Below are 72,089 nucleotides of genomic sequence, written 5' to 3'. Positions count from 1 at the left end.
CCTGCTTGTATGGTGTCTTTTCACCCCCACACACTTAGGAGGGTCAACTTAGGCATTATAGACCCCAGCCAGATTTTCCCATACCAGACTGGCCTCCTATGAGGAGAAAAGATTCACCTACATCCATTTTCCCTGAGGGTGAGACTCAGCAGGTTGAAAGATATTCCTGTGAAGTCTCTGGGGTCTGTTTTTCTTATCCTGCCCAGTATGTGACTCTTGTCTGCCTGCAGGTCCCACCAGCATAAGGTGATATGGTACCTTTAAGTTTGGCAGACTCTTCCTGCTGGGGACGTGGTGGAGACAAAGGAGAGGTTGTAGGCTGGTTTTTGTAATTTTTTTTGTTTTTATTTTTTCTTTTTTGTGTGTAAGCTGGTTTTAACGACTTCAAATCCCTGGTGTCTGAATTCCTTGAGGGAGGGATTCCACCTGATTTGGGCTTCACCCTCCCCTGGGGAAGGCACAAGCTCCCTCAAACGAGCTTGTTTCTGCCTATACCTGGGGCAGTTGCAGTCTGAAAAGTCCTGCCACCGAATCCAAAGGCAGTTAAGCCTTTGTAGAAACACAGTCACAAAAAATTCTCTTTCCTTTTTTTCTCTTTTTCCATCAGCCCTGCCCCCTTGGCACCGGGGCAAAAATGAGCGACCTCTGCTTTGACCAGGTTCACCTGAGCTGGGGGCCTATTTTTAGTAGTCAGAATCTGTTAATAAATGCCACAATTAGTGTTTGGTTGAGCTCAGCCCCTGCTGCTGGTAAAGTTCCTTTCCTTTCCCCTCTGGGAAGCAGACTGTGAGGGAGGGGCGCTGGCCACTATGGCTTGGGGAACTCACAGTTCTGGGGAGGCTTGCAGCCAGTCCAGCTGGTCCAGACTGGGATATGCTGTGTGTCTGGTCACTGATGTGGCCCCAGGAGCTGTTCTGTACTGTTTCTGGTTATTTAGAAGTTGTTCTGGAGGATGAACTAAAACACACACATTGCTAAGCTGCCATCTTGATTCTCCAGAAGAGCTTTTAAAAAAGGGAGTTTAATAAGTTGCAAGTTGACAGTTTTTAGGCCATGGAAATGTCCTAATTAAAGCAAGTCTATAGAAATGTCAATCTAAGGCATCCAGGGAAAGATACCTTGATTCAAGAAGGCAAATGAAGTTCAGGGTTTCTCTCTCAAGTGAGAAGGCATATGCCGAACACAGTCAGAGCTTCTCTCTCAGCTGGAAGGACACTTGGCAAATATGGCATTATCTGCTAGGTTTCTCTCCTGGCTTCCTGTTTCATGAAGTTCCCTAGGAGGCATTTTCCTTCTACATCTCCAAAGGTCGCTGGCTGGTGGACTCTCTGCTTCATGGTGCTGCAGCACTCTCTGCTCTCTCTGAATCTCCTGCATTCTCCAAAATTTTTCCTCTTTTATAGGATTCCAGTAAACTAATTAAGACCCAGTCAAATGGGTGGAGAGACATCTCCACCTAATCCAGCTTAACAACCACTCTTGATTGAGTCACATCTCCAGCGAGATGATCTAATTACAGTTTCAAATGTACAGTATTGAACAGGGATTAGAAGAAATGGTTGCCTTTACAAAATGAGATTAAGTTTGAAACATGGCTTTTCTAGGGTACATACATTCTTTAAAACTGGCACATTGCACCCTCTGGACTCTAAAAAGACAAGTTTTCTCCATATACAAAATACACTCATTCCATCACAGTATCAGAAATTCTTAAACCACTTCAGTAGCAATACAAATGAAATACGAAGTTAGAAACAATACAAAGTTAGCTACAGGCATGGTCTATTCTTAGGCAAAATTATCCTCTGGCTCTGGACCTGTAAAAACTCAAAACAAGTTATTTGTTGCCAACATATAAAGGAGGAACAATCATATGGTACATATACCCGGGTTAAGTATCGGTTAGGAGGGGGAGGGAGTAGGGGCGTGGGCAAGAGGGGTAGGGGGTCAATTACACAAGCTTAGAGACAGTTGCTAGGCTGAGGGCTAAGGTTAGGTATAGAGAAGTGAAGCAAATAACAGGGAGGCTTACGGTTTAGTGGTGAGCTATGGAGATGGGCGGTTTATGACAAGAGGGGGAAGGGGGAATGGTGAGCTAGGTTACAGACATGAGAGGCAGGGAGAGAATACAGAAATGATTAAAAATTTTTTAAGTATGGCTAGGCTCCAATCCCTGAGAAATATGCCACACCTTTCAAAGGTGATTTGAAAATAATTTATTAAAGTATGTGTAGTTAAAAATAAATAGGAGACAATGAAAGCCCTGCAAGGTAGCTGAGATGAATATACATGGTCAGATGCTCATAGTACCTTGAGATGTCATAAGCAGATTTTGAATAAGGAATAAGGAAGTCTTCCAGTTATAGGATTGCTGCTAGAAAATTCAGACCATTTCTGCTGACTTATTTTATAATCTTTCTTCCCAACCCCTTACAGGTTTCTTCTTCTATAATCTTTGAGAGTCTCTTAATTACAGTAGAGTGTAAGAATAATTAATTTTATTCTAAATTAAGTTTAAACTAAATTTAATTGTTTCTAGTTTTCACACGAGATGGCACAAGAAATGGCTGCAGGATAGATCAAACCGGTCTTGCAGGTAGGGAAAGGAGAAAGTCTCTGACACATGCCTAGAATTGGCACCAAATAGGTAGAAACAAGTTTAAATAAGTAATGACCAGGTCACTGAAATGTAAAGTGCAATCAAAAGCAGGAACCTTTAGCAGAAAATTTGAATTATACTATCTGGATAGGCTGCAACCTCTGGAGTTCCCACTCAGTGGAGAAACAGGGGAGGGACATGCATGCTAGGCTTAGGGAGTAAATACTACTGCTTTTGGTTGCATGGGGTGCCAGCCATCATTTTTTCGGTTGGGTGCCCATTCTTACAAGATTGTGAATAAATTCTTTTGTTCTCTACAATCGGATGAGTGTTTGTTATCTTTCAGGTATGGTTTTCTTTCCAACAAGAGGAAGAAGTTGCTACTTGGGGGATGGTAAATTGTGATTTAGGCCTTTGAGGTTAGACATACATGATTTTAACCCCAGAATTGTCACATCTATTTGTGTGAATCTGGATACTCTTGTCTCACCTTTAAGTGACAAGAGTATCATTATTATTGGTTTCTCAGAGAAGAGAAACTACATTTCTACAACTACCATTCCAAAACTGGGTGCCTTCAACCGAGGACCAAATTTATCTCTGGTTAGTAAGGGCCTATTTTCTGCTTCTGCTTTAACCATAAAAATAATGTTTAAAGGTATATTATTGAAACAACTCCCAGGATGGGTGAGTAAGGAACACTGTGGACTCACTTCCCAGAAAAACAAGCAAAGCTTGTACAAATAGTTTTTAAAAATATTTAAAGTTTCTGGAAATTGTACTGAGGTCATACAGCAAATGAAGAAAGAGTTACTTGTGAAAATATACTGAAGTTTGGTAAGAACAGTGAGAGTCTGTGGCATTTGAGCCATGACCCTCTCTGCCCCCACCTCAGATCAGCTAGACAAAAGCTTTACTCCAGGTGGGTGTGGCAAAGAAGATAGTGTTTCCTCATCCTTTAGCACCAAATCAAGAGTTGCTATTTTTCACCAGGAGGGATTTCTCATCCCCTTCAATTCCAAGTTGAGGAGGCTAAATTCATAGTTATCATGCCAAAGAGGCAGGGAGCTCCATACTCCACAAACTCCCTACCCATAATATGGAGGATCTACATATGGTGCAGTAGGTTGAAAATTCTGGAGTCCTGACTGACCACACCCAACTTGCTTGTAGATCAGAGGTTCTGTACAGGGAGAGGAAAGCCAAGGAGACCAGAGGCTGTGCCTCCCTAATCCCAGTGCCTAGAGTACTGGCTCAGAGATTTTTCCCAGAGGGAAAGGCAATCCATAAGAAAAGAGAGGGCTGAAGCTTTCCCCAAAGTGATATATTTGAGAATGTGGAGAAATTCAAACCTAATGAAGCTCTCAAAACAATAACCACTCTCAATGAGGCAAAAAAGTTAAACCATAGACTAGCTAGTTCAACAGAAAGTACCAGTGAAAAGAAAAGCTAAGAATTGGCCTCCCAGGGTCAGAAAAATCCATATAGACTGGCCTCAAAAAATATCCTCTGTCCACGTTTAATTGGATCAGACTGCTGAGCAATTTATACCTCAAACTACTGTTGAAAGCACTCAAGCAGTCAGTAGTAACTAGTGAAGCCCAACAGCTGGGTGTGGTGAGGAAAAGAGACAAAGAAAGACCCATTAAAACCATGGACATCTCAGGCTGACTGTGCACACACCGGACCATGACCTCTGAGGAGCAACCCCAAAAGTTTCACTGTCAGAGAAATAGTCTTCATTCAAATAGCCTATCTAATTCACAGATCAAACAAACAAGCAATTCAACAAAAACAGGCTCTGGACAACAGGGAAGTGAAATCAGCAACCAGGTTTGCTATAGTATATAGTATAATATTTGGTAACCCCAAATATCCATTTTTTCAATAAAAAATAGTGACATATGAAGAAATAAAACAGTAAAGTGTTTTCCCATACACAAGGCAACAGAAACTGCCTGTGCCAGGGAGCAGATGCAGAATTGATGAAGACTTCAAAGTAGCCATAACAAAAAGTTCAAAGGACTAAAGGGAACTGTGTTTAAAGAAGTAAAGGAAGGTGCGGTGTGGTGACAATGTCTCAAGAAGTATAGAATAGCCCCAGCAAAGAGCTCAGTGAAGGCCTGTGCTTTCCAGGCCTTCTGGGCCCTCTGGCCCCTGTGCCCTGGGTGGCAGGTGAGACAGGGATGGGGATGGCCCTTGTTCCCTGCCCTACCGAGACCCAGAGTCCTCACAGACTGCCCACTGGCCTGTCCAGACCCTGAGGCAGCAGTCAACCCTGCCTCCCCTCGCCCATGATGCCCTGATGGCTGCGGCTCTCAGAGCCTGGACTCAGCTGGGTCAGGTCTCCCTACCCCAACCTGTCGGGTGGCAGGCATGGCCAGGAGAGAAGACTGGCAGCTTCCCTGATGCTGCACAGGGGACTCGAGGACCCAGAAGGCAGGGCTGCATGAACTCAAGTTCGGCCATCTCTTCAGGCTTTGGAGCTGTGCAGATGTGGGACCTGGTATGACCACCCATTCCCAACAACAACAATAGAGAAAGACCTTACAACAGACCTGGAAGGTGAGCTGAGCCCTGGACACCAAAATGGGTGGAACGGTTAGCTGCCGTCATATACCAGAACTTACTTGATAGAAAAGGGGAAATAGCAGAATAATGTGCTACATTTGTTCAATAAAAAGTGCCCATCACACTTTGGGAAGATGTACTGGTCACTTATAGAAGGCCTGTGTGTATAATATGAAAAAGCTGCTCTCAATTTCCAACCCCAACCTTTTTAAAGAAAACTTTTGCCTCATCTAGGCTTCCTAAATGTACAGGTGTAAGAATAAAATTAAGTTTAGTTTTCATACAAGATGGTGCAGGATGAGAGAAATGGAACTCACTAAGCAATAGGGCTGTGAGACAGCTCAGATTTGCCTAAGGCAAGGAAAGGAAAGGACCTCTTATGCCAGCCTAGAGTTGGCACAAAGTCCTTATATAGGTAAAAAGAAGTTTAAATAAGTAATGGCCATGGTCACTAAAATGTAAAGCATAATCAAAAGTGGGAACTTTCAGTGGAAAATTTGAATTAGTTAGAATATTTGGATAGTCAGTAACCTCTGGAGTACCCAATCAGCAGAGAAACAGAGGAGGGGCCTGCATGCTAACATAGTGTGCCAGTTTGAAAGGATTTATGTACCCTGGAAAAGCCATGTTTTAATCCTAATCAATCTTATGGGAGCAACCATTTCTTCTAATCTCTATTCAGTACTATAGGTTGGAAACTTGATTAGGTTGTCTCCACGGACATGTGATTCACCCAATTTTAGGTATTAACTTTGGAATAGAGGGATCTATGACTCTACCCATTCCAGGAGGGTCTTGATTACTTTACTGGAATCCTTTAAAAGAGGAAGCATTTTGGAGAAAGCTTGAGAATGACAAGAGCAGCAGAGATATGAGAACTACAGAGACCACCATCCAGTGACCTTTGGAGATGAAGAAGGAGAATGCCCCTGGGGCAGATTCATGAAGCAAGCAGCCTGGAGAGGAAGCTAGAAGACATTGCCATGCTTGCTATGTGCCTTTACAGAGAAACCCTGAACTTCATCTGCCTCTTTTGAGTGATGTTAACCTCTTGTTGGTGCCTTAATTTGGACATTTTTTAGACTTGCTTTAATTGGGACATTTTCTCAGCCTTAGAACTGTAAACTAGCAACTTATTAAATTCCCCTTTTTAAAAGCCATTCTGGTTATGGTATATTACATTCTGGCAGCTAGCAAACTAGAACATTTAGGGTATAAAACCTATGGCATTCTATTGCTTGGCATGCCAGCCATATTTTGGTTATGTGCCCATTCTTGCAAGATCATGAATAAATTCTTTTCTTCTCCACAATTGGGTGAGCATTTATTCTCTTTCAGGTATGGCTTTCTTTCTAACAGAGGTTGCCAATGTATAATAAAGTAGAGTTAGAAAATCATGCATCTTGTAATGCCCATTTGTTAGGGAAAAAAAAAAGGAATGTCTTCAGAAAATGACTTTGAAATGTAATTTGACGGCCTTTGGAAGCAACCCTGGAGCAACACACATCCATGTTTCTTTTGTAGGTTAGAGGGTGTGGAGCAGAAGGCCAAGAGGAAGAGAAGAAGGTTCTATGCCAGACAGGTCATATTTAGAAGATATTTCCCTGTTATAACCGTTGTTTGCGTGTGCATGTTGTTCCTCACTACTCTATATATGGCTGAAAATGCCAAATACTTTTTGAAATATCTCCTCTTCCTAGATGATCTGAAGGGCCTAAAATGTTAAAAGTAGAGGTAAAGAACACATTTTGTAATTGTTTTTTTCTTAAAATTCGTATAAAATATTGTGGGGGGGGGGGTTGGAATGGCCAAACCACCTCTCTGAGTAGTATACTTTGGGGGAGGAGGGAAAAGGAAGTGCAAAGGACTCTATGCCAGTGTGTTTGTAATGAGGCAAGATTAACCATTGTCCCTATGTTTGTGCATATGGTTTTACTTTGCTGTGTATATAGTGTATATAATGGAAGGACACAACCTAATTTACATGTAACATTCTAGATGTGAAAGAGGTTACCGGTGTATGATAAATATTGTTGGTAAACTAATATATCTAGTATATTTTGTGTTAAAATTCCTAGGAAAAATTGTCTTCTGAGATTTTGAGTATTGTAGCTCCATGGTTGGTGGAGAAGGGATAAAAAGGAAAGGTTCTAGACCAGAATGTTCTTGTTTAGAAGTCACTTTCAGATAAACTGTTGTTATGTATGTACAGTTTATTCAATATTGCTCTGTATATAGTGGACAAACTAAATCCTTATCTGAAACATCTAGTTCGTCTAGATGTTTAGAAGTGACTGATGTATGTTAAAAGTAGAAGTAGTAAATATTCCTTTGTAAATATTATTTTGCTCATATTCATAGGACGTAGTGTCTTTTGGAAATGGAATTGTTAAACCACCACTGTGAGCAGCATACTGCTGTCTATGCACTCATTCAGTGGTTTGAAGAAGGCAGGAGGGAAGCAATTACAAAAGGTAATATGCTAGTGTGTTCAAACTTTTTCTGTGTGGTTTGTGCATTTTGTTTGGCTGTATATATAGTGTGTATATTGGCAAATCAACCCTAGTTTTGCAATATCTAGTCTGTAGATGTTAAAGAGGTTGCATGACAAAAAGTAGAGTTAGTAAAATTAGCATACTTTGTATATTTTGTGTTGAAATTCTTTGGAAAGTTTGTCTTCTGCAAATGACTTTTGGATGTGAATCTATTCAACCATCTCTAAGCATTACATTTGCCTGTACTTGTCTGCCGAATTGGTGATGGAGAAAAATGAGGAGAGAATTATTTGTGGCCAAGATAGTCATGCTCAGGAGATACCTCAGATTATAACCGTTGTGATGTGTGTGTAGTTTTTTTGTTTGTTTTTAACAATGCTATGTTTACAGTGGACAAGTAAGTTCTTATTTGAAATATCTAGTCTTTCTAAATGTTTATAAGTGCTTGATGTGTTTAAAAACAGAAACAGTAGGATAACACTATAAATAGCTTTTAAACATCAATGGGAAATATTGTCTTTGGGAATGGAACTGTTAAACTACCTCTGAACATTGTACTCCCATATTTGTTCATTGGTTTGAGGGAGGAGGGAGGGAAAAAATGGCAAAAGGTGCTTTGCTAGTGTGTACTAGAAAATTTCCATTGCCTTGTGTGTTATGAGAATTCATTTAACTTTACTGTATTGTACATATACTGGACAAATGAGTCCTAATTTCTATAATATCTAGACTCTAGATATTAAAGAGGTCACCAACGTATGTCAGAAAGAGAGTTAGTTAATACATTTTGTACATTTTGTGTTAAAATTTATGGAAAGTGTCTTCTGAAACTGAGTTTTGGAAGTGAAATTGTAAAACTACATCTAAGTGACATGTGTGTGTATAACTCATCCATTGGGTTTATGGTGGCGAGAAGGAATTGGGAGAAATGAAGACCAGAATGTTTGCATTTAGAAGACAGTTTCGTATATAACCATTGTTATATGTGTGTAGTTTACTCAACACTACTGTATAGATAGTGGACAAATGTAAGTCTTTATTTGAAACATCTAGTCTTTCTAGGTGTTTAGAAGTGCACAAAGTATGTTAAAAGTAGATGTAGTAATAGGGGGAACAAATGTTAAAATAAAAAAAAAAGCAGATGTTGTAAAATAACACATTTTGTAGATATTGCTTTGATATTGCATATGAAATATCTTTTGGAAATGGTCAAACCACCTCCCAGAGCAGTACATATTATGTTTGTGCTTTTCAAGGAGGAGAGAGAAGGAAGCATCAAGGGCCCTATGCCAGTAAGTCTATAGTTGGTCAAGATAAACCATCATCCTATATGTTCTGTGCATTTTGTTTTACTTTACTGGTTATATAGTGGACAGATGAGTCCTAGTTTTTTTTATCATGTAGTCTTTCTAGAACTTGCGAGTATATGACAGAAGTAGAGTTAGCGAACTAATAAGTTTTGTAAATTTTGTGTTAAAATTTATAGGGAAGACTTTGTTCTGAAAATCACAGAATTTTACTTGTAGAAGCAAAATGGTTAAAATACCCTCTAAGCATTGCAGATGTAACCAGTAGGTTGATAGAAGTGAGAAGGGAAAAGGATTCTAGGCCAGAATGTTCCTACTTAGAAGACATTTTCAGATTATATCCTTTCTCAGTATATGGGTGGTTTACTCAGTGCTACTGTGTGTATTATGTACAAATTTAAGTCCTTATTTGAAATAGCTAGTCTTTCTAGATGCTTAGATTTATACAGCATATGTTAAAAATGGAGTGTAAAATAATACTTTAAATATTTTTCTATTAATACATGGGATAGCATTGTTAAACTAGATGTCTAAGAGCCGTATGCTGAGGTGGGGGCAGAGAAGGAAGTGTAGAAGGAAGAGTTCTTTGCACGTGAGTTGTTAGACAAACTCAGATTGTCTGACCATTGTTCTATATAGACATTTTCATTATTGCTGTGTATTAAAGTATGTCTTAATGTCTAAAATTTATTAAAAATGGAGGTAGAATGATAGTCCCTGTAGAAATGTGCTTGTGTTAGTTTGGAGGAAGGACTGCCTTCTGGGAGTGATCTTCACTAATCCACATCTTGCAGCTAGATGTATTTCTGTACTTAGCCATTGAAATGGTGAAAGAGGAAGAATAGGAAGGACAAAGAGAAGGGCTCTTTGCTAGTATCTCTATATCTAGAAGACAGTTTTGGATTACAACCATTGTTCTATGTGCATTTTTTTGTAAAATACCTGTGTTTACTGTGGATAAGATTCTTTATTTCATAACATCTAAGTATTTTAGACATCTCAAGGTGGCAATGTGTAATAAAAAGTAGAGCTAATGAATTAATGAATTTGTAAATATCATTTTGTTAACAGAAGAGAAGCATCTTTGACATGGACTTGTTAAAGCACCTCTGAGCAATATGTATCAGAAATTGTTCATTGGGTTGGCTGCAGAGGAACATAAAAAAGTGCAGAGAGGGATATATGCAGATATATTCATATTTTCTGTTTTCTTGGTATGCTGAGTGGTGAGGGAGGGTCACAATTTCATTCTTTTTCCATGTGAATATCCTGTTGTCACAGCATAATTTTTTTTTAGCTTTTTAAAAAATATTTTTATTATAAACAAATGAACCAACATACCAACATTCTTGACATACAATCATTCTTGACATATGAACATTCTTGACATGGTTACAAACAATGGCTCACAAGATCACCACATAATTGTGTATTCACCACCATGATAATTTTTTTGAACATTTACATCTCTCCAGAAAAAGAAAGAGAAAAATTTATACATGCCATACCCCTTACTACTCCCTTTCATTGATCTACTAATATTTCAATTTACTCAATTAATTTTAACCTTTGTTCCTCCTAACATTTATTTTTTAACCATATTTTTTACCCATCTGTCCATACCATAATAAAAGGAGCATCAGACACAAGGTTTTCACAATCACACAGTCACTTTGTGAAAGCAATGCCTTATACAATCATCTTCAAGAAACATGGCTACTGGAAAACAGCTCTACATTTTCAGGAACTTCCCTCTAGCCGCTCTAATATACCATAAACTAAAAAGGGTATATCTATATAATGCATAAGAATGATCTCTGGGATAACCTCTCAACTCTGAAATTTCTCAGCCACTGACACTTTATTTTGTCTCATTTCTCTCTGCCCCCTTTTGGTCAAGAAGGCTTTCTCAATCCCTTGATTCTGAGTCCCAGCTCAGTCTAGGATTTCTGTCCCACATTGCCAGGGAAGTTTACATACCTGGGAGTCATGTCATATGTGGAGAAGGGGAGGGCAGTGAGCTTGTTTGCCATGTTGGCTGAGAGAGAGGCCACATCTGAGCAACAAAAGAGGTTCTATGGGGGTGACCTTTAGGCTTAATTTTAAGTAGGCTTAGCCTAGTCTTTGTGGGGATAACTTTCATAGAACAAATCCTAAGATTGAGGGCTTGGCCTATTGATTTTGTTGGCCCCACTGCTTGTGAGAATATCAGGAATTTTCCAAACGGGAAAGTTGAATTTACTCTTTTCTTGCTATTCCCCAAAGGGGACTTTGCAAGTACTTCTTTATTTACTGTTCGAATCACTCTGGGATTTAATGGGCCATCACAATATTCTGGACAAACCTATGAAATCTCATGTCCTATTCAAATGAAGCTGCATCTGAGCTATAGTTTTTTTTTTTTCTTATATATTTTTGTACTTTTTATTTTTATTTTTATTTTCTCTCTATATTATCATTTTATTTCTTTTTCTGTTGTCTTGCTATTTCTTTCTCTAAATCGATGCATACGTACTAAGAAATGATGACCATACACCTATGTGATGATATTAAGAATTACTGATTGCATATGTAGAATGGAATGATTTCTAAATGTTGTGTTAGTTAATTTTTTTTAATTAATAAAAAAAAAAGATTCCATGTACTTATAAAACTGTCCGTATAAGTTAAATTAGGAAATGCACTGGTCAAAATGTAAATTTTGTACCAAATAAACATTTCTTGCTTTAGTCTCACACAAAAGTTGAAGTTTTAAAGTATGAATGACCATCTATTTTCAACACTCTGCAATATTGACATTCCTTTGTTCTTCCTCATGCAAAAACATTTTTTAATTTGTTCATTTAGTTATTTTCATCATACATTCTAGGCGCTCCTATATTATACCATCTCAGTCTTTATCATCTATCTTTTCTTCTGGATTCATATGTACCCTCAGCCCTCCTCCCTCTATCATTCTCACATTCAGCTTCATTCAGTGTACTTACATTATTATGCTACAATCAGGTAGTATGGTGCTATCCATTTCTGAATTTTTACAATCAGTCTGGTTGCACAATCTATATCCCTTCAGCTCCAATTACCCAATCTCTACCCTAGTTTTATCTTCTGATGACCTGTGTTCTTAACTGAAATTCTCCAAGCTCACTTATTAATGTTAGTTCATATCAGCGAGACCATATGGTATTTATCCTTTTGTTTCTGGCTACTCTCATTCAGCATAATGTCTTGAAGGTCCATCCATATTAATTACATGCTTCATGATTTTATTCTGCCTTACAGCTGCATAATACTCCATTGTATGTATATGCCATACATACTCCATTGTATGTATTAGCCACTCATCTGTTAATGGACGTTTGGGCTGTTTCCATCTCTTGGCAATTGTAAATAATGCTGCTATAAACATTGGTGTACAAAGGTCTGCTTTTGTCCTTGCCCTCATGTCCTCTGAAAAGATATCTAGCAATGGTATTCCTAAATTATATGGCAATTCTATACTTGGTTTTCTGAGGAACCACCAAACTGCCTTCCACAGTGGTTGTACCATTTTACATTCCCATCAACAGTGGATAAGTGTTGCAGCATCATTTCTTGAACTTTTGGGGGTGTGTGGGAATGCATGGGCTGGGAGTCAAACCCAAGTCTCCCACATGGCAGGCAAGAATTCTACTACCAAACTACCTATGCAATTCTCTTATTTCCATTTTGTGCACATCTCTTGGCTGTATAGGAAAATGTTGTTAAATAACTCAATGGAGACATACCTTGCTATAACTTTGATATAGAACTGTTCTAGTTTGCTACCTGCCAGAATGTAATATACCAGAAACAGAATGGGTTTTAATAAGAGGAATTTAATAAGTCGCTAGTTTACAGTTCTAAGGCCTAGAAAATGTTCCAATTAAAACAAATCTACAGAAATGTCCAATCAAAGGCATCTAGGGAAAGATACCTTGGTTCAAGAAGGCTGATGAGGTTCAGGGTTTCTCTCTCAAGTGAGAAGGCACATAGCAAACATAGTCAGGGCTTCTCTCTCAGCTGGAAGGGCACATAGCAAACACAGCATCATCTGCTAACTTTCTCTCCTGGCTTCCTGTTTCATGAAGCTCCCTGGGAGGCGTTTTCCTTCTTCATCTCCAAAGGTCACTAGCTGGTGGGCCCTCTGCTTCTCATGGCTATGTCATTCTCTGTTCTCTCAGAATCTCTCCCATCCTCCTAAATGTTTCCTCTTTTATAGGATTCCCATAAACTAATCAAGACCCACCCAAACAACCATTCTTAATTGAGCCACATTCCAGGGAAATTATCTAATTACAGTTTCAAATATACAGTACTGAATAGGGATTAGAAGAAACAGCTGCCTTTATAAAGTGGGATTAGGATTAAAATATGGCTTTTCTAGGGTACATACATCCTTTCAAACCAGCACATTCCAACCTCTGGACCCTGAAAAAGACATGTTTTTTCCATATATAAAATACATTCATTCCATCACAATATCAGAAATCCTTAAACCATTTCAGTAGCAACATAAATGAAATACAAAGTTAGAAACAGTATAAACTCCTATCAAAGTTAGTTACAGGCATGGTCTTTTCTAAGGCAGAATTATCCTCTGGCTCTGTGAAACTCAGAATAAGGTATTTGCTGCCAACATACAAAGGAGAAACAATCATAGGGTACATATATTCATTTCCATAGAGGGGAAGGAACATAGGGGTCACTGGACTCCTACAGCTTCAAAAACCCACAGGGCAAAGTCATTAGATTTCAAAGCCTGAGAGTCATTTTTCTTCAGGGCTTTAGAAAGCATCAGTCCCACTCCTTCCAAGGTCCTATGCAGAGGCCTGCCTCTCTCCAAATGCAATCTTGGGGGATACTGAGGAGACCACCTTTTTCTTGGCTCCACCCTCTCCAAGGATTGGGTTTCACCCAGGCTGTCTGCCTTCTCTGGAGCACACACTCAACCCCTCCATGTGGTGGCAGTCAGGCTCTCCCCAAACCCCAAGGAATGTGCTTCACTCTCTCCAAGGCCTGAGGCAGTATGACTCTCCCACTGCAATGAGGTGGAAGGTCCATCTTCTGCCTTTAGGGCAAATTCACCCTCTCCATGGGCTTGGGTGGGTCTGCTCTCCTGGCCCGAGGCGTCTTGGCTTCAGACCTCAGCCTCCATGGTTTTGCCTCTGAAGTTATTTTTCCTCCAATGTGTCCCTTCTCTGAGCCCCCCAGTCCAGACTGGCAGTGGCTTTGTTTATACAGGTCCCACAGCACTCTCACTGGCTTTCTGTGTAGTACCTCTGGATCATGCCCGTCAGACATAAGGAGTTTCCATAAGTCCTTCCTGGATAACTCCATGTCCCAGCCGGGCTTTCTCTAAAATGGCTGATTGGTTTCATATTTGGCCAGATCTTCATGTGGGGCACTATTCTCTGGGATCTCCCTTCCTGGAAGCCCAGAATTTTCCAGAACATCAATTTCTGGTTTCTTTGTGTGCAAGAGTTCAGTTTTCAGTTTATCTCTTTCCTGTCACATTTCACTATAAACTGTCAGGAGAAATCAGGCTGCACTTTCCACATTTAATTTGGATGTCTCTTCTGCTAAAATATCCAAGTTCATGGCTTTTAAAATCTGCCTTCCAGTCAAAGCCAGCAGTCAACTTTGCCAGATTATCACGATTTTAAAACAAGCCTCACTTTCCTTTCAGTCTATAATAACACGTACCTCATTTCTAAGACTTTATCAGAAGTGTCTCTAGAGTCCACATTTCTACCAACAGTCTCTTCAAAGCATTCTAGACCTTCTCTATTAAGCTTCTCACAACTCTTCCAGAATCTTCCTCTTATCCATTTAAAAAGCTATTCCAACGTGTTTGGTATTTGCAAACTGCAGCAGCACCCCACTCTCCAGTACCAAAATCTGTTCTAGTTTGCTAGCTGCCAGAATGCAATATGCCAGAAATGGAATGGTTTTTAAAAAGGGGACTTTAACAAGTTGCTAGTTTACAGTTCTAAGGCTGAGGAAATGTCTAATCAAAGGCATCCAGAGAAAGATACACTGGTTCAAGAAGGCAGATAAAGTTCAGGGTTTCTCTCTCAAGTGAGAAAGCACATGATGAATATAGTCAGGGCTTCTCTCTCAGCTGGAAGGGCACATGGCAAACATGGCATCATCTGCTAGCTTTCTTTCCTGGCTTCCTGTTCCATGAAGCTTCCCAGGAGGCATTTTTCCTTCTTCATCTCTGAAGGTCACTGGCTGGTGGACTCTTTGCCTCATCTGAAAAGGCATGTGGCAAACACCGGCTCATCTGCTAGCTTTCTCTCCTGGCTTCCTGTTTCATGAAGCTCCCTGGGAGGTGTTTTCCTTCTTCATCTCCAAAACTCACTGGCTGGTGGGCTCTCTGCTTTGTGGTTCTATGGCATTCAATCATCTTTCTTTGCTCTCTCAGAATCTCCAAACGTCACTGGCTGGTGGACTCTGTGGTTCTCTAAGACTTGTGGCTGTGCTTGGCTTTGCTGCAGCTTTCTCATTGTTCTCAAAAGGCATTCTCTCCAAAAAATGTCTCCTCTTTTATAGGCCCAGGATCCATCTGCTGCAGTTAACTACTCTCCTTTTGAGAAACAGCTCTGGGCCTGCTACTGGGCCTTAGTAGAGACTGAACACTTAACCATGGGCCACCAAGTTACCATGAGACTTGAATTGCCTATCGTGAGCTTGGTGTTGCCTGATCCACCAACCCATAAAGTTGGGTGTGTACAGCAGCATTCCATCATAAAATGGAAATGGGATATATGAGATAGGGCCAGAGCAGGTCCTGAAGACACAAGTAAGTTACATGAAGAATGCCCATGGTATGCACTCCTGCCACATTACCTTCTCTTTCCCAGACCACAGCTATGGCCTCTTGGAGAGTTCCTTACAGTGAATTGACTGAGGAAGAGAAAACTCAGGCCTGGCTTATAGATGGGTCAACATGATATGCAGGTACCACCCAAAAGTCGACAGCTGCAGCACTACAACCCCTTTCTAGGATGCCCCTGGAGGATAGTGGTTAGTGAAAATCCTCCCAGTGCACATAACTTTGAGCCGTGCACCTGGTTGTTCATTTTGCTTGGAAGGAGAACTGGCAAGAGGTGTGTTTTGTACACTGATTCATGGGCTGTTGCTAATGGTTTGGCTGGATGGTCAGGTATTTAGAAAGAGCATGATTGGAAGTTGGTGACAAAGAGGTCTGGGGAAGAGGTTTGTGGTCAGACCTTTCTGAGTGGGCTAAAAACCTGAAGATATTTGTGTCCCATGTGAATGTGCACCAGAGGGTGACTTCAGCAGAGGAAGGTTTTAATAATCAAGTGGATAAGATGACCCATCGTGTGGATACCAGTCAGCCTCTTTCCCCAGCAACTCCTGTCATTGTCCAATGGGCTCATGAACAAAGCGGTCATGGTGGCAGGGATGAAGGTTATTCATGGGCTCAGCAACATGGACTTCTACTCACCAAGGCTGACCTGGCTACACTACTGCCAAGTGCCCAATCTGCCAGCAGCAGAGACCCACACTCAGCCCCCAAAATAGTACCATTTCCTTAGGTGATCAGCTGGTACATGGTGGCAGGTTGATCGCATTGGACCACTCCCTTCATGGAAGAGGTGGTGATTTGTTCTAACTGGAATTTACACATACTCTGCATATGGGCTTCCTTTCCCTGCATGCAATGCTTCTGCCAAAAACTACCATTCATGGTCTAATGGAATGCCTTATCCATCATCATGGTATTTCACACAGCATTGCTTCTGATCAAGGAATACACTTCACAGCAAATGAAGTGTGGAAATGGGCATGTGCTCATGGAATTCTCTGGTCTTACCATGTTCCCCACCATCCGGAGGCAGCTGGATTGATAGAACAGTGCAATGGTCTTTGAAAACTCAATTATGTTGCCAACTAGGTGGCAATACCTTGAAGGGCTGGGGTAATGTTCCCCAGGAAGCTGTGTATTCTTTGAATCAGCATCCACTTTATGGTGCTGTTTCTCCTATAGCTAGGATCCATGGGTCCAGGAACCAAGGTGTAGAAATGGGAGCAGCACCACTCACTATTACCCCTAGTGATCCACTAAGAAAATGTTTGCTTTCTGTCCCTGCAACCTTGAGCTCTGCTTGTCTACCAGGTTTTAGTCCTAAAAGGTGGAGTGCTTCCACCAGGAGAAACAACAATGATTCCATTGAACTGGAATCTAAGACTGCCACTTGGTCACTTTGGGCTACTCATGCCCCTGGGTCAACAAGCCAAGAAAGGGATTACATTATTGGCTGGGGTGATTGACCCTGACTATCAGGGGGAAATAGGACTGCAACTACACAATGGAGGTAAATAAGAGTTTTTCTGGAATATACAAGATCCCCCTACTGAGTCTTTTAGTACTACCATGCCCTTTGATTAAAATCAATGGAAAATTGCAACAACCCAACCCAGGCATGGCTACGAATGGCTCTCAAACTTCAGGAATGAATGTTTGGGTCACCCCACCAGGCAAAGAACCATGGTCAGCTGAAGTGCTTGTTGAGGGTAAAGGGAACATGGAATGGGTAGTGGAAGAAGGTAGTTATAAACATGAACTATGACCACGCGATCAGTTACAGAAATGAGGACTGTAATGCTGTTTTGTTCATGTATTGCTATTTAATTGTAAGATATCAAGTTTAAGAATGAATATTATTCAAGGACTTGCACCCTTCTGGAGAGATTTAATGTGTTTCTGGTTATATGCAGGACAGTTGAGTATTGTTAGGTGAGGAAAAAAATGTGTCTGTTATTGTTTCTATTTGGAGATTAAGTATGGTTTAAGGTGACGTGTATAGCTGCCAAGTTGACAAGGGGTGGACTGTCATGGTCAGGTTCATGTGTAAACTTGGTCAGGTGGTGCTGCCTGGTTGTCTGGTCGGGCAAGTACTGGCCTGTCTGTTGCTATGAGGACATTTCACGGACTCAAATCATGATCACGTTGGCTGCATCCACGACTGATTGCATTTGTAATCAAACTGTAAGGGGGATGTCTTCTGCAATGAATGGTGCTTAGTCTAATCACCAGAGGGCTTTTAAGGAGGTTTCAGAAGAGACAGTCACTCTCCCTGCTTCAGCCAGTCAGCCTCTTCTGAGAGTCTGTTAAGGACTTCATCATAGTCAGCAACTTGTGGCCTTCCCTACAGACCTTGGACTCTACATTCCCAAGGTTATGTGAGATGCTTTTATAAATTTTATATCTATCAATATCTCCTGCTGATTCTGCTTCTCTAGAGAGCTCTAACTAATACACCAGCCACACCCAGTGTGACTGTCTTTCAAAAATGAGGGAGAGATTAAGACATTCCTAGATAAACAGAAGCTGCAAGAGTTCATCACCACTAGATCTTCCTTATATGGCCTGATAAAGGGAGTTCTTCAAACTGAAAGAAAAGGACACTAAATGATGGATTGAAGTGGCATAAAGAAATAAAGACCTCCAGTAAAGGTAATTATATAGCTAATTATAAATGCCAGTATGGTTGTATTGTAATTTTTTGGTATATAACTCCACTTTTTACTTCTTGAAAATTCTAAAGTGCAATGCATAAAAATTTATGAAAAAAATCTATGGTTTAGAAAATAAAATGTATAAAAATATAATCTGTAAAAAATTTTTTTAAAAAGATGGGAAGAAGGGGTATGGGAACAGTATATATACATGCTACTGAAGATATGTTGGTATCAAATTTTATGTGATTTTTATAGATAGAACATTTTTAATTTAAACCTGATTGTATTAGTTAGGGTTCTCTACAGAAACAGAATCAACAGGAAATATTCACAAATATAAATTTATAAAAGTGTCTCACATAACCATGGGAACACAGAGTCCAAAATCTGTAGACCAAAACCTAGTAGACCAGCAGAGCTCAAGGTTGCAGGGACAGAAAGCAAACATTTTCTTAGTGGATCACTAGGGGTAATAGTGAGTGGTGCTGCTCCCATTTCTGCACCTTGGTTCCTGGACCCATGGATCCTGGCTACAGGAGAAACAGCACCATACAGCAAATGCTGATTCAGAGCATACACAGCTTCCTGGAGAACATTACCCCAGCCCTTCAAGGTATTGCCACCTAGTTGGCACCAAAATTGAATTTTCAAAGGCCATTACACTGTTCTATTCATCCAGCTGCTTCTGGATGATGGGGAGCATGGTAAGACCAGAGAATTCCATGAGCACATGCCCATTTCCACACTTCATTTGCTGTGAAGTATGTTCCTTGATCAGAAGCAATTCTGTGTGGAACACATGATGATGGATAAGGCATTCTGCAAGCCCACGGATGATAGTTTTGGCAGAAACATTGCATGCAGGGAAAGCAAATCCATACTCAGAGTATGTGTCTGTTCCAGAACAAATCACCACCCTTTCCATGAAGGGAGTGGTCCAATGTAATCAACCTGCCATCATGTAGCCAGCTGGTCACCTTGGGGAATGGTGCCATATCGAGGGCTGAGTGTGGGTCTTTAGTCTAGTTATAGGTCTGGAAGAAATGAGGGGTGATGGGGGTGGGTCATGAAAAGACTTAAAAGTATCTTCCAAACCATTTGCTTTAGGGCATTCATTTGCAGTTTCATCTGGTGAAACTGGAATAATTTCTCTAGAGCTAATCCCTTTAGGTGGAGGTTGGGTGACCATCTCCTCAAGGCAGACTGGAGATGGGACAGCTATGTCCTCAAGGCAGACTATTACAGGGTTATCTAGAGAAGACTCAGCATAACCTAGGGTTTCAACTTTACCCCCAGCATCATTATCAATCCATATGTAGCCATCCCACTTTTCAGGATCCCACTCCTTTCCAATCAATGCCCTTACTTTAATGGCAGACACCATGCAACACTGAGATTTCAGTTTATATTGTAAAGTTGCTACTCTAACAATAAGATTTTGAGTCTGATTTTTGGAAATCTCAAGTCTATGGCTACAGGAAATAAGATTTTCCTCAGGACACTCACAGAAATATCTACATCTATCAGATGGTGCTTAAGCTTCTCATTTGAAGCTTTAACCCCATCCCTTTCACTCATTAATGTATATAGTGTATCTAACAAAAACCAGCCAACTTCTCTATACTTCCTATTTCCACAAAATTCCATAAATGTGTCAAAAACATTATCCCCCAGAGCCTGGCTTTATACAAGCGAAGCATTAGAAGACTCGAATGATGATATTTTGACTATCTCTTTTGCCAACTCACTCCATGGATTGGCAATGCCATTCTGATAATGGGAATCAGATTCCTTAGTGCCTTTGAGTCCAGTCAGAGTAGAAAACCATTCATAAAAATCCATTTTTAAGATTCTGTTTCTTAAGAACCACTCCTGGTACCAAGTTGTATTAGTTAGGGTTCTCTAGAGAAACAGAATCAACAGGAAATATTTGTAAATATTAAATTTATAAAAGTGTCTCACATAACCATGGGAATATAGAGTCCAAAGTCTGTAGGGTAGGCTGTGAAGCTGATGATTCTGATGGAGGGACTGGATGAACTCCACAGGAGAAGTTCGCTGGCCACAGCAGGAAGAGAACCTGTCTCTTCTGAATCCCCCTTAAAAGGCTTCCAGTGATTAGATTAAGCATCACTCATTGCAGAAGACTTGGCTGATTACAAATGGAATTAGCTGTGGATGTAGCTGATGTGATCAGGATTTAATTCTGTGAATTGTCCTCATGGCAACAGACAGGCCAGCACTTGCCCAATCAGACAAACAGATACCACTACCTGGCCAAGTTGACATATGAACCTGACCATGACACCCATCATAACTGCAAAGAAAATACCAGAAAAATATATAAAGAGGGAAATGAGAAGGAACTCAAAATGCTACACCATAAAAAATGAAATAAATATCATAGTAGACATTTAATGGAAGAATTGCAGGATGAAAAATGATATAAGACTTACAAAGACTAAACACCAGAAGGGCAGAAGACCTGGATTATCAGTAGTAACTTTAAATATAAATGGATTAACTCCCCAGTCAAAAGGCAGTGATTAGAAAAATGAATAAGAAAGTGTGACCCAATTACAAGGTGTTTATAAGAGAGTCACCTTAAATTCAAAGACACAACTTGAAAATGAACATTTGGAAAAAAGCGTGCCATACAAATATTAATCAAAAGAGAGCTGGAGTAACTATACTAATATACGATAAAGTAGACTTTAAGTCAAAACCTGTTATGAGGGACAAAGAAGGCCGCAATATACTCATATAATGGTTACCTCAACAAGAAGATTAAAACAATTATAAATGTGTTTGCACCTAATGACAGTCTGAAAATATATGAAACAAATATTGACAGATTTGAAGAGAGAAATATGCAATCCTACAAACATAGCAGAAGAAATAAATATATCATTTTCAACAATGAATAAATCATCTAGACAAGGGATCAATAAAAAAAATTAGAGTGCTTGAATGACACTACAAATCAAACAGACCTAACAAACATAGAATAGAATACTTCACCAACTAGCAGAAGAATACAAATTGCTCTCTTGTGCACATGAGACATTCTCCACGGTAGCCATTTTTCAGGTCACAAAATAAGCTTCAAAAATTTTAAAATATTGAAATTATACAATGTATCTTCTCTGCCCATTATTTTAGGGAGTTAGAAATTAATAACAGAGGTAGAGCTGGAACATTCATATATGAAATTATCCACATACTTGAATAACTGAGTTAAAGGAGAAATCACAAGAGAAATTAGTAAATATCTTGAAGCAAATAAAAATGAAAATACAACATGCCAAAATTATGGAATGCAGCAAAGGCCATATTCTGAAGGAAATTTATAGCTCTAAAGACTTAAATTGAGTAAAAAAAAAAAGATATCAAGTCAGTGATCTAATTTAACAAATTGAGGATCTAGAAAATGAAGAGCAAACAAAACCCAAAGCAAAGAGAAGGAATGGAATACCATAGATTAGAATGGAGATAAATGAAATGGAGAGTAAAAAACAAAAGGAAAAATAAACAAAACTAAAAGTTAATTCTTTGAAAAGATCAATGAAATCAACAAACATTTAGCTAGACTGACAAGGAATACAAAGAATGAAAATATCTAAAATCAGAGGTGAAATGTATGATGTTCTTACTAATGGTACAGAAATAAAAAAGGATTATAAAGGGATAATTTGAACAACTGTACACCAGCACATTAGAAAACCTATGTGTTTTGGTTTGCTAAACCTGCTGGAATGCAACATAGCAGAAATGGGCTGCTTTTATAAAGGGAATTCATCAAGTTGCAAGTTTACATTTTCTAAGGCTATGAAAGTGTCCAAACTAAGGCTTCCAGGGAATGATACCTCAACTCAAGGAAGGCTGATGGGTCCAGAACACCTTTGTCAGCTGGGAAGGCATGGTGATGTCTGCTAGCTTTCTTTCCTGGTTTCTCATTTCAAATAGTTTCCCTGGGGGTGTTTTCTTTCTGCATCTTCAAACGTATCTCTCTGTGTCGACTCTGGAGGTTTTTCCACAAATGGTTCCCTCTTAGAGTCTAGTAGTGATTCACCTTAAGTTGGTGGAGACGCATCTCCATGAAAACCACCTAATCAAAAGGTCATACCCACAATTGGGTGGGTCACAGGTCTATGAAAAGAACTTAATCAAAACTATTCCTCCCAATAAAATTGAGTGAGGGACTTCCGGAGAAGATGGCGGCTTAGTAAGACGCGCGGATCTTAGTTTCTCCTCCAGGACAGCTACTAGGGGAGTAGAAATGATACAGAACAGCTCCCAAAGCCACGACAGAGATAAAAAAGACAGTGTACCCCATCCTGGAACGGCTGGATGGCTGAGAGAACCCGCTCTGGTGAGATTGCCGAGGGGCGCGGGCTTCACTAGGCAGGGCGGCAAGCGGCCAGAGTCACTGCCTTCCCCCTTCCTGGGCCGGCTGGGAGAATTGGACAGGCGGTCCCCTCAAACCGCGGCGGCTGGTGCCCACACCACGCGCAGCTCCCCGGACCAACTGAGAGAATTGGATCGGAAATCCCCAGGCTGCGGAGAACGGTGACGGGGGGGGCCCCTTCCAAACCCGTGACTCCCCGGGAACGTGTACTCTCCTGGGCGGGCCGCTGTGGCTGGCGCACTCCCGCCACGCTTGGCGCCCCAGGCCGACTAGGAAATTCGGACGGGCGCTTTCCCGGGCTGCGGCAGCCAGCGACCCTCCCTGCGTTCGGACCCTGGGCCGGCTAGCACTCTTCCAAGCTGCTTCGGCTAGCGAACCTCCTGGATGGCGAGAGTTTTCCAAAGTTAAAGGACCCACAGCACCTTTTACTGGTGGGACCTGCAGACAAACGTGTGCCACGAGCGCCACCTACTGGGCAGGATAAGAAAAACAGAACCCAGAGATTTCACAGAAAAATCTTCCAAACTTTTGGATTCAAAACACAGGGAAATCTGTCTAAATGCGCAGATGCCAGCAGAAGATAACGGATCACGCTCAAAAAATTGAAAATATGGCCCAGTCAAAGGAACAAACCAATAGTTCAAATGAGATACAGGAGCTGAGACAACTAATGCTGAATATACGAACAGAAATGGAAAACCTCTTCAAAAACGAAATCGATAAATTGAGGGAGGACATGAAGAAGACATGGGCTGAACATAAAGAAGAAATAGAAAAACTGTAAAAACAAATCACAGAACTTATGGAAGTGAAGGACAAAGTAGAAAAGATGGAAAAAAACAAGGGATACCTACAATGATAGATTCAAAGAGACAGAAGATAGAATTAGTGATTTGGAGGATGGAACATCTGAATTCCAAAAACAAACAGAAACTATCAGGAAAAGAATGGAAAAATTTGAACAGGGTATCAGGGAACTCAAGGACAATATGAAGCGCACAAATATACGTGTTGTGGGTGTCCCAGAAGGAGAAGAGAAGGGAAAAGGAGGAGAAAAACTAATGGAAGAAATTTTCACTGAAAATTTCCCAACTCTTATGAAAGACTTGAAATTACAGATCCAAGAAGTGCAGTGCACCCCAAAGAGATTAGACCCAAATAGGCGTTCTCCAAAACACTTACTAGTTAGAATGTCAGAGGTCAAAGAGAAAGAGATGATCTTGAAAGCAGCAAGAGAAAAACAATCCATCACATACAAGGGAAACCCAATAAGACTATTTGTAGATTTCTCAGCAGAAACCATGGAGGCTAGAAGACAGTGGGATGATATATTTAAATTACTAAAAGAGAAAAACTGCCAACCAAGACTCCTATATCCAGCAAAATTGTCCTTCAAAAATGAGGGAGAAATTAAAGTATTCTCAGACAAAAAGTCACTGAGAGAATTTGTGACCAAGAGACCAGCTCTGCAAGAAATACTAAAGGGAGCACTAGAGTCAGGTACGAAAAGACAGAAGAGAGAGGTATGGAGAAGAGTGTAGAAAGAAGGAAAGTCAGATATGATATATATAATACAAAAGGCAAAATGGTAGAGGAAAATATTATCCAAACAGTAATAACCCTAAATGTTAATGGACTGAATTCCCCAATCAAAAGACATAGACTGGCAGAATGGATTAAAAAACAGGATCCTTCTATATGCTGTCTACAGGAAACACATCTTAGACCCAAAGATAAACATAGGTTGAAAGTGAAAGGTTGGGAAAAGATATTTCATGCAAATAACAACCAGAAAATAGCAGGAGTGGCTATACTAACATCCAACAAGTTAGACTTCAAATGTAAAACAGTTAAAAGAGACAAAGAAGGACACTATATACTAATAAAAGGAACAATTAAACAAGAAGACATAACAAACATAAATATTTATGCACCGAACCAGAATGCCCCAAAATACGTGAGGAATACACTGCAAACACTGAAAAGGGAAATAGACACAAATACCATAATAGTTGGAGACTTCAATTCCCCACTCTCATCAATGGACAGAACATCTAGACAGAGGATCAATAAAGAAATAGAGAATCTGAATATTACTATAAATGAGCTAGACTTAACAGACATTTATAGGACATTACATCCCACAACAGCAGGATACACCTTTTTCTCAAGTGCTCATGGATCATTCTCAAAGATAGACCATATGCTGGGTCACAAAGCAAGTCTTAACAAATTTAAAAAGATTGAAATCATACACAACACTTTCTCGGATCATAAAGGAATGAAGTTGGAAATCAATAATAGGTGGAGTGCCAGAAAATTCACAAATACGTGGAGACTCAACAACACACTCTTAAACAACGAGTGGGTCAAAGAAGAAATTGCAAGAGAAATTAGTAAATACCTCAAGGCGAATGAAAATGAAAACACAACATATCAAAACTTATGGGACACAGCAAAGGCAGTGCTAAGAGGGAAATTTATTGCCCTAAATGCCTATATCAGAAAAGAAGAAAAGGCAAAAATGCAGGAATTAACTGTTCACTTGGAAGAACTGGAGAAAGAACAGCAAACTAATCCCAAAGCAAGCAAAAGGAAAGAAATAATAAAGATCAGAGCAGAAATAAATGAAATTGAAAACATGAAAACAATAGAGAAAATCAATAAGACCAGAAGTTGGTTCTATGAGAAAATCAATAAGATTGATGGGCCGTTATCAAGATTGACAAAAAGAAGAAGAGAGAGGATGCAAATAAATAAGATCAGAAATGGAAGAGGAGACATAACTACTGACCTCACAGAAATAAAGGAGGTAATAACAGGATACTATGAACAACTTTACGCTAATAAATACAACAATTTAGATGAAATGGATGGGTTCCTGGAAAGACATGAACAACCAACTTTGACTCAAGAAGAAATAGATGACCTCAACAAACCAATCACAAGTAAAGAAATTGAATTAGTCATTCAAAAGCTTCCTAAAAAGAAAAGTCCAGGACCAGATGGCTTCACATGTGAATTCTACCAAACATTCCAGAAAGAATTAGTACCAACTCTCCTCAAACTCTTCAAAAAAATTGAAGTGGAGGGAAAACCACCTAATTCATTCTATGAAGCCAACATCACCCTCATACCAAAACCAGGCAAAGATATTACAAAAAAAGAAAACTACAGACCAATCTCTCTAATGAATATAGATGCAAAAATCCTCAATAAAATTCTAGCAAATCGTATCCAACAACACATTAAAAGAATTATACATCATGACCAAGTAGGATTCATCCCAGGTATGCAAGGATGGTTCAACATAAGAAAATCAATTAATGTAATACACCATATCAACAAATCAAAGCAGAAAAATCACATGATCATCTCAATTGATGCAGAGAAGGCATTTGACAAGATTCAACATCCTTTCCTGTTGAAAACACTTCAAAAGATAGGAATACAAGGGAACTTCCTTAAAATGATAGAGGGAATATATGAAAAACCCACAGCTAATATCATCGTCAATGGGGAAAAATTGAAAACTTTCCCCCTAAGATCAGGAACAAGACAAGGATGTCCACTGTCACCACTATTATTCAACATTGTGCTGGAGGTTCTAGCCAGAGCAATTAGACAAGAAAAAGAAATACAAGGCATCAAAATTGGAAAGGAAGAAGTAAAACTATCACTGTTTGCAGACGATATGATATTATACGTCGAAAACCCGGAAAAATCCACAGCAAAACTACTAGAGCTAATAAATGAGTACAGCAAAGTTTCAGGTTACAAGATCAACATTCAAAAATCTTTAGCATTTCTATACACTAGTAATGAACAAGCTGAGGGGGAAATCAAGAAACGAATCCCATTTCCAATTGCAACTAAAAGAATAAAATACCTAGGAATAAATTTAACTAGAGAGACAAAAAACCTATATAAAGAAAACTACAAAAAACTGTTAAAAGAAATCACAGAAGACCTAAATAGATGGAAGGGCATACTGTGTTCATGGATTGGAAGACTAAATATAGTTAAGATGTCAATCCTACCTAAATTGATTTACAGATTCAATGCAATACCAATCAAAATCCCAACAACTTATTTTTCAGAAATAGAAAAACCAATAAGCAAATTTATCTGGAAGGGCAGGGTGCCCCGAATTGCTAAAATTGAGTGAGGATTAAAGAACATGGCTTTTCTGGGGTATGCATTAGTTTCAAACCAGCACATTCCACCCTCTAAATCCCAAAAAGACATGTTCTTTCCACATACAAAGTACGTACTTCATTGCATTATCTCTCTCCTGTCACATTTTACTATAAACTGCCAGGAAAAACCAGGCTGCACTTTCCACATTTAATTTGGAAATCTCTTCTGCTAAATATCCAAGTTCATGGCTTTTAAAACCTGCTTTACAGGCAAAGCCACTAGTCAGTTTTGCCAGGTTATCTGCCATTTTAAAACAAGGATCATCTTCCTTCCAGGTTGCAATAACACAAGCCTCATTTCTGTCTAGAGCCTCATCAGAGGTATCTTTAGAGTCCACATTTCTACCAACAGTCTTTTCAAAGTATTCTAGGCCTTCTCTATCAAATTTCTCACAAGCCCTCCGAAGTCTTACCCTTATCCATTTAAAAGCCATTCCAACATGTTTGGTATTTGCAAACTGCAGCAGCACCCCACTTCTCTGGTATCAAAATCTGTTCTAGTTTGAAATATACCAGAAATGGAATGGCTTTTCAAAAGGGGAATTTATTAAGTTGCTAGTTTACAGTTCTAAGACTGTGAAAATGCCCAAATTAAAGCAAGTCTATAGAAACGTCCAATCTAAGACATTCAACGAAAGACATCTTGGTTCAAGAAGGACGATGGCAATCAAGGTTTCTCTCTCAACTGGAAACACACATGGTAAGCATGGCAACATTTGCTAGCTTTCTCTAGGCTTCTCATTTCATGAAGCTCCACCAGGGGTGTTTTCCTTCTTCATTGCTCTTCTGACTCTGAAGCTTTTTCCAAAATATTTCCTCTTTTAAAGGATTCCAGTAAACTTAATTAAGACCCACCTGGAATGGGTGGAGTCACATCTTCCTCTAAACAAAGGTTAATACCCACAAATGAGTGTGTCACATCTCCATGGAGATAATATAGTCAAGTTTCCAACCTATAGTACTGAATAGGGATTAAAAGAAATGGTTGCCTCCACAAGATGGATCAGGATTAAAACATGGCTTTTCTAGGGAACATAATCCATTCAAACTAGCACAAGGGAAAAAATTGGGGTAGATTGAAATAGTGGTCAATGAGATAGAGGGGTAAGGAGTATAGGATGTAAGAGTTTTTTCTTTTTATTTCTTTTTCTGGAGTGATACAAATGTTCTAAAATTGATCATGTTCATGAATACACAACTATGTGATGATATTGTGAGGCATTGATTGCATATTGTAAATGAATTGTATGTCTATGAAGATTTCTCAATAAAAAATATTTTTTAAGAAAGATCCCACCCATAATATTGAATGGAATTAAAGAACATGTCTTTGCTGGGTACACAACAGCTTCAAACTGACACACTAGGTGAAATAGACAAATTCCTAGAAACACACAAACAATTTGCACTTAACTCCAGAAGATATAGAGGATCTCACCAGACCCAATAACAAGTAAGGAGATTGAATCAATCATCTAAAACCTCCCAGAAAGGAAAAATCCAGTACTAGATAACTTCTGGTGAAATCTTACCAAACATTCCAAGAACTAACACCAATTCTGTTCAAACTCTTCCAAAAAATTGAAAAAAACAGAAAACTTCCTAACTCATTCTATAAGGCCAACATCATCCTCATAACAGAAAATTACAAGTCAATATCCCTTATAAATATAGATATAGAAATCCTCAACATAATACTAGCAAAGCAAATTCAACAGCACATTCAAAGACCTTCTCACCATGATCAAATGGGATATATCCTACTTATGCAAATATGGTTCAATGGAAAATCAATTAATGTAATATGGCACATTAATAGAACAAAGCAAAGAAACCACATGATCATTTTAATTAATTGAGAAAAGTAATTTGACAAAATCTATCCTTCTTGATAAAAGCACTTTAAAAATAAGGAACCTCTTCAACATGATAAAGGGCATACATGAAAACCCACCACTAACATCATACTCAGTGGTGAAATACTGAAAGTTTTCCAGTAGAATCAGAATTGAGACAAGGGTGCACACTGTCACCACTGTTATTCAACATTGTATTTTGTAATTTCAGCTAGAGCAATTGGAAAAAAAAAGAGAAAGAGAGAGAGAGAGAGAGTTGAGCAATTAGGGAAAAAAAGAGAGAAAAAGAGAGAGAGAGAGTTAAAAGGCATCTAAATTGGAAAGGAGGAAGTAAAACATTCTGTATTTGCAAATGACATGATCCTTTAAACAGCAAATCCAAAAATCCACAACAAAGCTACTAGAACTAATAGATGAGCTCAACAAAATGGAGGGGTACAAGATCAACATGTTAAAATCAGTATTGGATCTATACACCAGTAATGAACAATCTGAAGAAGAAATCAAGAAAAAAATTCCATTTCCAATAGCATGTAAAATAAATGTCTAGGTATAAAGCTAAGCAAGGATATAAATGACTGGTACCTGGAAAACTACAAAATATTGCTAAAAGAAATCAGAGAAGAACTAAATACCGAAAGGACATTCTGGATTCATGGAAGAATAAATATTGATAAGATGTCAGATCTACCAAAGCAGATTTACAGAGTCAATGCAATCCCAATCAAAATTCCTAGGTAATTCACTAAAAACTATTGGAACAAATAAATGAGTTCAGTAAGGTTACTGGATACAAGATCAATATAAAAAAATCAATTATATTTCCATACACTTGCAATGAACAATTTGAAAAAGAAATGAGAATTCTGTTTAGGATAACACCCTAGACAATAAACATCCTTATGAAAAAATTTAACAAAAGACAAATGAGAATTGTACATTGAAAATAGAAAATATTATTAAACAATAAGAAACCTAAATAAAGGACAAGACACTTTATGTTCATATATTTGATAACTTAACATTGTTAGGATGGCAGTGTTCTCCAAATTTATCTACAATTTCAGTGTAATCATTAAAATCTCTTCTTGCTTTTTTTTTCTTTTGGAGAAATTGGCAAGTTGATCCTAAAATTCATATAGAAATGCAAAGGACTCAGAATAGTCAAAACAATCCTGAAAAAAGAACAAGTTGTAGAACTCACTGCCCTTTTTTGAAACTTACTACACAACTGCAGTGATCAAGGTAGTTTGCTATAGGCATAAGGATAGAGCTATAGATCAGTGGAACAGCATTGAGAGTCCAGAAATAAGTTGTTACATTTGCTATCAGTTGATTTTCAATGATGGTACCCAGATCATTCTAGGGGAAATTATAGTCTTTTCAACAAATGGTGCCAGAACAATTAAATACTAACTTAAAATAATGGAGTTGGATCAATTTCTCCTTCCAAAGGAGCTGTGGTCTTCTCGTCAGTGTCAAAAGGGAGCTATTGGAGGAGGGATCCTTCATCAGATTTTGCTCTCTCATTTCAGGCACAGCTCTCTCCAGTTAAAGCTTCTCAGTAGAATTCTCACCTCCTTGACCATCCATTGTTAGCAGGAAAAGAATCCAATAGACCAATTCACACACTGAGTTGCTGATGACTGATAATGGTTTATTATGCTATCCCTTCAGGCTATTTACATTTTAGTTAGACAATCTTTAAGGCATTGACTCTGAAGGTAGGAATTTTAAGTACCATGGAATGCTTTAAGGAAGATATATAAAGACTTAGGACTCTTTCTAGCACTTCACCAATTATATCATATAAACAACTGCCTATTCTTGGCTTTGAACAATTCTTGGCAGACTGCAAAGCCCAGAAGACTAATAATAACCATGTGACAGGGGTCTGATCTTAAACATTGCCTAGAGTCTTCATGACCTAGAAAAACAAAATGAAATTACCTCCTTCTTCTATGGAACCATCAACATGGATTAGCTGTGTAGTTAAATGGATCTTGTACTGATTTTTTCCAATCCATTGGTTAAAAAATATATCCCTAACAATTATTTTCACATTAGGTAAGAAGAAAGAGGAAGAAAGTGGTTCTTAGAAACAATATTCTATAAAATTAAATCCTCAGGCCACCTTCAGGAAATAGAGAATTTTCTTTGATGCTAAATTTTACACACAAAATCACTGAAGTCATTTATTAGTCAAGTAATAACATTTGCAGAAAAGACACTATTCTAACTGTTGTGAACAAATATAAAGGAGGAAACAATAAGAAACTATTAATGGACAAAGGCCATGGATTCTCCTGTCTGATATACACAATAACCAATTCCTGAGACACCAGGGTTTCAAAAAGAGAAAGAATTTATTACTACATGTGTAGTAGAAAAGCAGATTGCCTACCTCATTTCATTTAACACCAGTTAATTGTTGGATTAGGTCAGGGCTTCAAACCCAAAATCAGAAGGTGTAGAGGTCAGAGCAGAGGTGATTGTTCTGGAAGTGTGACCCTGGTCTAGGTCAAGGGGACTCAAACCTCCTATTTGTTCCCCAATCCACTTTTACTCTGATGACCCACTCACCTAGATAGATGTCCAGTCATGGAACTGGAAACATTTCTCTCTTTGAAGCTTTCTTAAGGGGTCAAAAGTTTCTGGAGTGCAGCAGAACAGAGAAATCCCAGTTACTGAGCCTCTAGACTAAATACAGTCTAGCGGTGGTAAAAGTTTGGTTACCTGGCTTGCCTACTCTGCTGGGGCTCCAGAGATTCAGGCACTCATCCCAGAGGGTCACCAAATTGTTATCAGTCAAAGACCATGGATTCTTCTGCCCGAAGTGCTAAATAACCAATTTCTGAAACACCGGGGTTTCAGGGAGAGAAAGAGATTATTACCATATGTGTAGTAGGAACAGATGTCCTAATGACCCAAAATCTGTCTCCCGGAACTGCAGTTTTATTAGAGAAAAGGTGGGTAGGGTTTAGGATAAAGAACACTGTGGCTCCAGATGATGTAATTAGAGGTGTTCTGATTATTGAGTGTGTGCAGATGGATTACATGCTTAGTCACACATATGAAAGAAAATGGCGGAATGAGGTATAGGTGAGTTGTAGGTTAAAGTCTAAGCTACTGTGCATGACAGGTGGGCCCACTTAAGTTAACTCTGGTCTCTGTCAGCAAGATAATTTGGGATTTAGGGTAGATTAGTTCTGGGTGGATTCTAGATCCGTCATTAACAAACATTAGGGGTCCGTCGTTAGGGATTACAAGACTCTAAAGTTGAAAAACTGGATTGCTAGGTATAGATGAAGGTTACTTACAAGGTTTTTATAATCACAGGGCATAAGATAAGGGCTATGCAATCATTATCAGAGATCAAGGCAGTTGGATTTCAGGTACTTCCTATCTACTCCAATATATCAGAAGGCAAAAAGGAATATTTATATCAAAATCATCCCTTAAATCCTGATTTCTCAGTTACAAAACCACTAAATACAAGAAACATAAATGTAAGAAACAGATATATAGCTCCTGAGGAACAGTATGTGTTTGTCAGTGAGGATAAAGCATGGATGTGGACATCATAGAGAGTGAAGTTTGCTGGGACTAGTCTGTAGAAGAAGGTGAATCAAGCAAAATAGCAATCCCTTAGTGTGGGGCAATAATTTTCACAGTTTGCTCATTTGATCCTCACAACACCCTAGGAATTTAAATATTTTAACACTAAAAACTCAAGTATAGCAGAGATCCAGAGAGAAGACAATCTTGTCTAAAAGGTCACACAGCAGGGGACAATCAGGGCGAGGAGTCAGGATAAAGTCATATCATTTAGCATCATTATTGGCTTGTGCACAATTTTATCATAACTTGTTTGTGGAAACTAAAGGTCACAATAATTTCTCACTTGTCCACGTGCAAAAATATTTTATTTCAATTTCAGTATTCACCACTCATAGGTATTTAGTTATGATATTTATTCCTGCACTGATCTTAGGGGCAAAAGTTTGAAAACCTAAACATCAATCATAGAGGACAGGTTAAATAAATTGTGACTGAGAGATGCAACAGAGGACTGTACAGCTGCCAAATAGAATGAGGCAGCTCTCTCTACATTGATATGGAAGGAGCTCCAAGATAAATTAGAAAAAAGAAAAAAGAAAAAAAGCAAGTGCAGAGCAGAGTGAGTGTAAAGCATGATACCTTTCTGTAAAAGAAAACAGAAAAAATGCACACATATCACCGGACAAGGGCCATGAATTCTTTTGCCCAAGGTGTTCAATAACAAATCCTGAGACACCAGATTTCAAAGAGAGAAAGAGTTTACTACTAGGCATGTAGTAGGAGAGCAGATAGCCTAGCAGCCCAAAATCTGTCTTTCTGAGTTTAGGGGTTCAAGGTTTTAAGAATTTATCAAGGAGAGATGACATCATTTTGAATAGCAACTTCAAAGCAGAAAAGGAGACTATGTTATAATTATTATTTCAATAGGAGAACAGAAGCTGAAAGGAGAGGAGGCAAAACTATCACTTCAGTACTGAAGGTGTAATCCAAAAGGAAGTGAGACAAGTTATCTTTCAATAGTAGAATCTAGCTGATATGATTTACAAATGTCCAAGGCTGAGTCTAGTTAATGGCTGAATTCATTAGCATTAGGGCCTTTGCCCTACAAGAAAATGACCAGATAGAGTGGGTAACCGCTCTTATAGTCCCAAAGGCAGAAGATAAGGGCTTTTATAAACATTTCAGATATCAGGGCAGCTGGATTAAAGTTGAGACATTTTAGGTATTCCCCTCTGTCTACTCCAATATCCCAAAAAGTGAAAAAATATGATTCGGTAATCAAAATCATCCCTTAAATCCTGATTTCTCAGTTGCACACATGCATGCTAACAGAAATGTTTATAAATGCATAGAATATCTCCAGATGGATCCACAAAATACCAGTGTTTCTAGGCAGGAAAACTGTGCAGCTGGTAGGAATAGGACAGAAAACTTGCTTGGTTGTTTCTGTCCTAAAAACAAAACCAAGTTGTTGGTTTTTTGTACTTTTTGAATTCTGTTTTAATTGTATGGGGTTTTTTGTTTGTTTGTTTGTTTTTAATTCCATGTGTCTTAACTTCCTAGGTCTGTGGCAACAAAGTATCACAAATCGGGTGGTTTAAACAGTATAAATTTATTGCCTCACAGTTCTGGGAACTAGAAGTCCAAAATCAAGGTGTTGGCAAGGCCAGGCTTCCTCTGAGCTCTGAGTCTTTTCCACAACTCTCTCCTGGGTTTTGGTGATGACTGCTGGCAATCTTTGGCATTCTCTGCCTCAATCATCACATGGCCTTCTGCCCTCTGTCTGCCCATCTGTGCTTCAATTCTCTCCTTCTAAGGACACCAGTAATATTGGAGTAGGGTCCATGCTAATTCAACTGACATCATCTTAACTAATGACATCTTCAAAGACCCTGTTTCCAAATAAAGTCACATGCTCAAGACCAGGGATTAGGATTTGAACATGTCTTTTGAGGGACACAATTCAACTAAGACCATGCAAGGAATCACATTTCTCAGGGTCTACTAAGCTGCAGACTGACTTCTATGGAAAGAAGGGAATTTCTTATCTAAGTCCATGAGTGACCCATACATACAGCAAGACCTCAGTACTGGGGCTATGTTGACTGCCATTCTCCATGTTTGACCAATGCTTCCCTGGATACCCTCAATGACCAAATTATTTTGAAATTTTAAAACCTCGGGGATTATGAGAAGATCCCAGGTCTTTTGGTGGAAAAAAATGGGTCACATATTAAAGAGTGGGAAGAAGAGTGGTATTAGAATTCTCAATAGTAATACTGAAAACCAGACAGCAATGGAGCAATGTCTCTAAATTTCTGTGGGAAAGTAATTTCCAACCTAAAATTCTCTACCCGGACTATCATCCATCAAGGGTGAGGGTAGCATAAAGACATTTTCAGTCATGAAGCAAAAAATTACTTCCCATCCACCCTTTCCCATGAAACTACTGGGGCAGTGGTAGAATGCCGGCCTGGCATGTGGGAGACCCAGGTTTGATTCCCAGCCTATGCACCCCCCCAAAGAAGTAGCTACTAGAAGACTAAATCAAGAAAAAGGAAGACATGGAAGGTGGGAAAGAAAATCGACTCAGAAGAGAGGCAGAGGGAAATCCTGTGAAGATGGTAAAAGGAGGCCTCAGTATGATAGCTGTGCCTCAGGGGCTGGAAAGCCAGGCTGGAGCAAGAGAACAGAGGTCTCTGGATGGAACAATAAAAGACAAAGAGGAGGAGAAGGAAGGAAAACAGAAAAATTAGCCATTGTGTTTGACCATACTGAGAAATGTTTTATAGTTCCGGCAGAAAATTTATGAAGGAATTAGTACACAGAAAACCAAAGAAATATAAAAACAAAGCATTTGTAGACACAAAGAGAAGAAATAGTTGTACAAGAAATATAGGGTAATCAGTATAATTTATGGCTCAGTGTTGAATATTTATCTGGTCATATTGTTGAAAACGTCAATGATTTCAATATAACTTTATTGGGTGGATGGACAGAGGGGGGTATCTGTCGTTTCTCTCACTCTTTATATTCTTCATGTTATGGGTCATTTTCTAGAATTGAATTATTTAATTATTTGACTACTCATTTATTTTTTACCTTTTCCCACCAGAATATAAGTTCAGAAGCATGGGGACTTTGCCTTGACCATCAGTATATCTCCAGTAACTACAACAGTAATTTGAGGGGAGGAAGATAGTGGGGAGTACATAACTGAGTTAAACCCCCATCCTTGAGAATAAGGACTCAATAGGAAATGTTAAATGTTGAAAAATTTGAAATAGCAGTGTAAGCACATCATTTCTAACAATACCAGGAGGAACAGCTAAAATAATAGAAATAGCCAAATAGTTGTTCCTGAGAAAGCAGAAATTAGACATGTGAAAAGATGAGGCAGATGAGAGCTATTACATTATAATCCTTGTAATATCTTTTTATTCTTAAATTATTTACATGTATAACTTTGATAAATAATAATTAAACATTGAAAAGGAGATCTCATACAAATAGATACTATAAAATTGTGTGTATCAAAATGCATCTTCCTATTACATTTAAAACATTTTTTTTTTTTTTTTTTTTTTAAAGAAAGAGGGAGGAAGGGAAGGAAAGACAGAGAAAGAAGGAAGGATGGAAGTGAAACATTTTTAAACATTTTCTTGTTTTATTATATTTTGTTTGTTTGTTTGTTTTTTACATGGGCTGGGGCCGGGAATCGAACCGGGGTCCTCCGGCACGGCAGGCAAGCACTCTTGCCCGCTGAGCCACCGCGGCCCGCCCCAACATTTAAAACATTTTACAGTAGCATTTTAGAGTGACTAACTTCACAACAATATATAGAATTAATTGAGTGAGGTAAGAGATTAGAGGAAAGTGACCAGAAAAGACAATTTGAGATAATTCGGATGATCAGCGATGAAGCCCGGAATCAGATTAAAATTAAAGAAGATGAAATTAAAGAAGAAATATTATAATAATGTTTTGGAGAAGAAAACCTATTTTAAAACATTCAAGAATTCCTCACTGACTGATAAATAAAGATCGAATTCTTTAACATTCATGTTGTCTAAGTTATGTCTTACTTTATGTTATTCTCTTTCACATAATTTAAGCTTGACAAAGTATTTGCCATTTACTTCCTTGGCTATCATCTCTAGGATAAGTCCTCTAGTCACGCTCTTTGCCTTTTTAATATTTTCATAGCACTGGTCACTTTCTGGAATTATGTTATTCGTTTATTTGACTAATTGTTTATTTTCTGCTAGAATGTAAGCTCCATAACAACGGGGACTTTGTCTTGTTTGCTCCCACTGCCTAGAACAGTTCTTTGGCACTGAGTAGGAGCTCAATAAAATTTTATGAAATGAAATGAATGAACAAATGCTGCACAGGCTATCATCTTGTTTATGCTGTTTTCTCTGAAATGACCTGCCCCTTCCGTCATTCCAATCCACCCATAAGTCAAGGCCTTGATTATATCATTACTCCTTTTCAATGTGTCTCCTGACCCATTTGTCCTCAAGCAAAACTGAAAATGAGCTTTGCCTCTTTGTGGATCCCTAGAGTAATTTATTTCTTCCTTTCTCTAAGGTATTATTATTATTATCTTGTCTTACAGTTAAATTGGGGATGTGCTTTAAACTTGAATTATAATATCATGACTCATTTATGCACAATTGAATGAATAGATTAAACAAATAGGTATTGAAAAAGATATCCAGGAAATACTGCATATTCTATAGCCATCTTCAGTAGTCATTCTCAAGTCATTTTTAAGGACTACAGAAATAGTGAGCACTAACTTGTAGTTTAAAATAAACATTTAATTTAAAAGAAATCAAAGGTTACCATTACTTATTCCTTTCAAGACACCTTTGTAGTTTTTGTATCCATAATGAATGAAGATTGTACAATTCTTAAGTACACAGGGTAACTTTCTAAGCATGAGGTGGAATTGCAGTATTCATATCACATTATTATTTACTGTTCAGCAATTTCTGAACTCACTGGCTTTCAGAAGCCAACATCCTCTGGTTTTGAGGAACCATCTGCATAATCTTGATAGGGAGCTCACGTTATCATCAGCCCTTTGAAATACCCAAACACCTCATTTTTTTTCTGCCTTGAGTTATTTTTCTCATTCTGCCTTGTATACTTATGAATTACTTCCACCTCTCTTATAAGTTGATAAGACCATTTGGATGGGAAATTATGCTGTATACATGTAAGTGTTCAATAAGGATTTGTTGAGTTGAACTGAGTATCCAGATATTTATACTCAGAGAAATTTAATTATTTATTGCTTTGAAGATGAGAGGAGAGCAGTTTTCTTATTGAATAAGCAATTAGATTGGATCAATATTTCTCAACCTTGGTTTCATATTAGAATCATCTGGGGGCTTTTTGGAAAAAAAAAACCTGATGCCCAATTCAACTAAAAATATGTGGGAATGGAGCCTGGTTAATTTTTTTTTTAAGTTTTTGCGTCTATCCCAATGTGCACTAGAGATTGCGGGCTACTGGATTAGATGATTATAGCTTTGTTCCCCAAACCTTATTGGGTATCAGAATCACTAGGGCAATCATGGTGATGAATACACAGCTATGTGATGATATTGTATATTGTGAACTATTGATTTTATATCATATATAGAATGTATGTGTGTGAAGATTTCTCAATTAAAAAAAAAAAGGAATCACTAGGGCAGCATCCCCAAAATAGCATTCTTCCAGGCACGAACTCTGTATTATGACTAAATGGCACTAAGACCTCTGATTTGTCTCATTCAGTGAATTGCACTTGACAAGTTATGAAGGCAAATAGCTTGCAATAGGTAGCCTCCATAGGGACAATCTTGAGTTTATACCTGTGTACAAGGAATTGATGAACTAATAGGGAGAGCAGAACCATAATTTATCTTTAGTCTTTTTCCCCTCCCTGCATTATGCCCATTTCCTCCTTCCACTTGGCGTAATTCTTGCATGTAATGATGATTTAGGATTCAGAGCAAGTCAGTACTTAAAAGCTAGTTCTAGGACCCTGGAAAAGCAAAAATTAGTGACATGTATTTGTTATGCTTGCAAGACACTGTACTGCTCCTTCACCAAAAATAGAGCATACTTAATGTAAATATTGTGACCATTTCCTCCTATTACCACTTTATAATATTCTTAATACTATTTTCACTAATAATTTATTTAATTATGTCATCATGATAAGCTCCTAGGAGCCACATGATAATTCTTCAAATAGGTTGAGATATCATCCTCATTTTCCATAGGAGCAAGCTGAAGTTAAAACTTGTCCAGAGACACCAAACCAGGTCTTCTGTCACCTCATCCAAAAAGTAGTGCCCTAAATGTTCTAAGAAATTGTCATGATGATGAATATGCAACTGTGTGATGATATTGTGAATTACTGATTATATATGTAGAACAGAATGACTATATGTTAAGAATGTTTGTGTTTGTTGTTGTATTTTTAAAAAATTAAAGAAAATTTTTAGAAAGCAGTGCTCTTTCTAGTCTAGTATGTACCATCTCTTTCTTAGAAAGAACAGAAACTTTTTCTTTTTTTTAAGAATGTCAAATTTTAACTTCTAAGTGTGCAACTTATTTTCTGATGAATTCTTCCCTTTGAAGAAGAGAACATCTAGGGGAGTATATATTCCAAATAATCAGGCTAATACAATCTGTCTGATAATTTTATGTTATTCATGTTTATCTTTTTTCCACATGGAAACAATAGGCCATGTTTAAAATCTTTAAATTTCCTGCAAAACTGCTAACAATACAACTTTGAAATACATTTTTATCCTACAGAAATAAAAAATATCCTACAGAAATAAGAGTTTCACAAAAGTGTAAAGGATTTTTTTTTCCATGTTAACATAGTAGGAACTTAATACCTGGTTCTTGATAATAATAACTTAACAATCAATGTCAACATTCACGATACATGCACTTGCTCATAAAATGCATGTATCAAGACATGATTTGACCTTGCTTTGTGGGAAAAAAAGAATGATCGCCATGTGAACAAGCCAAAAGGAGACTGGAGAGGCTATATCAAGGGGACTAATTATAGGTATTTAAAACGTAAAATCATTGTTTAGAATCTCTTCACAGCCTATCTTCTACCAGCTGTATTTTTCCTTGCTTTTTCTGCTTTTGTGGAAATCAACTCTTTTGTTACCCTTCCAAAATATTTAAATAGACCAGAGCTATATTTTGAGAGACAATTAGAGACTCTTGAGCCCTACAAAAAGACTGAAAGATGAAAAGAACTTTCTAATTAATCCTTTTAATTTTATTTCATTTTAGAATGTAACATTGAAAAAAGACTTAACGGGGAGTTGAGACCATATTTCTAGCTCTGATTCTGCCACAAACTTACTATATAACTCTTGGGCATATCACCTACCTTTTCAGAGCCCATATTTTCTCATCTGTGAAACGAAGGCATTAGACTAGAGTGATTTTCCTTCCCAAGCTGAACCCTCCATAACTACATTTCCACAGTTCTCAAGTTAAATCTTTATTCTACACTGAATATATTTGAATCTAAAATCGTGTGTAGATCCTCTCCTGAGAACTTATTTTGCTGCCGCTAACACACATATTTCAAATTGTGGTCCTCAAACTTCCTCATAACAGAATCACCTGAAAAGCTTGTTTAAAATGCAGCTTCCTAGCCCCAAGCCTACTAAATAAAAGTCTTTAGAGATGGGAGGGATGATTCAAGAATGTACTTGTATAATGAGCTTCTTGGTGATCCCTATTCCTTCTAAAATTTAAATACAATATCTGAGAATCGGGAATAAGCCTAAGAAGAGGCGATTGCAATAGTGGATTAATGGTAACTGCTGCCTAGTGATAGGGGAGAAAGAAACAGGTATAGAGGAAAGAGAGGTGGAGCTAGATGGAGAGGGAGTGCTCAGAGAAAGCATCTCTTTGTTACTGTTTCTTACACTGGGCTCCTTGTTTGAACAGACTGAAACCAAGCACTGACTACAAAAACTGTGTAAAAATAACTGCAGTCATAGCATCAACTGATATATAGAGTCTCTAGCTTTTGTTTTCTGTGATATTCAAAACCACAGACAATATACCTTTTATGAATGAGGAAATTGCTTTCCTGAAGAGACAGAGAGAAAACTAAAGAAAATGATCATTTTAGTATTCTGACGATTTAAAGGCATAGAGAAACTCTTTAGTGAATTAAAAGATATTATTTTCCTATGAACCTTAAGGACAGTGTGTTGAATGAAATGGCAGAAACAAAAAGACAAATATTATCATGCCTCACTCATGTGGGCTAACTAGAATATACAAACTCAGAGAATCTAAGTTGAGAGCATGGGCTATTAGGTTGGGGACTATTGTAAAGGGTCCTAGATTGTAAGCTCTTACAGCAGTCACATCCATTCAGGAGTTGTCACTGTTCTTTCTAAATTCTGAGATACTGAGCTATATATATATATAACCTGGTCATTTCCAGAAACTTCAGGTATTTATGGAACACCTGAAACTCAAGAGTTAGGCACTGAAGCTATGAAAGTTCAAAAATCTGAAAAAGTGATCAGACTGTCTAGAGGTATGAATGAAGCTGATTTGGTTAGGACTAAGGTAAACCAGAATACTGGGTAAAGGATGATATGGGTGGTCCATATCTTCAACTTCAAACTCTATGCAAGACCAAAGGGAAAGATGTTCATTTGGTATAAAATTTATATTTTGGATAGCATATTATCTAATTTAACTTGTATGATCAGTTTATTAGAATACCATAATTACATGAAATTTTGAATAGGTCATGAGTTCTTGTTGATTTGTACAAGTTGTAATGTCCTGATATATTCCAGAGTAATTTGGGCAGAGAATAAAAAAGTATTTGCGAAGTCCCCTTGGAGGACTGGAGAGAAAGGAAATATTAAACCTCCCCATTTGGGGAATTCCTGATATTCTCACAAGCAATGGAGACAACCAATTCAATTGAGCTCTCAATCTTGAGGTTCTCCCCTATGAAGCTTATTCTTGCAAAAGAGAAGCTAAGCCTACTGATAAATATGCATGAGAGTAACCCTGGACAACCTTTTTTGTTGTTCAGATGTGGCCTCTCTTTCTAATCTAACTTGGCAGTTGAACTCACTGCCCTCCCCCCTACATGGGACATGACTCCCAGGGGTGAAAATCTCCCTGGCAACATGAGACCTGACTCCCAGGATGAGCTGGGACCAGCATCATCAGAATGAGAAAGTCTTCTGGGCCAAAAGGGAGAAGAAGCAAAATAAAGTCTCAGGGGCTGAGAGATTTCAAACAGAGTCGAGAGATTATCCTGGAAGTTATTTTTATGCATTATGTAGATATCCATTTTTAGTGTATGATGTGTTGGAGTGGCTAGAGGGAAGTACCTGAAACTGTTGAACTATGTTTCAGTAATCTTGATTCTTGCAGAAGACTATATAACTATATAGCTTTTACAACTCAACTGTGTGATTGTAAAAAGCTTGTGTCTGATGCTTCTTTTATCCAGGGTATGGACAGATGGGTAAAAGAAAAAAAAAAGATAAAATGCAAATAAATAATAGGGGGAGATAAGAGGTAAAAATGGGGTAGATTGAAATACTGTGGGTCAATCAATGAGAGGGAAGTTTAAGGCATATGGGATGCATGAGGTGATTTTTTTACTTTCTTCTTATTTCTTTTTCTGGAGTGATACAAATATTCTGAAAATGATCATGGTGAAGAACACACAATTATGTGATGATATCATGAGTCATTGATTGTATAGTATGGTTGGACTATACATATGTGGTTATTTCTCAATAGCAATATATTTTTAAAAAGATATTCTTTTCCTGCTCAAGCTTTGGCTCAAATATTATTTTTTCTATTTTGGAGACACATTCTCAAGTAGGTAAGGTTAGATTGTTTTTGAGAATCCATGAGAAAACATACTCTTATCAATATGATTTCATACCAGTCATGTAATTTATCATTTTTATACTTTCGTAGTGATTTTCTCTGAAGGTTCTGTGATAAAGTTGCCTTTTTAGCACAAACACACACACAAAAAAGAAAAATAAAAAGAAGGAAAAGTCTCATCATTCAGTATTTCAACTTCAGGCATGTTTGAGATCAAGCCTCAGGAAATCCAATATATATATTGGCGGGCAGGTGGGGGTGCATGGGCCAGGAATCAAACCTGGGTCTCCCACATGCAGGGCAAAAATTCTACCACTAAACTATTCATGCACCCGTCTTTTGATAAGTTAAATATCTTGGGTGAAGCCACACTGAACTTCAAATGAAATGTTTTGGTAATAGTGGTGATGGTAGCACAACATTGTGAAGGCAATTAATAGCACTGAAATATATATATGAATATGATTAAAAGGGGAAATGTTAGATTGTATTTATGTCAACAGAATAAAAATTATGTTTAAATCTCTACATTGCTTTAATCAAGAAGTGATCAGAGGTAGGAGTTGCCCTAGCTTAAAAGGATCGTCAAGAGGAGAGATTCTGAGAGAGCAGAGAATGATGTAGCCATGAGAAGCAGAGTCTACCAGTCAGCGACCTTTGGAGACGAAGAAGGAAAATGCCTCCTGGGGAGCTTCATGAAACAGGAAGCAAGGAGGGAAAGCTAACAGATGATGACATGTTTGCCACATGCCTTTCCAGATGAGAGAGAAACCCTGACTGTGTTCACCATGTGCCTTCTCACTTGAGAGAGAAACCCTGAACTTCACTGGCCTTCTTGAACCAAGGTACCTTTTCCTTAGATGCCTTAGATTGGATGTTTCTATAGACCTAATTGGGGCATTTTCATGGCCTTAGAACTGTAAGCTTGCAACTTATTAAATTCGCCTTTCTAAAAGCCAAAAAACAAAAAAAGGATCTTCAAGAAATATGGACATGTGAGTGCATCCCCAGCAGGACTTCAAAGGAAGGCCCTGCAACTTAAAAAGGGTTTGGTAAGGAGCAGGAATAACATAGAGCAATAACATCACTGGCTTTGCATTAGTTGAAGTGTGTATTTCTAAAATCATGATAAGCAGATTCCTGCAGCAGCGTTGCTCCCAGTCAAGCATTGTCTTAGTAGAGAGGAGAATAGAAGTACAGGAGAAAAGGTGAATGTAAGACTTCATTTCCATTTCCCATGGCTTCCTGAACAAATGAAGAACTCTCTCAAAAAGGCCTTCCCCATCTACCCTTCTTTTTCTCTATGCTTTTTTTTCATAAAAATTATGTTTATGTTTTTTACCGACTGTATCCCCTTCACTAGACTATAAGCTACACGAAGACCTGGATTTCTGTCCATTGTTATTGCTATAGCCCCAGTGCCTGGAAAAGTGTCTGGTACTTGGTAGGTGCTCACTAAAAAACTTGTTGAAAGAATGAATTTTATTAGAGTGTTATCTTCCTATATTCACTGATAGGTAAAGAATGAGTATAGTTATGCAGCTTTAGATGAAAATCCAATATTTAGCCCAGGGTAATAGCTGAGGTGGAATACTTACCTAACTGGTTAGTTCTGGCTTTTTGAAAAAGTAGACACTTAGTCCTTGAGAGAACCTTTGCTTTGGGATGCAATGGCCATTCCTTAGTTTGAATCCAGGCGCTGGTACTAATTAGCTGTGAAATTTCTAGCAAGTTAATTAATTTCCTATGCCTTAATTTCTTCATCTATGAAGTGGGATGATAATAGAAAGGTAGTTCTGAGTATTAAATGTATGTGAAATTTAAAACACAGTCATGTACATAGCATACAAGAATGTTAGTTGTGGTTGGGGTTTTCTGTGAATAATGAAAGCATCTTTTCCTTCAGTGGCGCTTTCGGTAGACCATGAACACACGGTTACATTCATGTTGAGCTAAATCCGAACCCCTTGGAATATGGAGCTACACAGACTTATGAGAATTAGAAGGTATGATTTGACTACAAGAAATAAAAGGGTTGGGCCACTCTGTAGACAATGAAGCCTGAGTCCCAACAACAATAAAAATAGAAGCTGCAGCAATGTACTGTAAGAATAAAATTAAGTTTAGCTTTCACACAAGATAGCACAGGATAAGAGAAATGGAACTAACTAAACAAAGGGCTGCAAAACAGCTCAGATTGGTCTTGCAGGCAGGGAAAGGGGAGGGCCTCTGATACAAGCCTAGTATTGGTCCCAAATCCTTATATAGGTAAAAACTAGATTAAATAAGTAATAGGCAGGGTCACTGAAATGTAAAGGGCAATCAAAAGCAGGAAACTTCAGCAAGAAATTTGAATTAGTTAGACTATTCAGATAGGCTGCAACCTTTGGAGTATCCAATCAGCAGAGAAACAGGAGAGGGACCTGTGTGCTAAGCTTAAAGTATAAAATCTGTGACATTTTATTGCCTGGTATGCCAGCCATCATTTTTTGGTTGAGCACCTGTTTTTGCAAGTTTGTGAATAAATTATTTTCTTCTCCACAATTGGATGAGCATTTGTTCTCTTCCAGGTATGGCTGTCTTTCTAACATGTAGTGGTAACTATTATTTGTTTAATATTTTATTTTAAATCTATCAATCCCTCTATCCATCCTCAATCCCTCTATATACCTTCTATCCATTTATCTATCTATCTACCTATCTATCTATCTATTTATCTTAAAATTAATAGATAAGACCGGCAATTGTATGGTCTTATCTATTAAGAAGTTATTTGTTTATGGATGCTTCCCTACGGAAACAATAAAATACCAGTCACATGTATCACAATTATTTTGTGCCAGGAACCATTCTGAACACTTACATAAAATTTCTAATTTGTCGGTATTAAATCCATGTATTCCCTTGTTATTTTTTTTATTTTTTATTATTTTTAAAATATTTATTTATTTATTTTGTATGCTTACATGGCAGGGGTCACATTTCATTCTTTTTCCATGGGAGTATCCCATTATTGCAGCACCATTTGTTGAATTTTGTGTGTGTGTGTATTGGTTGGTTGGTTGGTTTTGGAAGTGTATGGAGTTCAATTCTATAGGAATTGAACCTGCTTTGTTACTTTTCAAAAATCCAAAACTCAGACATGCACTGCCAGGGGGTAGCTATCTTAATGTTCTCCTTATTATTTATTTCAATTAAATCACAAGACTATGAGTCTGTTTTCTCGAGTTAACAGTGAAAGTCCATTAAAATGGGCCATGGTATTAGTTAAACAATAGTATGCAGATGTAACCCAATTGCTCCAAGAGATATCTTTATGCTCTCCAACCTTCTGAAGTCACCTTTCATATCACTCAAAATGAATGACGTGTATCTTCCCAACTTCTCTGAGGATTTATGAAGACTCATAATTCTCCTTAGAGTTCCTAGCTGCCTGCTTCTCTAAGTTTCCTAATGTCTAACATTCCCCTCCACGTGTATGGCTGTCATTCTCTTTGAAGCCCATTATACATGGGGCCTCTACCTCTCTTCTTTCATTCCCCTTAGAGCACTATTCACATAAAGCTGTAGCTGGCTTTTATCAAAGTTTTGGAATGAGGACATATAGGGATGTGGCAGTGAAAGGGACACACAATAACAGTAATTTCAACATGGAACAGGAAATAGCCTTAAACAATTTAAGGAATCATGATTCCTGTTAATTATAGGCTATTTTCCACCACTGATAATTTCTCATTGCCCATCTCCTGTCATATCTTGGGGCTCCTCTTCCCCATAACTTTCCTGGCTTTCCCCCTTCCTCATATCCCAGACCCTTTACTCACTCTTCTCCTCATTTTTTCCTCCAGAAATACAAATGTCTTTTCAATTTATTATCCAGCTCTCTTGCTTTCTTTTCCTCTCCCCCTCTCAGGCAATGACAAGGTGACAAGGAAGCCTTTCTCAACCAAAGTAAACCCATTAGGATGCTTTCCTAATATGCTTAAAAAGGACTATATACCCTAGGATTGAATTACGGCAGTTTCAGAGTTTCTATATGGAAGGGGCTTGTAAGTTTAGTTTAATTGGAAGTGAGCTTGGACGATTTGTCTTGAAACTATGCTTGCATAGCAAACAAACTATTTTTAATTTAATTGTGAATCAGTCAAAGTCTTAGCATGAATCAAAATTCCACTCAAAGTAATTTAACTGAAGAGTATTTAATTAAGACACTATTTACAGAGGTGTGGATGGGCTACAGAAACCAGCAAGGACTTGCAAAATAAAATGGCCACCTGCAATGTGTGTTACTAGGAGAAGTTCCCTTTTCCAGAAGACAAAAATAATCAACCTGCAGGGGTTCTCTGAGACAATGGATCACAGCCTACAGGATTGTTGAAAGCAACATCTGGTGGTAAAACTAGTTTCTGTCCAGTAGAGACAGCTTATCAGAATTACAAGGATACAGTACTAATCATTGTATATCTCTCCCCATTTTTTAAGATCCCTTGGTCAGGTTCAAGTGTCAACTTGGCCAGGTGGTGGCACCTGGTTGTCTGTGGTGGCACCTGGTTGTCTGGTTGGGCAGGCGCTGGCCTGTCTGTTGCCATGAGTGCATTTTATGGACTTAAATCATGACCATGTTGGCTGCATCCACAGTTGATTGCATTTGCAATCAGCTAAGAGGAGTGTCTTCTGAAATGAGTGATGCTTAATCTAATCATCAAAAGTCTTTTAAGGAGGATTCAGAAGAGACAGTCAAGCTTTCTACTTCAGCAAGCCAGCATCTCCTGAAAGTTCATGGAGGACCTTCATTGGAGCTGCCAGCCCACAACCTGCCCTACAGAACTTGAACTCTTACAACTCCATGGTTATGTGAGATATTTTTATAAATTTTATATTTACAGATATCTCCTACTGATTCTGTTTCTCTAGAGAACCCTAGCCAATACAGTCCCCCTAAATAAAGTGGAACTTAGTGTCAACCAATCAGCAGGATTGCTTGCTTCCTGAGTTCATCTTATATGAGTTTCCCCTTTCTATGCCCTCAGCAGTGCTACCTTCTATTTTCTGAATGGGATGCTGCCCAATTCATGAATCACCCAATAAAGCTGTGGGATCCTAAACTGCATGAAAAGTTTTTATTTTGTCAGGCTATTTGGGCATCCAGGGCCCAGTCACAGTGGGAATCCATCACACCCCTAGGCCTGAAGGGACAGAAGAAGGAAATACATCACCAAGCCTGGTGGTGAGAGTGTAACTGAAAAGTTAGGATTTAAGGGATGAATATGATTACTGAATCATTATATAGATATTCCTTTTTCCTTTCTGGTATATTGAAGTAGACAGTAGGAAATAACTGAAATTTCTGTATTTGTAATCCAGCTGCCTTGAGCTCTAACAATGATCATACAGCCTTTATTGTATGCTCTTGTGATTGTGAAAGCCTTGTGACTGACCCTCACTTGTACCCATCTTATGTGGTTCTTTTACTTTGGAGTCTTGTCATCACTAAAGACAGACCCTAATGTTTAACCTATAACTCATTATAATTTTAAAAATCATACACATCATCATATTAAGGCTGCTATTTTCTTAAATACATTCTGTGACTAACCATGTAATCAGGCTGCGCATGCTCAATAATTAGATCACCGCTAATTACATCTTCTAGAACCATTGTGCTCATTACCCTAAAACCTGCTCATCTTTTTTTTTTTTTTTTTTTTTTTTTTTTTTTTTTTAAGGAAAGACAGAGAGAAGGAAGGAAGGAAGGAAGAAAGGGAAACATTTTTAAACATTTTCTTGTTTTATTGTATTCTGTTTCTCCGTTTTTGTTACATGGGCTGGGGCCGGGAATCGAACGGAGGTCCTCCGGCATAGCAGGCAAGCACTTTGCCCGCTGAGCCACCGCGGCCCGCCCTGCTCATCTTTTGATACTATAAATCTATCTGAGTTACTGCGATCTAGGGAAACAGATTTTTGGGCTGATAGGCCATCTGACCTCCTGCTTTGTGCCTAACAATAAGCTCTCTTTTTGAAACCCTGGAGACTCAGGAATTGGTCATGGAACGCATTGGGCAAAGACTTTACCACCTTTGTCTAGTAATAAAAGCTGACACTGTGGTAGAAGGGGTTGCAGTGCAAGATGTTATTTTATGAGGTTGCAGGCACCAAAGCAGGGAGGGAGTAGAGGAAGATACATTCTGACTTCTAATTCCTGTTGCTCTCCAAGTGCCTGCAGTTGCTTCTGATGAGTGGAAGCAACCAGTCAGATGAAAGAGGAGCCCTGGTAAAACGATCTACAGGGATCCATCACCAGGGCCCAGAACAGAAGGGTAGTGGTGGGGGAGATGGAGAAAAATCAGCCCAGATTTTATATTTACTTGGGGTAGCTTTGAAAGCAGAAACTGGAAGATATCAACAAGGACTCAGTCCCATCGACCTCTTCCATAGAAGGCAGAAGCAACTGGAGTCAAGCTTTATTTCACATAGACCTCACACAAATTTTGTTTCCCCTCCTAATACACTAGAAGGCTATTGGGGAGATAAAGGTTAGGCCAAATATCCTACCTTATTTCTGGAGGTCTGAGTTAGAGGCAGAATAAGGTGCAAGGGAAATGTTCAAGCAGTATTCACCTTGGTTTTATGTTGATTCCTACCTCCTTTGCACCACAGGTTAGCTCTAAACGGTATTAAGAAAAATAGAAAAGCAGTTTTTGAAGCATGAAACTGACCTACAATAACCAATTGAAAAGTCAAGTTAAGCACCAGGAAAAGCCTAATGCAATTGAGGATGTACACTTTTGAACTGTAAAGTCTTTTTTATTACATCTAAACCATAGCTCTCAGCCAACCATGAGAAGAGTTTACATTGCACTTTGAAATCAGTGAGGCAGCAAGCAGATTACTAAAAGCTTGGGAAAGGATTTAGGGTTGGCTTCTTTCCTTAGGGCTGAATACTAATTTGAGGTGATGTCTTTTCTTCCTTGCAGAAAATGGGTGCTTCAATATATACCCACAGGTACTTCTGGTCCCCCTCTGCCAGTTGCCAGAAGTTCTCTCACCTGGTTGAACCTGCAATTGCCATGGGGATAATGGAAGCATTTCAGAAAGAGGCTTCTGTTCAATCTCACTTCCTTTGACCTCCTTCAACTCCTGGGACTTCAGCAATTCCAAGTCCTGGGAATACTCATAGCATGAGAAGATGGTTCTGATCCATATGTACCTAGGATATACTGGGGGATCAGTGAGAGATATTCCATGAAAATTCTACAGGAATAATTCTGCCCTCTGTAAGCTTGACTCTGATCTGACTTGAAGAAGCATCGTTGGACATACATGTTGCCCAACCCCTCCTTCACAATCTAATGTCCAAGATAGCCTACAGAAGAGGTAGTAAAATGACTTTAAGCACTGAGCTTTACATGTGTCACCTCAAAATAAATCCAGGACTAGGGACAACCAATTTACTAGGCTGAGCCCTTGATCTTGGGAAAAAGCTAAGCCTACTTATAATTATGCCTAAGGGTCACCCCCAGAGAACTTCTTTTGTTGTTCAGATGTGGTTTCTCTTTCTAGGCCAACTCAGCAGGTGAACTCACTGCCCTCCTCCCTATGTAAGACATGACTCCCATGGTTGTAAATGTCCCTGGCAATGTGAGACAGGGCTGTTGGGATGAGCTGGGACCTGGTATCAAAGGATTGAGAAAGCCTTCTTGACCAAAACAGGAAGAGAGAAATAAGACAAAGCAAAGTTTCAGTGGCTGAGAGATTTTAAACAGAGTCAACAGGTTATCCTGGAGGTTATTCTTATGCATTATTTTGATCCCTTTTTAGTTTATGGCTATTGAAGTGGCTAGAGGGAAGTACCTGAAACTGTTGAGCTATGTCCCAGTAGCCTTAGTTCTTGAAGGTGATTGTATAACTATATAGCTTTTACAATGTGACCATGTGATTGTGAAAACCTTGTGTTGATGCTCCTTTTATCCAGAGTATGGACAGACGAGCAAAAAAAATAAGGATAAAAAGTAAATAAATAATGGGAGGGGGTAAAGCGTAAAAAATTGGGTAGATTGAAATACTAGTGGTCAATGAGAGGGATGGGTAAAGGATGTAGAATGTATGAGCTGTTTTTTTTTTTTAATTCTATTTCTTTTTCTGGAGTGATGCAAATGTTCTAAAAATGATCATGGTGATGATATTGTGAGCCATTGATTGTATATCATTTCTTGTCACTCAATAAATGGGCCGGAGTAGCACACCCAAATAAGGAATATGTTGTTGCCAAAATCCAAAGAGACCAACTAGGCATTGTGCCTCTTTCTTGGTCATAGGAGGGGCCAGAAGCAGCAACTTATCCTTCACCTTAGAAGGGATATCTTGACATGCCGCACACCACTGAACACCTAGAAATTTCACTGAGGTAGAAGGCCCCTGTATTTTTGTTGGATTTATCTCCCATCCTCTGACATGCAAATGTCTTACTAATAAGTCTAGAGTAGTTTCTATTTCTTGCTCACTAGGTCCAATCAACATGATATCATCAATATAATGGACCAGTGTGATGTCTTGTGGGAGGGAGAGATGATCAAGTTCCCTGCAGACAAGATTATGACAAAGGGCTGGAAAGTTGATATACCCCTGAGGTAGGACAGTGAAAGTATATTGCTGACCTTTCCAGCTGAAAGCAAACTGTTTCTTGTGGTCCTTACTAACAGCTATTGAGAAAAAAGCATTTGCCAGATCAATAGCTGCATATCAGGTATTAGGGGATGTATTGATTTGCTCAAGCCATGATACCACATCTGGAACAGCAGTTGCAATTGGAGTTATCACCTCATTGAGTTTATGATAATCCACTGTCATCCTCCAACACCCATCTGTTTTCTGCACAGGCCAAATAGGAGAGTTGAACGGGGAAGTGGTGGGAATCACCACCCCTGCATCTTTCAAGTTCTTAAGAGTGGCAGTAATCTCTGCAATCCCTCCAGGAATCTGGTATTGCTTCTGATTTACTATTTTGCTCACTAGGGGCAGTTCTAGTGGCTTCCACTTGCCTTTCCCAACATAATAGCCCTCACTGCACAAGTTAAAGAACCAAGGTGGGGATTCTGCCAGTTGCTCAGTATGTCTATTCCAATTATACATTCTGGAACTGGGAAAATAACTACAGAATTGGTCTGGGGGCCCACTGGACCCACTGTCAGATGAACCTGAGCTAAAACTCCATTGATCACCTGGCCTCCATAAGCCCCCACCCTGACTGGTGGACCAGAGTGACGTTTTGGGTTTCCTGGAATTAATATCACTTCTGAACCAGTGTCTAATAATCCCTGAAATATCTGATCATTTCTTTTTCCCTAATGCACAGTTACCTTGGTAAAAGGCCATCGGTCTCCTTGGGGAAGGTTTGGAGGAAGATAAACAGTATAAATTTGTGGCAGTGTAACAGGGTTCTCCCCCAAAGGGACCTGGCCTCCCCTTCATTCAAGGGGCTCTGGGTCTGTAAACTGTCTCAAGTCTGAAATTGATTAAGGGACCATGACTCTGTGTTTTTGTAATTCAGGTTAGACTTCTGTTCACTTGACCTAGAACTCTTTTGTCTATACAGCTTGAACAAGAATTTAGTAGACTGCCCTTCTATTGTATTTCTAGGTACCCCATGATTACTAGCCAATGCCACAAATCTCTGTGAGTCATATAATTTTGACTCCTGCTCTGAGTTTGGTGTCTATTATAATAGCCATGTCCACCGTGTCTTTGGCAATTAAGTGCTGCCACCTGGCTTCTGCCAACTCAGGATCCAGTCATCCTCATTGTGTTTAAGGATTCCAACTCAATGACAGCAGTTCCTACAGCAATATCTGACCTACAGAAAAGTGCAACTACTGAACTCTTCAGGGATGATGGCGCTAGTCTCACAAATTTATTTCTCACTGTTCTGGTAAAAGGTACATCTTCCGGACATTCCTGCGGTGTAAGAGCAGGCTTCGCATGATAAATCTACTCTAACATTCCAATCTCTCTAAGCCTCTGGATCCCCTCATCTACATTATACCAGGGCAGTTTTGGCATTTCAACCTCAGGTAATGTCAGCCACCTTTTGATCCATGTTTCAACCAGCCATCCAAACAAACTGTTAATACCTTTCCTAACCACTCGAGCTATAACATTGAATGCAGAATCTCTGTTTACTGGGCCCATATCAATAAATTCAGCCCGATCCAACCTTATATTTCTCTCACCATTATCCCATACCCTTAAAATCCATTGCAACACATATTCCCCTTGATTTTGTCTATGTAAATTGGAAAACTCATGCAGTTCTTTTGGAGTATAACATACCTCCTCATGTGTGATACTTTGTATCTCACTTTAGGGGCCTGTTGGGACTTTAGTCTAGTAATAGGTCTGGAAGAAATGAGGGGTGGTAGGGGTGGATCATGAAAAGAATTAGAACTATCTTCCAAGTCATTTGCTTCAGGGCATTCACTTGCAGCTTCATCTGGTGAAACAGGATTAATCACTCTAGGGTTAATCACTTTAGGTGGAGGTTGGGTGGTCAACTCCCCAAGGCAGGCTGGAGGTGGGACATAGCTTTACAAGGTTATCTAGAGAAGACTCAGCATGACCTATGGTTTCAACTTCACCCCCAACATCATTATCAATCCGTATGTCACCATCCCATGTTTCAGGGTCCCACTCCTTTCCAATCAATGCCCTCACTTTAATGGCAGCCACCAGACAACACTGAGATTTCAGTTTACATTGTAAAGTTGTTACTCTAACAATGAGATTCTGAGTTTGATTTTCAGAGCTCCCAAGTCTACGGCTACAGGAAATAAAATCTTCCTTCAGGATACTCATAGAAACTTCTACATCTGTCAGACAGCGCTTAAGCTTCTCATTTGAAGCCTTAAGCCCATCCCTTTCACTCCTTAATGTATCCAGTGTATCTAACAACAACCAGCCAACATCTCTACACCTCTTATTTCCACAAAACTCTGTAAAGGTATCAAAAACATTATCCTCCAGAGCCTGGCTTCATACAAGCAAAGCATTAGGGGAATCGAATGGCAATATTTTGACTATCTCTTTTGCCAACTCACTCCATGGATTGGGAGTATTATTATGATTATGGAAATCAGAGTCCTTAGTGCCTTTGAGTCCAGTCAGAGTAGAAAACCATTCATAAAAAAACCATTTTTAAGATTCTGTTTCTTTAGAACCACTCCTGGTACCAAGATGTATTAGTTAGGGTTCTCTAGAGAAACAGAATCAACAGGGAACACTCACAAATATAAAATTTATAAAAGTGTCTCACGTAACTGTGGGAACACAGAGTCCAAAATCCACAGGGCAGGCTGTGAAGCCGACGACTCCGATGGAGGGTCTGGACGAACTCCACAGGAGAGGCTCACTAGCTGAAGCAGGAAGAGAGCCTGTCTCTTCTGAATCCTCCTTAAAAGGCTTCTAGTGATTAGATTAAGTATCACTCATTGCAGAAGACACTCCACTTGGCTGATTACAAATGGAATCAGCTGTGGATGCAGATGATGTGCTCATGATTTAATTCTATGAAATGTCCTCATCACAACAGACAAGTCAGCACTTGCCCTACCAGACAAATAGATACCACCTCTTGGCCAAGTTGACACATGAACCTGATCATGACACATGGTGTCTGACCTCACCTCAGAAGTCATACAGTATCACTTCCACTGCTTCTATTGGTTCCAAATGAGTAACTAAGACCAACCCAGTTTTAAGGGAAGCAGGTATAGACTCTGAATGGAAGAAATGTGAACGAATTTGTGGACATGTTTCAATTCTACCACATTGGCCCTACCACCCAGTAATTGGCTGGCTTGGGGGAAAATTAGTCACTTGAGTTTTTCTATCTGTAAAATGGGATCATTACAAAGACCAAAATAGATGATGTATTCAAACCACTTAGCTCATAGTAAACTCTCAAGTTCTTATATTATTGAGAAAAAATAATGGGAAAACCCTTAAATTCAAGAAAATTATATCCACTAATTTCATTACCCTGAAAACTGGGGAGAGACTACTTCTCTTGTATTTTTCTTTAATAACATCTTGTGGGACACTAGTGTTCCAGGGGAGATTTTTTAAAGCATTAAATTCTAAATTTTTTTTTTTTTGGTACAAGAACTGGGAATCAAACCCTGGTCTCCCCACATATGAGGCAAGCATTCTACTACTGAATCACCCATGCATCCTAAATTCTAATTATTTTTTAATGAATAAAATTATTCCAAGTTCCAATCAAATGGCCCAAATGTGAAAATTTGAAACCCAACCTATTTGTTTGGAACTGCAAAGAAGTTGTATGTCTATATATCAATTTATTATGCCAATAATATACGACCCTACAATTCTGTCAAAGGAATAAAAGGGGGGAAGTTTATAAGAAGAAATATGTTAATCACTGAATAAAATCACTTTGCATTCAGCTAAAAATATCAGGAGAGAGACTATTGGTTGATCTTCATGTAATCCAAAGCAAGGACTTAAACATTTATCAGAGCCTGTGCTGAAATATCACATTGATTTGAAACCTGGAAACACAATTAGTAAAAAAAGGAAAATCACTAACATGGTTAGGAACTGTCATCCCTGTACTCAATCTTTTATAAATTCCCTGTGAGTAATTAATTTCAGACAATACTTTCTGGTATTGTAATTCCTCTCCCTGTTCTTTCCCTTTCTCACTGATCAGAAATATTTGAAACGCAGTACAAGAACTCTTGCCACAGAATATACTAAGAGGTTTAATTAATAGAAAATTCTGCATGGCATATCTATCAAATATGAAGAGATTAGTCTCCACGGATATTCCAGGGATTCTTGAGTAATCTCTGTCTCAAAGCCCATTTACCTCACCACAATCTCTGACACATTGTTTGTCTTCCTAAGAAGCTGCGGCAGATCTTGGTTTGCAATCACTTTTAAATTGAACTTCCCAGGGCTTTCTGATCTCTTCTTCATGTAATGAATTTTGAAAGTGACCAATAAACTCCCACTTAGCTCTTGGCATGTGGAATCATCAACTCTCCTCTCCAACACCTGGGGGTTTATTTTTTGTTTCGTCTTAACCCCATAAAACCACTTCACTATCTGCCTTTTAAACAGCCCATACTTTCCTGTATGTAGGAAATGAAGAGCGATCAATATTTGGAAAAATATAAAAGAAGATAAAGGTCTCTGTAGTTTCTCAAAGTTGGTGTACAGTACATATTGATCCAGTCACCTAAAATAGATTTGAAAAAGATCAGAGACGTTCCTTTCTTTTCTGAGTCCTATTTAGAGTTGCTGAGTTCAGATTAAGAATGTAAGGGATACGTTACCCTAAAGAACACCTAGGGCTCTAACTGAGTCTCTACAAAGGTTGCACATACTACGTTTACTTTCCTGAAACCTATAACATCCAGACAGTTCCTAGGCCGGATAAGTCCTGAAACGCAGAAGCACCAGCCTGTCCAAGAACATCAGCTAGTTCCATCCCCCTATTTTATGTTGTTGACATCCTTTTCAAATGAAAAAGCTAGAATGGGCATAGCCCAAAGACCTCTATAAATTAGGAGAAGGATCAAAGGAGAAGGAGGAGTTATAACAGAGAAGATAGGATTCAACAAATGAGTCTGACTGCTGATTCACTATAATGATATTTCTTTTAGCATCCAATGTCTTGAGCAGCTAGAAGGAAAAACCTGAAAATGTGGAATGGTAACCCATACCAAACTTTGAAATCTGTTCTATAACTACTTTGGAAACTATTAGCCTTTTTGGGTTTTTTTGGTATATATGTTATATTTCACAATAAAAAAAAAAAGCATTTTAAAAATAATGCAAGGGAAGTCCCCTTGGGGGAATGGCAAGAAAGGGGGAAAATTCAACTTGCCCATGTGGAGAATTCCTGATTCTCAGAAGCAGTGGGGAGAACCAAAGCAATAGTCCAAGCCCTAAATCTTGGGGTTTGTTCATATGAAACTATTCCCATAAAGAATAGGCTAAGCCTACTTAAAATTAGGCCTGAGAGTCATCCCCAGAGAACCTCTTTTTGTTGCTCTTTTGTTGCCTCTCTCTTTCAGCCAACACGACAAGCAAACTCACTGCCCTCCCCACTCTCTACTTGGAACATGACTCCTAGGGGTGTAAACCTTCCTGGCAATGTGGGACAGAAATCCTAGAATAAGCTGGGACTCAGCATCAAGGTATTGAGAAAACCTTGTTGACCAAAAGGGGTAAGAGAGAAATGAGACAAAATAAAGCATCAGTGGCTGAGAAATTTCAAACAGAGTCGAGAGGTTATCCTGGAGGTTACTCTTACACAGTATATATATCATCTTTTTAGTTAACGTATATTGGAGAGGCTGAAGGGAAGTGCCTGAAAATGTAGAGCTGTGTTCCAGTAGCCATGTTTCTTGAAGATGATTGTATAATGATATAGCCTTTGCAATGTGACTGTGTAATTATGAAAACCTTGTGTCTGATGCTCCTTTTGTCTATAGTATGGACAGATGAGTAAAACATATGGATTAAAAATAAATAAATAATAGGGGAACGAATGTTAAAATACATTTAGTAGATTGAAATGCTCGTGATCGATGAAAGAATTTCTGACTGAAACTGCTGCTCGATTAAGGGTAGAACTTGAGGTAAATAGAAATGATTGTATTTACCACACTACTTGAAAAACAAACCAGAACAGCCAGGAACATTGCATAAATTTAAGCAAAGGCTAGAGTTAACATTTGCTTCATACAGTGTGGCTTGGTTAGCTGAGGTCAGCAATACCTCTACTTACTGTCCTTTTCAGATGAATTTTTTCTGTTAGAACTCATATTCTTTCCATCTCCTTTTGATCATCTTCCCTTTCATATTAAATGCCCTCTGAAATACCAAAAGTATAAATGTTGTTTTAAAATGTTCCTTGACCAAATATTAATTAAAATAAACAAGATCAATTACTGATTGCATATGTAGAATGGAATGATTTCTAAATGTTGGGTTAATTTCTTTTTTTTTCTTTAATAAATAAAAAAAAAAACAAGATCTGCCTGAGATATCAAATGTCCAACTAATCTCAACATCAAAAACTAAGCCATATTGCAACTTTAATTAAATCAATAGCTATCTTTAGTTCAAATAATTTCATTCCAGAGTAAACAAAAATGCAAATGTGGGTATTAAATATCAAGAAAACTTTTATTCTTAGTACTCAATAAGTATAGATCAGTATGTAATTATCAAATATAAAATGTTAATATATTTTAAAACCTTGGAACATAGTGATAGAGAAAACTTTAATGGGAATTTTCATAAGTCAAAGACTCTAAATGTAATTGGTGTGATTTTTAGACTGGGCAAAACTTCTAAAATTATTCTAGAGACTAGCAACATAAGTTTTTTCCACCATTTGTAAGTTTTTCTTATACAAATAGAGGACATAGCCTGTGGTACTGAATTAAACCTATAGATCTGATTATAGGCTTCCATTATTTCTCTGATTAAGATTAATTCAAAAGCAGAAGAATCTCAGGCTATTTCAAATCAAATCTCGTGTGTATGTATGTATGTGCATGTGAGGAAATTCTAACTCACTTTCAGGTTTCTCCTGTTTGCTAAATCCAATTCTGGGACATATAGGTAGAAAGATGCAGGGCAAACAGAAGAGTCTCATCTCGTATTTAAATAAGGGAATTTTTTTTGTCAATTTTTTTTCTGAAAAACAAATAGCTTCTTACTCATTTTTCTTTTAAAATTGGGTTTAGATTGGATCCAATAAAGAAATAATACAGTTATTGATCCAAGTTTGTCAATTTTAAAGTTTTATTACACACACACAGTATAGTATTTTGGTGATGTTTGTTCCTCAGTACTTCCTGTTTTTAAGTAATAAAGCTCTTATATTAAGAGTTATGCACGGCAGACTCAAATCAGAATTTTTTCCAAGGTTAAGAGAGGATAACTAAACCATCGCGTTTAGTATTATTAGGTAAAAGAAGGATATGATGTAGAGGAAGTCCCTTCCAGAGAAAAAGGAAAAGAAGAAAGTTTCCCCTCCCAACCCAGAGGAATGAGGAAAAGAAAGGTGGTCAGAAGTTGGATGAGTAACTCTTTGGTGGTGCTTTGAGGGAGGAAGCCGGTGGAAACAGCTAGAGAGGCCCAATGAACTTTCCCGTTCTACTTCAGTAGGCACCAGTCCAGAGATCACTTCAAACTATCAATGAGGTGGCAAAGACAAAAAAAACAAAAACAAAAAACAATTCACAATTGTCAGTCGCCCCTGTTGCCAAGGGTACTTTCCCTTACAGACACTACCTTAGATAAAAGACAAAGAGAAGGATGGGCAACGGTGGCTCAGTGGCAGACTTCTCGCCTGCCATGCCAGAGACCCAGGTTCCATTTCCAGAACCTGCCCATGCCAAATAATAATAAAAATAAATAAAAAGAGGAAAAGAATAGCTCCAATAGGGAGTTGACAAAATATTTACCTGAACACAACTGTTTAAGATATTAGAATATTTTAAATAGATTGTTAAAGCATCTCTCTTTCTCCTACCTACCTCCCACCCCGGTTATAAGAAATAAAGAAACTATGTTTCTTTGTAATCTGAATGCAATATAACTAAAATGAACTTTTATAGAATATCATTTAAGGACCAGGCACTGTTTTAGATGCTAGCGATACAGCGCAACAAAGGAACTCAGGCTATTTGGAGACCTGAAAATCAAAGTTGACAGTATGTTCATGAGTGCTGTGATAGAAGTATATTTAGGAAGATTGGGAGAGCAGTGCTGGGGGGACCAACTATTAAGGTTTACCTGGGACTGTCCTGTTTTAGCACTGAAAATCCTGTCCTGGCAAATCCCTCAGTCCTACACAAATTGGACTGTTGGTCACCTAGCGCTGAAGCACAGAGCAGGCTTCCTTACCGTAGCTTGGGATGGGGTAGAAGTGCAATCATGTTAGAATTTATGTCCAGTATCAGTTTAATAGATACTAGATGGATGAGGAGGTTGGGAACATTTAAGAGAAGAAATTTAGCCCTTGGAAACTAGATTACATGGACTGATTAAGAAAATCCCAGTTCATGCAGAATATCATTCGTAGAGCTCTACGGAGAGCAAATGACTTGAATATTTTTGAACACCTATTATTTGAAAAGGTAATTCTGACAGAGTCACTACCTGAAAGGAGCTTATAGTTCAATAAAAAAATAAAGCTGTATATACAAATCATTATAAATTAAGCTGGCGAGCAACCTGAAAGAAGTCAGATGGAATGTCACGGGATTCAGAAGAGGGTGTTGCTTCTCACCTGGGAGGGCAGCGTCTTAGCAGGTCCAAGGATGACTTTCTGAAATAACAGTGTGGAAGAACAAACAAAGGAGAACCACAGACAGGATGGGAGAGAGGGGCTCAGGAGGAGAAGCAAGAATCCCTCCACATAAGCAAAGCAAAAATCCTCCTGGCACCTTGGGCTCTGGCAGAACATTTGAAGTTGTGGATTAGGGATTCATACCACACGCTCCTCTACTCATGATTTTTTTTCTCCCTCAAAATTTCACCCCTGTGAAATATTTCCCAGTGACTCTGGCTATGTGTTCATTTGGAAGTAGTCAGACTTGTGGTTACACTTTCTGTAATTAGAGTCTCTATACTAATAACAAAATATATTTTGTTACCTGAAATCTTTCTTTACAGTGCTAACAGGTGTTTAGTTGGACAGTCAGAGGACTCTTTAGTAACTATTTCCAGCATGTGTATTAACCACGGAGTTTATTTTTCAAGATGGACTCATGATAGCAAAATCCAGGTTTTATGATTTCTTTTTCTTTTTCCAGTTGTTGATGCCTCCTACTCACTCTCTCTTTGACCTCTCATAAATTCAACCACACTATTTATCCTTGCTCCTCTCTCTGCTTCCCTCCTCCAGCTCTTGCTATCATAAAACACAATGTTCACATCTCATTTCTCAGCAAAATTATGAGATGTGTTGAGTGAATTAACATTAATAATACTTCAGCTAAAAACACTTTGAGGAGTCTACAGACCATTTACCAAGGAAACTAAACTATTTCAAATACTTATGCCAAAATAAATGAACCAAAGCTTTTCTCTTATAGTAGCCTAACATTTTATTGTGGGTGTAACGACAACTCACTAATCTCCACAATTCAGCAATCCTTATTAGTTTCTTTCTTCTTTACTGAGAGTAAAAGAATGTTATTATCAATTTTTCCTTAACTTTTAGAGGTAGAGTAGGGCATTTCCCTCTTAAAGTAATTTGAACTAACACAAAACTCTTCCCTAATATAAAGTGTTTTCAGAATACCTTGGACTTATTGAAAACAGTAAGTTGAATTTATTAAGGTTATGAATCAAAGAGAAATGTTGCCTGTTCTTGTAGTCCTTAGCAATATTTAAAGGTTAATCTTTTCCCCATTTTTTGGCTAAGCAATGACTCAGGTTTTTTTCTCTCCTAATAGGTTCTCTTTGATTCGTAGGTATTTCCAGCTGCTGAGAGTCACAAATTCTGTCTGATCGCTGGGTGACCTTTTCAGACAGGTGTCAATGTTTGTAAGCTAAAATACAAAGAAAAAAAAAGTTTACCGAATGACTATGTGACTGGAAGAAGAAAGCTCATTCAAACTAGCTCCCTCTTCCCCCTGCTGCCCTCCCTCCCCTATTTTTAAATCCTTCATTTCTCCATACTCTATGATCTTACTGGAGTAGTGACTAGTGGAATTGTCAGCTACAGGGACGTGGTGGTATATTCAAGCACTTTGATGTCTTTAATATTCTCCCTCAGTGTCTGCTGTCAGTTGGGTGGAGGAAGCAGCATATGGCACCTCAGTTCTGGGGAGCATAGCTGACTGCTCCCGGGAAAGGAGTCAAGAACACCCGACCTGCTTTAGGAAGGCAGGTGACCTGGTTTACTCCTACCTGCAACCAGTCACATTGATTACGTTTTGTCTGGATACGACCAGAGGTCCTCAATTCCCCAGGCTTGAATACACTTAACCTTGCTTCTCCAAACTGCTTTGCATTCCTAATTCATCTCCTCATTCTCTCCATTCTTAGCTCTTAAAAAAAAATACTGCAGAAGATAGAGTTATCATTCATCTTCTGACTTTTCATCACAGTTTTGCATACCCCTTTCAAATATTCTTTTCCTTTCTCCCTCTTCTTTTTAACCTCATAATTTTGTTTTTTGGCAATCTATCAAAGATGTCTCCGCGTGACTTAAAAGAAATATTACAAGATAAACCCTCTCCTGGTACAAGAGCTACAGAATTATTTGCATGTATAATCTCTTCCTGTGCCTCCTGCTAGCATGGGCCTTTCGTCTCCAATCCTCATAGTATAACAAAAGAATAAATTACACAGTAGTGCTGACAGAACCTTAAAGTGACAATCTTCTGAGGCACCAGCACATTTAATGGAAATCAAAGAAAAGTCAAGATTTTACATTTTCTTGTAAATGTATTTCTTTTTCCTATCTGTCTTCTTACACATTATAAATTTTCTTGCTGCTTTATTATTCAATTTCCTACTTGCCAAATAACAAACCTTAAAGACATCTTTGAGTGTCCCATCAATTGAACTGTTCTAGCTGATATAGAATTAAGTTATTGACAAATCGGTACACGACATTTAGGCACACAATGTAAGGATTTATTTATATTAATAAACTATAGCAATTTAAAAAAGACTAAGTGGATTACCTCACCTAATATTTTGCCTCCTTCCTGACTAGTTCAGGAAGATGTTAAGAGTGTAAAGGTGTTTATATAGTGCCATCTAGTGGCGAATACATTAAAAAGCTCTCTGCCTCATCTAGGGATTGCTTAAAGGAGTGTGGAAAATGAATGCTGCCATTAAGGTCTGGTTTGGAACCCCCGAGTTTAATTCTAGTTTTGTTTTACCCTTTACGGAATAATTCGATTCTTGGGGTTCTTTTTGGTGTCTTTGAGCGTTGTAAATTTTAATCTGCTTTATACAAAGCCCAAAGATGAAAACTCTTTTAATATCCTGAGGGATTACTGCCTTTATATTTAAATTTGTACTTTTCTTTGCTGCACCACTTTCTTATAATATAAAACACTGTTTCTGGTGAGATTAGGAAAAGGTTAACAGTCTAAGAAAACTGAAATCATCATACTCCTTAAAATATAACACTGCTACAACGCTGCTAATTTGGGGAAGAAACAAGCCTTCTAGCTAGGCCATGATTTGAAAGTCTGGCCTCTGAAACCAGGAACAAAGAAATTCCTGAGAACAGACTGGAGGAGTTTAAGTACCTGGAAAATGTTTAAGCGTATAACAAGAATTTCATCAAGTCTAGCTAATTCCAAAGAACTAGATTTAGGATGTTCCAAGGACAGGAAGAAAAGCTCCAGTTCACAGACAGATCATGGAGGTCGTCTCATAAGAGCGGGCCTGATAAGCCAACTTCCTGTTTCTTCTTGCATCTTCTCACCCCTACCTCCAACGAGCCTACCAAAATTCTTTCTTAGGATTAAAGAGAGGTTCAACAGCAGATGGGAGCTGGCAGAAGAAAGAATCTGAGAACTTAAAGATACGATAATTAAAATCATTCGGTATGAGAAGCAGAAAGAAGAAAGAGCAAAGAAAATTGAACCAACCCTGAGGAACCTGTGGTACACCATCAAGCATACCAATAAATACATTATGGGAGTCCCAGAAGGGGAAGAAAAAAAAAGGAATAGAGAGAATATTTAAAGAAATAATGCCTGAAAACTTTCCACATTTAATGAAAGATATCAATATACACATAGAAGTTGCTTGGTGAACTCCAAACAGGATAAACCCAAATAGACCCATGCATCAGCACATTATAGTCAAACTGTTGAATACCAAACATAGAGAATTTTGAAAGCTGTTAGATAGGAGTAGTTTGTCACTGTTTTAGTTTACTAAAGCTGATAAAATGTAAAATGGCTTTCGCAATGAGGATTTATTAACTTACAAGTTTACAGTTCTGAGGTCATGAAAATGTCTGTTCTAGTTTGGTAGCTGCTGGAATGCAATATAGCAGGAATGGAATGGCTTTTAAAAAGGGGGATTTGATAAGTTGCTGGTTCACAGTTCTAAGACTGTGAAAATGTCCAAATTAAAGCCTAGCTATAGAAATGTCCAATCTAGGTCATCCAGGGAAGGATACCTTGGTTCAAGAAGGCTGATGAAGTTCAGGTTTCTCTTTCAACTGGAAAGGCACGTAGCAAACTTGGTGATATCTGCTAGGTTTCACTTCCAGCTTGTTTCATGAAGCTCCCCTTGGGGGGCGTTCTCCTTCTTCATCTCCAAAGGTTACTGGCTGGCGGACTCTCTGTTTCTCTCATCATTGTGGCAGCTCTCTCTCCGATCCCAAGCCTTTTTCAGAGTGCTTCCTTTTTTAGAGGAATCCAGTAAACAGGACCTACCTGAAATGGGTGAAGTCACATCTCCCTCTAATCAAGGTTAATGTCCACAATTTGAGTGAGTCACATCTCTGTGGAGATAACCTAATCAAGTTTCCAACCTATGATACTGAATAGGGATTAAAAGAAACGGCTGCCTTTACAAAATGGATCAGGATTAAAACATGGTTTTCCTAAGGTACATCATGCTTTCAAACCAATACAGTGTCCAAATCAAGGCAACAATAAGGCTTTCTCCCCAAAGACCGGCTACCAGTGATCCTCAGCATCTCTGTCATATGGCAGGCACATGGTGACATCTGCTGGTCCCTTACTTTTCTCCTGAGTTTCGTTGCTTCCAGCATCTGACTTCAGTGACTTCTTTGCTTTCCATGGTTTCTCTCTGTTTTCTGTATGTTCTCTCTCAGCTTCTCTGGCTGTTCTCTCTGAGTTTCTCTGGCTTTTGTGTGTGTATGTGTTCTCTATCTTTCACCCTCTTACAAAGTACTCCAGTAGGAGGACTGGGACCCGCTTTGAATGAGTTGGATCACATCTCAACTTAAGATCCTACTCATCTCAAGATCCTACTTACAATGGGTCCACATGCCCAGGAATGGATTGGCTTTAAGAATATGATCTTTTCTGGGGTACGTATAGTTTCAAACCATCACAATCATTGTGCTGATTTGAAACTGTTATGTACCCTAGAAAAGACATGTTCTTTTTCTTAATCCAATCTTGTGGGGGCAGACCTGTTGCTTGGGTGGGACTTTTTTGATTAGGTTGTTTCCATGGAGATGTGACCCATCCAATTGGAGATGGGACTTTTGATTAAGTAGTGTCCATGGAGATGTGTCTCTACCCATTTAAGGTGGGTCTTAATCTACTTACTAGAGTCCTTTGAGAGGGAATCATTTTGGAAAAAGCTCAGAGCCAACACAGAGACATTTGGAAATGCAGAAAGAAAATACCTCCAGCAAAGCTGTTTAAAACCAGAAGCCAAACGAGAGTTGATGCCACCACATGCCTTCCCAGTTGACAGGTGTTTTGGAATGCCATTGACCTTTCTTGGGTCAGGGTATCTTTCTCTGGATGCCTTAGTGTGGATATTTTTATTGACTTAGAGAAGTTAACTTGTAACTTAATAAATCCCATTTATAAAAGCCAACCCATGGGCAGTGCAATGGTGTCTCAGTGGCAGAATTCTTGCCTACCATGCCGGCGACCTGGAGATTCTTGCCATGTGGTGCCTACACATGCAAAAAAAAAAAGCCAACCCATTTCTGTATATTGCATTCTGCCACCATTAGCAAACTAAAACAGTTATGTATAGGGGAGCCTCAATAAGAAAAAGTGCTGATTTCTGATTAGTAACCATAGAATGAGAAGGCAGGGGGATGATATATTTAAAGTGCTAAAAGCAAAAAAATTTCAAACAAGAATTCTGTATCTAGCCAAACTGTCTTTCCAAAGTGAGGGGGAAATTGAGGCATTCCCAGTTAAAAAAAAAAAACTGAGGTACTTCATCACCACTAGACCAGCTCTACAAGAAATGCTAAAGGAAGTTGAAAGGAAAGGACACTAGTCAATGGACTGAAGTCACATGAAGAAATGAATGTCTCCAGGAAAGATAATGACATGGGGAAATATCAATGCCAGTGTTACTGAATTTTTAGTTTTTAACCTCACTTTTTATTTCTATAAGATCTAAAAAATCATTGTATAAAATAAATGTAATGATAAATCATGAAAAAAATTATATAACACTGCTCCCCTCTTCCAACTTTTCTCACTTAAATCTATCACTCTTAAACTTAAAAATGCATCATTTACAAAGGTTTCTTCTGTAATACTCATTTAAAAGATGTGGAAAGATATATGAGAATAATAACTCAAGTTTTAGAAGTTGACCACTGTGCTCAAAGCCCAAAATCAATAAATCACCCTCCCCCTACACGTATGGAAAGAAAACACTAAAAAAAAAAAAAAAGCCAAATCAGAAGTTTTTGCCTAATTTAAATTAATCTTGTTCCTGAGGATCAACTTGCCCTTTCAAAGGATGATCTCTAACTTATAATTGAGGCTGGCTTTGCTTTGCTATGAGATACTCCTAAAATCAGATCTCTACCCTGACCCCTGCTTGCTGCTATTTTCCAAAGCACTGCAGCCTTTCCTAGCAGGGCTTTATCCCTGTGTGTGCACTGAGAAGCTGTTAAATCTGCATGTGTCAATCATCACTGCTTCCCAACTGGCCAATGAGGTAGGCTCTTATCATGTCCATGTTTACCTCAAGACCTCTAGTGTCTCAGGACCTTTTTTGCTCTTCTGGTTGTGCATTCTTTTATTCTTTGATGATCTTGTGGATAAAATAATAGACATGAAATGAAACAGAAATGTCAAAACTCCTGGGCAAGGTCTTAAATGTTTTAAATAATAGGAGGTAGCTAAATGGATGAGTTTAAGAGAAAACAGTATGTCTGCTGAGATACATATCTGGTGAATCTCATGATTAAATCCCTAATTTTATAATACCATGGATCATCTAGAAATTTCTCCTTAAATAAATTGGATCCTTCTCTCATGGTGCCCTGACACTAATGAAACAGTTTCTATGGTCTTAATCTTTTTTTCATTAAGGCACTCAAAACTGCAAAAATGAACATAATTTCTCAGGATGATGAATTTTCACACACTATACTTTTACCACATTAATTAGGATGCAAGTAACTGAATGAGGCACACCTGCCTAAAGCAGTTACAATTAAAAAGGACTTAAAGCCTCTGTTCTTAATTTCAGCTAAACTACCATAGAATTTTCCTTTTGGAAATGGGAGCATGATCCTTTGATCTCTATGGCTTTAGTATCACCTCCCCACCCCTCGCCAATTCAAAGTTTCCTATTTTTAAAAATGTTTAAAAAAAAGAATTAACACATAATTAAGATGACTGAATCATTATATAGAAGGCTTTTTCTTACTTTCTAATATGTTGTAGAATAGCCAAAATGAAATATCTGAAATTACTGACACCCATTCATTGAATTGTAACCCAGATGCTTTGATCTTTGGTAATTATTGTGTAACTATATAACCTATATCTTGTGATTGTAAAATCCTCCTGACTGGCCCCACTTTTACTCTTCTCCTGTTTTACAATTTTAGAGTCTATAATCAGAAAGACAACCCCCTAATGTGTATTAATGAAGTAACTTGAGTCAGTCAAGAGCTAACTTGACTAAACTGTTTATACTTGCTATTATAATGGTTATTTTCAAGCTCAGTTAAGCTTAATTCCAGTTTAGTTTGACCCCTTACACTTTAGTCGTTTATATTTGTTATTGTAATGATTACTTTAGCTTGGCTCCATGCCTTTATATTTTGTAAACCGTATTTGTTTATACTTGTTATTGTAAAATAACAACCCCACTTCCCCTTGTTTAAATCTATAAAATTCACAAACTCTGGGGATTTTAAGCCCTTAGGCCATCTCTTCTCTTTGCTTTCCATGGCAATAAATGTTCTCCTTTTGGGGAAAAAAAAGTTCCTATTTTATTGACAGCTTTAGCAGTGATTTCATAATTGGTAGGTAGAATTAGCGTGCAGTGAAGTTTAAGTGGTTGTTGGGATCTTTGTTGATTAGAGATTTTTGAGTTAAATACTAGTTTCATGTCTGGTGCTGTTTGAAAGGACCAATCTTCCACAGCAGGAATTTTAGTGGAAGAATGCCAAGCAATGCATTTGTGTCTCACTTCCCAACCCTCTCTAACGGTGCCAAGTTTATTATCAGTTAGAAACTGAACAGGTTCAAGCCCATTTCTAAAATGCAATCATTTAATTTTTGTATAATTTTATGAAGCAAGTTTTATTATTTGATAACTATGTAACCAGAATATAATATAATGCAAGGTCATGATGAGTGCACTGTCTTGCAATCTTAACTATGGTAAAAAATCTTAATCAAATTATATTAAGAAATTCATTTAAAATAATACATAATCTTTGTTGGCATCTCTCTTGCTTGCTCTCCTTTCCAGGTGGGCTTAATTTAGAGCTTTCCTAGAGGTTTAGTAAGAAATGACTTCTTTCTGTGTAATTCTGGTTTTCTTAAGTTCTTGAGTTTTTTAGTAACCTGTCAGACACTATTTTGTGCTGCTCTTAAAAGTAGAATAATTGGACCCAACAGGAAGACAGGACAGCAGCCATGCATAAGAACCTACTCTTGGAATCTGTCTTCTCAGTCTCTGCTCTTGTCAAAAGCAGGCAGTTAGAACAAACATAGAGTTGGGGGTGGAGTGGGGTGGGCATCATGTCCTCACCCCACTTCAAAATAACTAAAAGCATGTCTGTGATATCCAAAAATTATTTCTAGAAAATCTAGATTGCTTATGAATATTTTAGTATGAGTTTTATGAATATTTGGATTATAATTCTCCTGAATCTAAGAGAGAATGGCTACCCTTTTATGTTTGAGGTACTATAGAGAAGTAATTGATAGAGATAACCATAAATAGACTGTTAGGCAGAACCCCTTGCCCCATGATGTGGCCAGCCCCTAGCATATATTCCAAGAAGCTTCCCACACCCATGATTTCCAGAAAACCCATGGAACCCACCCCAACCCATTCCCTCTTGCCCACTGGCAGCTGTAGTCTTGCAATAAGCTCCGCCCTGCCCAACATCTGCCCTCCAGCAGTTGCAACCCTGCATGACATAGTGGTATTTAAACTTTAAACCTTGCTAATGAAAAGTTAACAACTCCTTGTATAGCTCTCTGCTTCTAAACCAACCAATGAGAACGTGCCAATTTTCCACGTCCAAACTAGACAGTGAAAATCCACCACATCCCTTTCTCTATTTCTGGCCAACCATCCTATATAAGCTGTGCCCCTTTCCCTGCTCACCGTTGTTGCCATCTTAGGCTTCAGCCCTCCTGCGCATAGCCTCTCAATAAAGCTCCTTTGATTGAGTTTTGGTCTCTTCTCTCTCACAGTCGAAAAAACTATCATAGGTATTTGTATCTTTATGGTCTAGAGTCTAAGACTATAGTAGATACATAACTGTACATTATTTTAAAAGGACAGGATGATTCCTGTGTGTTAGGGAAAGAGGTGAAAGCAAGCGCATCTAGAGGACCTGGGAAGGACCAGCCTTAATGGCAGCTGTATCATGTGATATAAAGGAACAATGATAGCAGTGGTACCCTCAACTGAGAAATCAGAGATCTTCTCCATTCAGAATGGGGAGACCCTCAGCCATTAGGGTTCTGGAATTGGAGCAGAAAGCCCCAAATGGCAAATTATAAGACTTCATACCCTAATGGGATGCTTATACATATAAATATATGTGAAACATAAACTTCTTTTCAAGTAAAGGCTTCTTTTTCATGCAAAACTGGGAACTAAAGAACAGTCTCCAGATTCAAACACGTGTGTTTCAGCCATCCTTTGTTTGGTATTAGGTAAAAAGATTCTGGGAGTTCCAGAATCTTTACAAGGAAAATTCTTAATCTCACCCTTCACTTCCAGTTCCAAATTCTACATACATAGTTTCAGCATTAAATGTGTATTCAAATAGTGAAAGAAAAAAATGGCAAACACATCTTAATAAATAGTAATTTGAGAATTCTAGGTAGATGAAATATATTTGTGTAACAAGGTGTATTAGTTAGGGTTCTCTAGAGAAACGGAATCAACAGGGAACACTCGCAAATAGAAAATTTATGAAAGTGTCTCATGTGACTGTGGAAATGCAGATTCAAAATCCGCAGGGCAGGCTGTGAAGCCGATGACTGTTGGAGGGTCTGGACGAACTCCACAGGAGAGGCTCGCCAGCTGAAGCAGGAAGAGAGCCTGTCTCTTCTGAATCCTCCTTAAAAGGCTTCCTGTGATTATATTAAGCATTACTCAATGCAGAAGACACTTCCCTTTGGCTGATTACAAATGGAATCAGCTGTAGATGCAGCTGACGCGATCATGATCTAATTCTATGAAATGTTATCATTGCAACAGATAGGCGAATTCTTTTGCCCATGTACTCAAATGACCATTTCCTGAGACACTGGGATTTCAAAGTGAAAAGAGTTTACTACTAGGCATGTAGCAGAAGATCAGATCCCCAACAGCCTAAAAATCTATCTTCTAGAGTTTAGGGGGTTCAAGGTTTTTACGGATTCTAACAAGGGGGGGGGGGGATGAGGTCATTACAATTCCAAATAGCAAGTTCTAAGTAATAAAGGAGACAGAGTTTTCATTTCAAAAATGCAAGCTGTTCTAGTTTGCCAGCTACCAGAAACGAAATGGCTTTTAAAAAGGGGAATTTAATAAGTTGCTAGTTCACAGTTCTAAGGCCGAGAAAATGTCCCAATTACAGCAAGTCTATAGAAATGTCCAATCAAAGGCATCCAGGGAAAGATACCTTGGTTCAAGAAGGCCAATGAAGTTCAGGGTTTCTCTCTCAAGTGAGAAAGCCCATGGCAAGCAGGGTCAGGGTTTCTCTCTCGGCTGGAAGGGCATATGGAGAATACGGTATCATCTGCTAGTTTTCTCTCCTGGCTTCCTTTCATGAAGCTACCCGGGTGGCGTTTTCCTTCTTCATTTCCAAAGGTTGCTGGCTGGTGGGCTCTCTGCTTCTCGTGGCTGTTGTTCTGCTCTCTCAGAATCTCTCTTTCGCCAAGATATTTCCTCTTTTACAGGATTCCAGTAAACTAATCAAGACCCACCCAAATGGATGGAGACACACCTTCACCTAATCCAGTTTAACAACCACCCTTAATTAAATCACATCTCCATGTGAGATGATCTAATTACAGTTTCAAACAGTCAGTACTGAATAGGGATTAGAAGAAATGGCTGCCTTAACAAAATGGAATTAGGACTAAAACATGATTTTTCTAGGGTACATATATCCTTTCAAACCAGAACACAAGCCAAAGGGAAGGGAGGCAGATTTATCATTTAATAGTAAAATTGTAAGCTGAAAGGAAGGAGGCAGAGTTATGATTTCAATAGTGGAGCCTAGCCAACACAATTTACAAATGTAAAGGGCTGGAACTAGTTCATGAAAATTCAAATTCTTCATTAGCATTAGGGCCTGTGCCTTATAAGTTGCTATAAGAAAATGACCAGATAAAGGGAATAACAGCTCTTACTATCACAAAGCACAAGATAAAGGTTTTTACAATATTTTCAGATATCAGGGCAACTGATTTATAGTTCAGAGATTTCATGTATTTTCCTCTATCTACTTTAATAAGCTAGAGAACAAAAATGGAATATTTATATAAGGATTTAGTGATTATAATCATCCCTTAAATCCTAACTTCTCAGTTTCAGTGGGAAGTTTGGAAAAGTATTACCATGGAAAGTGCAAATAAAAAATATTTTAAAATGCCTTTTAAGGTTGCCTTTTAATTTTGAAGTAGGTGGCCCTTGAAATACAGTTCAGATCATGATCAGCAGCTAATATTTCTTTAGGTTGGTATTATGTTGAAATTATCTGTATATCACTGGATGTGCACATAGATTGAGGAAGTTTAAAGTACTACCTTCAAAATTAGAAATGATTGCATTGAGACCAAGAAACAGTTGGCATACTTGCATAAAAGATGGTTGGTACCAATTATTTATACACTAAATGAATCTAGAATAACAGATTAAATTATTCACAGTTTTGATTCAGTAAGCTTTTGATTTAGTGCCTATGTCTTTAATGACAAGTCATTCCCAGAAAAGTTGAACCCTAGAAAAAAGTTTTACCTAGCTAAGGGAGGATGTGAGTCACACAGCACTTACATTAGCAAATAAAACCACAGTGCTTGTCTGTTCCCTGTGGATTTTAATTTGCAGCAACAATAAAGTACAAGTAATGAGCCATAGTTTAAATGATTGAAAATAAAATTCAAGTCAGTACTAGGAGATCTTGTCTTGAATAAAGGTGAGGTTATAACATGGTCTGAGATGTCTTAGAGAAATGCCTCCTCTCTCACATCTAGATAGCTTGGTTTTGTCCCTCACCTCAGATATCTTCATGTGAGTCTTTTCACTTTACTTAGTTCTTTCAGCTTAGTTGCACCTTGCACTTACAACTCCATTCATCTACTCAGAAATATCAGTCATTGGCCACAGGGGAGAGGGTAAAGAATATGAACAGGGCAAAATTTTAAGTTGTTAAAGCAGGAATTTCCTCTTTGTCTCTATGTCTGTGTTTCCCTTTAGGGTA

At 38.4% G+C, this 72,089-nt stretch overlaps 1 long non-coding RNA gene across 1 annotated transcript; it reads right to left on the bottom strand.

Moving 5' to 3' along the window:
• Positions 1-49,237: 49,237 nt before the first annotated feature.
• Positions 49,238-69,313, bottom strand: LOC143682775 (uncharacterized). The gene is made up of 3 exons (XR_013175274.1): positions 68,774-69,313; positions 57,252-57,337; positions 49,238-49,495 (listed from the first exon to the last, which is right to left on the bottom strand). It is a non-coding gene; the product is annotated as an uncharacterized LOC143682775 (long non-coding RNA).
• Between the last annotated feature and the right edge of the window lie 2,776 nt (positions 69,314-72,089).

The sequence above is a fragment of the Tamandua tetradactyla genome, chromosome 5 (assembly GCF_023851605.1).
Source record: "Tamandua tetradactyla isolate mTamTet1 chromosome 5, mTamTet1.pri, whole genome shotgun sequence".
In the NCBI taxonomy this organism is placed as follows: Eukaryota; Metazoa; Chordata; class Mammalia; order Pilosa; family Myrmecophagidae; genus Tamandua; species Tamandua tetradactyla.
Note: the sequence above shows the minus strand (reverse complement) of the source record. Positions and strands in the feature narration are given on the sequence as shown.